The 72,089-nt window shown below is 37.5% G+C and overlaps 1 long non-coding RNA gene across 1 annotated transcript; it reads right to left on the bottom strand.

Moving 5' to 3' along the window:
- Positions 1-38,382: 38,382 nt before the first annotated feature.
- On the bottom strand, positions 38,383-48,467 carry LOC138858153 (uncharacterized). The gene is made up of 2 exons (XR_011397376.1): positions 48,131-48,467; positions 38,383-39,954 (listed from the first exon to the last, which is right to left on the bottom strand). It is a non-coding gene; the product is annotated as an uncharacterized lncRNA (long non-coding RNA).
- Between the last annotated feature and the right edge of the window lie 23,622 nt (positions 48,468-72,089).

The raw sequence follows: 72,089 nt of genomic DNA, 5'->3' as shown, positions 1-72,089 counted from the left end.
GATATAGCTTCATTTAAGAGCCTAGAAATTCCCCTGTTAGACTTGTTAATATAATTAATTATATATGAACAGCAAGCATATGCATCCAGTATATATTGGATATCCATATTTGCTCTATGGAGTTCCAAAATCAGAGGATTATAAGCGTTTATAAAACGATCCTGTAATTTTCTTTTTAGAAAAATTTTGGGTTTTGTTAAACTTGACCTAAGGGCTAACAAATAGTCATCAAAAGACATATTTATTCTACTATCAGACAGGAAGTGTTTAAACTCGTTTAAATTAGAAATGTCTTCTGTAGTCATATTTGAATTTAAAACGTTTTGAATTTTGAAAAAGTTTTCCTTGTGTCTTTCTGAATTTTGACTTGTTTCTGTAAGAGGTAACAGTATTTGCGTTGAAGGCATTGGTGGATATGGAATACCAAAACGACAAAACTGTTGTCCTCTTATTTCCCTAGTACAAGACCGACTGTGGTTATGCTTTTGATAACCCAAATAATTTTCTAAGTGGCTGATCGAACCATCAGTAGAAATATAATTGTCAATAAAACTAATGACATCAGGGAATGTCTGAGGATCTTGAAGGTTGATCCTGGGAGCATTATTAAGCCAATACATGCCATGTACATGCGGGGAACCTCTCTGTTGAAACTCCACTCTCCAGTAGAAATTTGTAACAAAATGCTCTCCAAAAATGCCGGCGTTATCTTTAAAAAGCTTAAGAATTTGTCGATAGCGGTAGTCAAAATATCTAGCACAAGTAACCGCGTCTGACCGAATTAAGCGATATCTATCTTGGGTTGTTAAACTGTTGGCTTCCTCTTCCGAAATATCTTTAGAATCAACAGTTTTAAAGAGGATGACCAAAAGCTCAACCCACTGAGATTCTGCAGCCGATAAAGTGATAAAGAAGGTTGGAAGCCCAAATTGGCGAATCAAAGCGATTGCCTTTTTCTTCTCAGCTTCCCAGTGCGCAGGTGAGGATCTAACGCCTTTCAAAACCTTGTAACCATCATCGTGTTGAATCAAGTTTTGAACAAAGTTTTCGTTTAATAGATTTTGGGCCGTAACTCGGTTGCGACCTAAAAACTTTCTAAGGCAAATGGATATACTATTCTTAATTTGTAGCAGTTCTAATTTTTTGTAATCATAGAACAACTTTGGAATGGTACACGCTCTTCTGTCAAAACGACGAATTTCAGAACGTATTATCTTGCTATACGTTTCAGAGCATGTACGCTTCTGCCCAACGTATATTGTTCCAAATGACAACTCTTCTGAATTATTATCTTGAATTATGTCAATTGGTCTTTGTCCTTCACCTGGCTCTATAACTAAACGGTTATAGTCTAAGTTTTCTACAGGAATATTGTCCTAAAGAGTTTCTTGACCGCCTGGATTTAGCTCTGAAGGTAAAAGACCCGTGGGAATATTATTGCCTTAGGGATTATTATTGAACCAATCGGGAATCCTCTGCAGATGCAACAAACGGAACTTCTTCTTGGTTATTAAATTTTGAAATCCAGTTTTCATTAATATGTATATTGTGCTCACGATACAGAGGGGTATTCACTAAGAACTGCAAAGCTTCCATAATCTTTGCGGGGCGTATGGTATCGATCATGTAATCATGATTGTATTCCAAACGCCTTCTTAGGTGAATTTGTATAACATGAGCCACGTCAAAGGACCTTGGTAGAGATGTCACAATATTGTTAACAGAAATTGGTATATTAACAACAGCACCTTTGAGCAAACTCTGACCTTGATATCCTAACGGACGGATTGTCATAAGAGGCAATCTAGGCATTATGAGACGTTCTTCAATTGGAGTTAAACCTTTCAAACAATCCGGTATTTCAGGAAAGTCTAGACCGTTAGCTAAACATATTTTTGGAGCGTTCTTTTTAACAATCGCATTTTTGCAAGTAGCACAAAAATTGTACTTTCCATCTTCTGAAGGAAATTTTTGCATTAAAAAGAAGGCGGATGCAGCATTCGGGTGACCTTGCGCAATAGTTTCGAAATTTAATTTGCGAACTTGGTGTGAAAACCATAAGCCGCCGCAGCAAATACATATTTCAGTAGGGCCCTTATTTATATTTTGGAAATAAATGTTTTTGAAATCTGTTAAATTGCCACTATTATCAGTTTCTATAACATTATTTTCTCTCGTTAATCGGATTCGTTGGGACTGCCTTTGGTTTTCAATTTGTCTATTGAGTGGGTTATCTCTACGAAGGCGAACTTGACCTTGTCTAAGACGTCTCTGATTCAAAATTTCTTCCCTCATACCCCTCCTACTAAGCTGTCGACGTTGTGTTTCTCTATCACGCTCCTCTCTCCTTATTTCAGGATTTCTTCTTGCATGTTCCCTTTGCATTTGATCACGAATGCGCTCTAAATTCCTATACTCAGGATTTCTTGCGCGAAGTTCTCTATGATCCCTAGTGTTCCTACTTTGTTCATCATAACGTACCTCAGGATTTTCCCGCCGAGATCTATGACCTCGAGTATTTCTTATTTGCTCTTCAGAGCGAATTTGGGGATCTTGGCGCCTTGTTCTATGTTGAACAGTATTTGCAACTTGCTCAACAGATCGAACCTCGGGGTCTTCACGCAGAGACCTATGACCTCGAGTATCTCTTATTTGCTCTTCAGAGCGAATTTGGGGATCTTGCCGCCTTGTTCTATGTTGAACAGTATTTGTAACTTGCTCAACAGATCGAACCACGGGGTCTTCACGCCGAGATCTATGACCTCGAGTATTTCTTATTTGCTCTTCAGAGCGAGTTTGGGGATCTTGCCGCCTTGTTCTATGTTGAACAGTATATGCAACTTGCTCAACAGATCGAACCTCGGGGTCTTCACGCCGATATCTATGACCTCGAGTATTTCTTATTTGCTCTTCAGAGCGAATTTGGGGATCTTGCCGCCTTGTTCTATGTTGAACAGTATTTGCAACTTGCTCAACAGATCGAACCTCGGGGTCTTCACGCCGAGACCTATGACCTCGAGTATCTCTTATTTGCTCAACAGATCGAAACTCGGGGTCTTCACGCCGAGACCTATGACCTCGAGTATTTCTTATTTGCTCTTCAGAGCGAATTTGCGGATTTTCCCGCCTGGTTCTATGTTGATTTGTATTGATTATTTGTTCGGACAGACGTACATCGGAATCTAATCTACGATTAGCGTGACTTACAGTATTTTGTGACTGCTCACTATCTCTATATAAAGAGTTCGCACGAAGAACTCTCATACGTCTTCTATTCTGAAGACGACTTAGTAATATAGATTTTCTACTTAATCTAGGCATAATTAATTAATAATAAATGGGTTAATATATAAAATACTTATGGATAATACTTATATAATTCAGTCCGTCCGGGTGTTAAAAGTTGGATCCTAGGTGCTGCTCTCTTTCACTGTTTCCTTGTAAGTCCTTGCTATGCTATTGCTCGTCACTGTACACTGTACTGTGTAATACACTAAAATTAGTTTGAATTAAGCACTTTGCTTGTAAAGACATCTAGTGAAACTGAAACTACAAACACAGTGTACTGATATTTATTATACTCTTGCAACATGTTGGTACAGCTTACGTACTTTTGTATACCTATATATTATTTAGCTATTCACTAACATAAGAATACATAATATTTAGTTATATTTATATTTTAGAAATTAGTAGTTTATTTCATTGTATTGAAATTAAGTTCTCGGAAAATCCCTCCGTAAATTACTTTTGTTAAACGCTTTCTAAAACAGGTACCATAGTTTGAAGGGTCTACCCATGAAGGCTAAATTAACAATAACTTACATAAATTTAATTATGGTATACACATATGTAGAACAGGTATGTAGATTTTCTTCTTTCTGTCTTAATATCTAAACCTTTCATAAGCTGCCAACGGCGCTAGGTAAAAATGTAATTTTCTTGTGTTTACAGCTCACTTCATGACCTTCATATTAAAATGTGTCGTTTTTGATACTACATTACTAATATTTATTTCATCCAATTTTTTGTAGAAAGATTTTTTTGCTCTATACAAAGTCCAGCACTCTAAGAAACTTTTTTAGCATTGTTGTCTGGTATATTTTATAATAAGTTCAACATAATGGCTGAGAAAATATACCTAACCACTGATTATCACCAAATATTAGAAGAAATATATGTATATAGAAATCTATATCTATCACTTTAGGTGATGCAAACAACTCTTTGGTGAACAAAACTATACTCTGTTGCAACATGTTGCGAAAGTATAAAAATGTTGCGAATTCAACATTCATTACTCGATTATTATTTGGTATCTTATTAACTTATGTTATTGATCATAGATTTATTTTGTGTCAATACTATTTTTTTCTCCGAAATGTTAACTTTTATAAAAAGAAGCTATTTAACTCAAACATGGTATATGTGATATAAACTGAACCAAATGGGTTAGATTTAATATGTGGGGTATATGAGGTTGCTGTTGTAACAAAGGAGCGGAAATCAGTATATTAGGGTTATAAGGTTTAAACAAAGTCTAGACCAATTTCATTCATATGCAGCGATATACATTATTTTTAAGAAAAACTGTCCATTTAATTTCATTAAATTATCAAATTGACGAAAAAAATTATACCATAAGTAGTACATGTGAGTTGGGAAAATCAAAGACCAGAAAATTCCTCCAAACCGTATATTAAAAAATGTTGATTAAACATCCATTATTAAATGATATCGTGATTAAATTACAATCAAATTTGGTATCTTCTTGACTTATATTAAATGCCATAAACTTAGTCTCAGTTTTATTGCTTGAAGTGAGATATACATAAGTATGAATGTGATATTAACTCCACCAAAGTGGCTAAATTTTATATTATCAGCTTAGGTTAGCAAAATTTTCACCCGATTTGATCTTGTTATGAGTAAAACACGCTCTCTCATTTTCATTGAGATAACTCACATATGCGGTATAAAGTCACGCGGAAGTTCAAAAATATTTATAGTAGATATATGAGGGCTACAAGAACTATTGATCCGATTCAACCCATTTTTGAAACAAAGACAAACTATTATCGATAACTTCATTTATTTATTCTATTATATGAATTTCAATTATATATCTTACACAATAGCCGATATTTACGGTAAAAAGTCAACTATAGGTACTGGGGTCCACATATTCAGTACCTAGGGGCTTGAACAGTTTTGGTTCGATTTAGAAAATTTTTGGTCACAAGGTGGCATACTTTAAACGTATTATTCACGCAAAGTTTTACGCCGATATAATCATTGTTGCTTGATTTGCATAGTGGAAAGTGAAAGAATCAAGTGGTATTTAAAATGGTGTCATATGGAAAATAGGCGTGGTTGTAATCCGATTTCGCCCATTTTCGCACTATGACATAGAAACATGAAAAGAACGTTACGCACCGAATTTGGTTGAAATCGGTCAGGCAGATCTCAAGATATGGGTTTTCACCTAAAAGTTGGCTGTGCCACGCCCACTGTCTAATTTTGAACGCGGTTCCTATAAAGTCATCTTATACCATCTCAGAGATAAAATTTAATGTCTCTGGCGTGTTTAGTGCTTGATTTATCGCGCTTTTAGTAGTTTTTAACAGTACCGTTATATGGGGAGTGGGCGGAGTTGCCACCCGATTTCAACTATTTTCACACCGTCAATAGAAGTGCTAAAAACATTTGCTTCCAGTGAATTTTGTTATTATAGCGTTAGCGGTTTAGGAGATATGCACATTAAACCTATTAGAGGCGGGACCACGCCCACTTTTTAAAAAAAATTTATAGCTGCAGATGCCCCTTCCTAATGTGATCCTGTGTACCAAATAACAGTCTTGTATCTTATTGCGGAGCTTAGTTATGGCAAGTTATTTGTTTTTAATTAATGGCGTTTTGTGGGCGTGGCAGTGGTCCGATTACGCCCATCTGCAATACCAACCGTCTCACGGTACCATGAAACATGTATACCAAGTTTCACAAAGATATCTCAATTTTTACTCAAGTTAGAGCTTGCACGGACGGACGGACAGACGGACGGACGGACGGACAGACAGTCACCCGGATTTCAACTCGTCTCTTCATCCTGATCATTTATATATATATAACCCTATATCTAACTCGATTAGTTTTAGGTGATACAAACAACCGTTAGGTGAACAAAACTATTATACTCTGTAGCAACAGGTTGCGAGAGTATAAAATGACATGAAAAGAGAGCAGTGTGGACAACTCTTACACCAGAATTAAAAAAAATTTATTTTGATAATGAAAATATGCAGTTTGAAGGGTTTTTACTTGAAAAGTAGAAACTGAAACATTAAATCATACAGTGCAGACTCATCATGTCGAAAAAAAGCAAAATAAATTAAAACTGGTTGATAAATTCTCAATTGAAAAATTTTCAAAAACAACAACAAATGTTTCACAATGGTTGAATTTTTTTAATAAAGAGTGTCTTCGCTTGGATTTATATACAGACACTGAAAAGATTGAAATGCTAAAATTAATGTTAGATGATGTCTGTAAAGATTGGTACAGCTCAATGCTATTAAAGCACACAGTGGAGTCAGACTGGTCATTATGGGAACTGAGCTTAAAAGAAACATATGCCGATAAAGGATGGTCACCAGTTAAGTATGCAATGAATTTTAAATATCTAAAAGGCTCTATATTGGATTACGCATTGAAAAAAGAGAGATTATTACTGGAAATAAATGATTTTATTGATAAGTTTCTATTGATAGATATAATTGCCTCCGGCTTACCAAATTTTATAACTGATAAAATAGATAGACAAAAACTTAAGAAAGTTGATGATCTATTTAATAATTTAAAAGGCTTGGAACATTTAATAAAAGATAATAATAATAAAAAAATTCAACATTAACTCAACAAAATTTAAAAAAACAAATCGGAAAGAAAGGAAAAAGTCCATGCAAAATATGTGAATCAAAAGGTAAAAAAAAATAGATTTCATCCAGAAAATTTATGCTGGTATAACAAAGTAGAAAAAGATGAAGATTCATTAGCAAATACACTTTTAAATGTACAATTATCTGATGAAGATCTAAAAAACTAGATTTTCCCCCGCTAATTGAAATAAAGACACTGTTAGAAGAATCTTTAGAGGTTAAAGGCCTTTATGATCCTGGCTCAAGAATAACAGTAATAAATTCAAAATTAATAAATAATACATTAAAAAAAGAAAAAAGAAAATTTAATATAAAAGCAATTAGTGGGCAGGGCAAAAGCTATGGTCTGGTAAAATTAAACGCAGAAATAAATGGAATAAAAAAATATATACATGCCTTTGTATATGAAAATGAGAACTTCAAAGATGACCTAATTTTAGGCCTAGATAGTGTAAAAAATTTGGGTTGACTCATGACGAGAATTTAAATATCCAATTCATAAACACAAAAGAGAAAAAAGAAGAAAATAATATAAAAATTAATGATAAATATGAAATAAACTTTAATGAATTTATGGACACAAATAAATTTCAAATAGACACCGATCACTAAGATGATTATGAGAAAAGAAAGATATACGATATAATGAATAATTATAAAAGCATTTTTGCCAAAGGCAAATATGATGTAGGAGAAGTGAAAAATTATGAAGCATTCATAGACCTACAAATTGATAAATATTGTTACAAAAGACCTTATAGATGTACAATTGCAGATAGAAAAGAAATAGAAGAGCAAAGTTCACAACTTTTAAAACATGGTCTGATTGAAGATTCATACAGCCCATTTGCAGCACCAGTAACACTAGCATTTAAAAAAGAAGAAAATAAAAAAAATAGACTATGTGTAGACTTCAGAGAACTGAATAAAATAATTGTTCCACAAGCTCAACCTTTCCCGCTGATAGAGGACTTGATGATAAAAACGGTAGGTTGTAAATATTAAATATTAGGTTGCTACGTATAAATCCCTTCCGCTTTTTTGTCTTTTGAATTTCGCGGCTATGTACAGAGCTACAGAGCTCGTATCTGGCAACACTATACATAATTTGAAAGGTCTTGACATAACCTACAAAACAACGCTATGCATGATTAGTTTGGGTATTGCGTACAACAGTTATAGACGTGTAAACATGGAGTTCACTAACGCCGAAATTCGCGCTATTTTAAAGTTTTCCTTCGTTAAAGGCAAATCCGCTAGAGAAACATTCCGTGAGATTAATGGTGTTTTGGGGGATGGCACTCTATCACTTCGAACCGCGGAGGAATGGTTTCGACGATTCAGAGCCGGTGAAAACGACACCATGGATAAGCCAGCCGGCGGAAGACCTGTGACGACAAATACCGATCAAATAATGGAATACATCGAGTTAGACCGGCATATGGCATCTCGTGACATCGCCCAGGAGATGGGAGTTAGTCACCAATTCATTTTGAACCATCTGCAGAAGGCTGGATACAAAAAAAAGTTTGATGTTTGGGTGCCGCATAATTTGACGCAAAAAAACCTTCTGGACCGAATCAACGCCTGCGATATGCTGCTGAAACGGAACGAACTCGTCCCATTCTTGAAGCGGATGGTGACTGGCGACGAAAAATGGATCACATACGACAATATCAAGCGAAAACGGTCGTGGTCGAAGGCCGGTGAATCGTCCCAAACAGTGGCCAAGCCGGGATTGACGGCTAGGAAGGTTTTGGTGTGTGTTTGGTGGGATTGGAAGGGAATCATCCACTATGAGCTGCTCCCATATGGCCAGAAGCTTAATTCTACCATCTACTGCGAACAACTGGACCGCTTGAAGCAGGCGATCGACCAGAAACGTCCAGAATTGGCCAACAGGAAGGGTGTAGTGTTCCACCAGGACAACGCCAGACCACACACTTCGTTGATGACTCGTCAGAAGCTACAGGAGCTCGGATGGGAGGTTTTATCGCATACACCATATAGCCCGGACGTAGCGCCAAGTGATTACTACCTGTTCCTGTCCATGGCGAATGCCCTTGGTGGTGTGAAGTTGAACTCAAAAGAGGCTTGTGAAAAGTGGCTGTCCGAATTCTTCGCAAATAAGGAGGGGGGCTTCTACGAGGAAGGTATTATGAAGTTGCCGTCTAGATGGAAACAGATCATCGAACAAAACGGCACATATTTTAACTAAATCCGATCACTGTAACACTTTTTATAAAGCATGAATGAAGAGCAAAAAAGCGGAAGGGAGATATTTTTATATAGGCGTTTTTGATTTAGGAAATAATTTTGAAGCTATTTGAGCAAAAGCATTTAAGGGGTTACATAGGTTTCGTCGGGTGAAAAAAGGCCTATTTTCAATAATTTTTTTTCCATATAAAAAATTGTTTTTTTAATTCAAACTTATTGCTGTCTTAAATACATATTTAAATAATAATTTCTGAGATTTTCAAAACAAAATTAAAACTCCGCAATTGTAACGTCATTTCCGGTGACCCCTCAAAAAAAAGGTGCGCCCGCGTTGTCAGCATCCTCCTGACAGAATCATTTAAAATGAAAAAAAAGTGCTTTAGTTAACACCATAAACTCGTAGTAGTAAGTTGAGTAAAATTGAGACATCGTGATGAAACGTAGCATTATATTCCTTCGCACCCACAGATGGCTGATGTTGCATGTGGGTGGCATCGGGCTGTTGCCACTCCCACAAAATTCCTTTAAATTTTTTTTTGTTTTTTTTTTTTTGCGGGGGAAGCGGTGGAAAATGCCTTCCGCATCATCACTGCTGTCGTCACAGCAGCGGTATGTGCCGCTTGCAGGTCAATAAAAATCCCCCCTCTAAGGAACCGTCGCCCCCCCTGGAACCGTGTTTGCATTACTTCAGGGTGGCGTTCCACTTTTCTCATTGAGAGATTTACATCTGCGCACCTGCGTCCAGGTCCCGCTTTTTGCTGCGTAGTAAAATTGCTGCGAATTTCTGGATGATCTCCCAGTTGATTTCGCTCTCCAGCATGACACTAATTAAATTGTCCCTGTTTATTGGACCAACCCGGTCTTCTACGGCGCTGCGTTCCCGTTGCCATCGCGCACATTCAAAGAATGTGTGTTCAGCATCGTCTTCTCCCGCATCGTTGTATGGGCATGATAGCTCTTCGACTTTTCCAATTCTGTGAAGGTACTTTTTGAAGTATCCGTGACCTGATAGCAGTTGTGTCATGTAGAAGTCGACTTCTCCAAATTTTCGGCTTTTCCACTGGTTTACATCTTTTATAAGTCTGGCCGTCCATATGCCGCGGATCTCATTCTCCCATCTTCGTTACCATGCTGACATCGTGTTTTTCTTTATTTGTTCGATTGCCCTTTTATTATTCTCAGATGTTTCCTTTAGCTCTCACAGCTTTTTTCTGTCGTATGCCAGAAGGTCAATTGGGATATTACCGCTGATAACTAGTATTGCATCGCCCGACACTGTTCAGTACGCTGATGCAACTCTGAGGGCTGCGGTGCGGTATACTTTGGGCAATACCTTACGCTGGTTTTCATTTTTTAGCACATCTGCCCAAATCTCTGCTCCGTATAATAGAACGCTAATGGTCGTGGACATTAGGAGCTTTCTCTTTTCTTGGCTGGGCCCCCCTATGTTGGTCATTAGTGTGCTGAGTTGGGAGGTGATTTTCACTGCCTTTCCTGCGGCGTGCTGGATTTGTACCCAGAAAGTTAATCTGAGGTCCAGTCTGACGCCTAGATTGTTTACTACTTTTTGTGTCTTTAGAATATCCGTGGTCGTTTGCATACTTATTTCGAGAGGTATGTGCTTGTTTGTCAACAGTAGTATCTATGTTTTTTCGTTAGCGAACTGTGTGTCGAGGCATGCTTGGATCCGTATTATGACTTGGTTTAGCTTCCTTCTCGCATCTTCTGTGTCTCGGGCCGTAATTACTGCTGCAATGTTGTCCGCGTACCCAATTAGGTAGGATTCGCCTGGCATGTCGAGTTTTAGTATGGCGTCGTAGCTGATGTTCAATAAGTCTGGGCCTAAAATGGATCCTTTTGCTGCTCCTGACGTAACCGCTATCTGTCGTGGTCACTCTCTAGTTTGGTACGACAATTTTCTCTTGCTGAGGTAGTAGTAGTAGTAGTTTTTCGAGAGCGTCGATCATGTCCACTCATCTAGCGCTGTTGAAGGCATTTCGGACATCTAAGGTCGCCAGCAAAACTATTCTTTTGTACTCATGACATCTGCGCTGTGCGGCTTCTACACTTTCAGTGATGCATCTGATAGCTCCTAAAGTTGACCTGCCGGGTCTAAATCCATGTTGTCTAGAGGAGAGTCCTCCGCTTCAAGTCTGGGCTTAAGTAGCCTTTCATAAAGCCTTCCCGCTGTGTCGAGCATGCTTAGTGGACGGTATGCTGATGGCAAGTTTGGATCTCCTTTTCCCTTACTGATTAGGACCAGCCGTTGTTTTTTCCAAAGTTCAGGGAATATTTCAGCTTCGAGGCAGGCGTTGTACATATTCAGAAGTACTGCCGGTCGTTCTGCAGCGATTATTTTAAGAATTTCTGCTGGGATTCCATCCGGGCCGGGTGATTTATTAGTCTTGAGCTTGCCTGCTGCCAGTTGCAGCTCTTCGAGTGTGAACTGGGGGATTTGGGAAGGTCTTATGGTCTGTTCTGAATCGCTAGGCCTTTTTTCATGTGTGGGAAATAGTGCGCTTACGATGTGGTCCATTTTGACAGCATTTAAGTTAGATGGTTTAGCTCGTACTCCTCGTTTTATCATTACTATTTTATACCCGAGTCCCCAGGGGTTTTTGTTAACATCCTCGCGTAGTTCCTCTCATTTCTTCTTTTTACTCTCATCGATAGCATGCTTAAGTTCATTTTTCGCCGCTTGATATTGCTCGGCTTCCTGGAATGCGGCTTCTCTGCGCCTGGATCTCGTGTACGACCTGCGAGCGCGAAGACATGTGCGTCTAAGTTGGGCGATATTTTCTGTACACCACTACCCCACTCTATGGCTTTCCAGTTAAGGTTTTCGGTGACAATTAAATGGCCCTCTATGGACCTAGCCGTATCTTCAATGTCGTTGAGCTTTTCCTGGAATTCGTGTATGCTATCGCTTGGCGTCAGGTAGCAGCTTATTACTGTGAAAAGGTCGCAACTGACCCAGACGAATCCGTTGCTGTTCCCTTAACCTGTGATGGGGATTTTACTTCTTGGGGGTAGCCATATAGCGGCGGTTGAGCTGCTGTCTTCTAGCCAGGTTCCACTCTCTATCTTTCTATATTGTTCGCTTCTGATGATTAAATCATAGCCGTTCACCACCACCATCTGGGAGAGTGGTGCGTCAGCAGTCTTGCATCTGGGCATATTGGCCTGTAAGATATTCACTTATTCAGGTATACTACGCATTTTGCAAAGCCCGGTATATGGTCAACTGGTTGGTGTTTAGCTTCTGTACAGAGGCAGCATAATGAAGGCTTTGTGCACTCTTTCAGTTTGTGACCTGCTTGGCCGCATTTTATGCAGATGCCTTGCCCTCTTCTATCGGGTCCTTTGCAGTCCCATAATAGGGGTCCTGGTCCAAAGCAGCGGAAGCAGCTCTTTGAGTCGCGGTGTACAGTAAACCCAGCCAATTTTGATGCGTGCCTGTCGCATCAGCGCTTCAAATCAAAACCTATAAAATGCTATAAATAAGCCACGAATTAAGATAAAAAAAGTACGTGAGGCACTCGGGACCTGCCGCGGTAAAGCTATTGCATAGCATTTTTTTTATCAACTTATACAATAATTATAATTATTTATTTATTGTTTATGCAGTATTATTTTTTCTTTGATATTAATTACATTTTTTCTGTGATATTAATTTAAGTTACACTTTTTGAGCGTGGTGACCGATAAAAAAAAAATAATTTTTTTTCTTTTATTGAATAAATGAGAAATTGATATTGTTTAAAATATTTTTTTATCATCTTACAATACATGTCTATACTCTAGTAAAGTGCGATGAATTAAATCTCTACCTCGTCCAATTTTGGATTCGGAGAAATGTGAATTGCTACCATGACTATGTAGGCCATTTCTAAGTTTGCATAAGCACGCACAAATATCTCCAACAAATGAGCGCCTAACATTTACATAGCTATCGTGTGCAATATTTATTTCAATATTCGGAGTCATAATATTGGTAACATTATTATTATTTTGGTAAATAGCAACCCTACCTTTTGGAACAGTATCTCGTTTGAATTGAACAATACAATTGAAATGAGGTATTTTAATCGGTTTATCACGCGTCATGCAAGTTTCAGTAACAAGTAACACATTTGATTGTCTCCTAACTGAGTCTTGTAAATCGTATTTGTGACTATTTACATCTTGGCAATTAAAAGTCAATATTGCTTCTTCCTGCCTGCCGCCGCGCTGCCCCCACCCCGCGCACCGAACACTCCGCAGCGTAGGAGCATCGCGTTCGATCGTCTTAAAATACCTAATTCTGCGACGTGCCCAAAATATTGTGTCGCGTGCCATTGGTTCGCCTACCCTGCTTTAAGCTATCGTCTGAACACTATTTAAAGACAGTCTTTTGAATTTTTGCAACAAAGATGCAGTCGACGCAGCTTGCTTTCGATTGCTATCGTTTTTGTCGTGATATACAAATTTTCAATATAAGTCACCCGAGAGAGCGCAACATAAACGAGCTCCTGAGAATATGCTTTACTATACTCATATACTATTTCGTCAAAAATTACACCTTGCGACTTATGAATAGTCAGAGATTCATTTACGTTCTCTGGTATAGTTAGAGCAGAGAACTTAGAAGAACGAGAAGTTGCAAATTGAATTTTGTATGATGCTCGATTGGACGGCTAACAGAAAAATTCCAGTCAGGGAGCTCACCATTTTCTGTAGTATTTGCTGTTATTTAACAGAAACGAGAATTTATAACTACGTTCTCTGGCAAAATACGTATCTACCAACACAAAGAGAAAAATGAAATACTTTGAACAAAAAATACAAATGCCGCTTCACAAATGCATAATTATTTTTTGTCATATTAACGATTTTCATGATTAAAAATTGATAAAATACGATTTTGTTTTGCACAAATGCGGCATGATAAAATGCGAAAGATTATGCAAAAAAAAATATATTTTACTTTTTTAATAATCTTCTAATTTCAATTGTTACAAAATTATTCATACACTTGTATGTATGTACATCAATATGGAGTTCATTTCCATTCTATGGTATGTACACATTGAGAAATAGAATCTTTGATATTATCACTTATCAGTAAAAACATGTGTGCGCACTGCTCTATATGTAAGTATGAATATACAAATATGCGTATGACCTTGCAAAATAAGTAACGAAAACATAAATCTATATACATATAAGCGTATAAATGTAAGTATGTCAGCCAATAGGAAAAATACAAACATTGTTATACAAAAACAACAATTGTCTTAAATAGCATGAGCAGCAGCAATAATATTTTCGTTCATGAGCGCTGGCGCACATGCAATAAGCTAAGGCGTTTCATTCATAAAAGCAAACGCCTTACACATCTCCCTAAGTATGCGGCAAAAGCTAGAAATCATAAATGGAACAACTTTCTGACGTTCCGTCTAGAAGGGAAAAGTGGCGACCCTGCAAACCCACAAAAGACAGAAAAAAGTGCTTTTGTCGATTTAAAATATTTCACAATTCTAAAATATTTTTCCGTGGATGGCAAAAATCTGCATCAATATGTATACATGTTCATATACAAACCTATGTACATATTTACAATGATTTGTTGGCAAAGCTGTTAGAGCAGCAAGGGAAGCGATGACAATCGGCGAACGTTCGTTTATTTTTTCGGAGCATCTCGGAGTTTCTACCAACAACACATTGACTCTTTGTCATGAAAGCAACAAATGTGAGCTTCGGTCATTGGTTGACCGTGTCAACGGAGATTTCATATGAAGTAATGAGTGTACATATCTACTTACATATGTTGTTTGTAGACAAATTTTATATATTTAAATATTTTTGTTTCATATTTCTTTACATGTACACATAATATGAAAATGCCGACGGTAAAACGCAATTTTTTACATTCGTTCATTGCATATCCTAGAAGTTCCCTGGTTAAGAAAAGCAACATTTCGCTTGAGTGTGAAATGCCGACGACAAACCACAATTTCTGTACTTCTCTCTCCATAATCTTGTCAAGTTTATGACTTATTTTAAGAAATATATTAAAATACTGTTAAGTTATTACAAATAGCTTATATTGTAATAACTTAATGTAATTAACATAAAAAAATAAAATAAAAATAAATAATAGTTCAATAAAAGGGAATATATTTCAAAGGGCATATCACTATTCCCTGTTTGGCATACATATTATATTATCTTCAATATTCGCCGGTTGGGCATGTCAACAGAGTTGTATGTGTACAGATTCCCCGCTGTTATAAAATCGAGAAATGTTATTTTTTTCTCCTGCGTGTGGGGTGAATTCCCTGACTAAAACTTTACAAATGTTCGCTGTCGAACCTGCACCTTCTCGTTCTTCTAAGTTCTCTGATATAACAATAAAATTAAGTCTATGTTTTTGGCCTTCAATTTAAGTGGCATATTTAAATTATTATATATAAATAAATTTTATTGTAATTTATTCACGATTTCATCGAATAATGGATGTCTAATTCTTTCGCAACATTTTGTAGCATAAAGTTTTGCCAGCACCCGAATAAAATTTCCGGGCTTTGGTTCTTGCAAGTTGTTTTTTTTTTTTTAAACTTGAAATTCCCCGACCGAAATTTTACACGTATTTGCTGTCGAACCTGCACCTTCTCGTTCTTCTAAGTTCTCTGGTTAAAGGTAGCAAATCCCGAAAGGGATGATAGCAGCCAGAACTCCTCGAAATAAACAAATCGGGCGAAGATATTATAGATAGCGAGTACCTCCACCTCAAAAGTGCAACCAGGCCGATAATAACTTACACATGCTGGAGAAGCGAGAGGTCGAGAAAAATCTGCTACGATGCGGCTTTAGTTCAAAAACCATGGATAGCCTCGGAAACATGATATCGGGACTAAAGTCGACGTCATACTACACATACATACCGAGGGCAACAAACAAGGTAGGAACTATTTCACAGGTAAGGAGAAGTATGCATTTATATTTTGACCTAAATTTCTCCACAGATGAGCTGGTGGTGGTGGCTGTAAAGGATGACAAGAATGAAACACAATTTATGCATTCCTCTACATGCCTAACCATGACGAATCGCCGCCAGCGGAACTCGGAAAGTAGATGCGGCTGAGAAAGGGAAAATATCCCTGGTGATAGGCGGTGACGCCAATGCGCACCACGCACTATGGGGTAGCAGCAATACCAACGACAGGGGTAGTCATTACTAAATTGTATACTGCAATCTAGCTATAGCTAACCTACCTCGAAGAATGTTCTAGACGTAAAACTACATACTAGCACAACAAGTAAGGTTGAAGATTGGGAGATGCTTCGGACACACTTGTTTTCTGACCATAGAAATGTACGATTTCAAACCCTCCTAAAACTGAGTCTTGCAGAAATCCTAAGAACACCAACTGAGATTTGTACAGGAAGACAGTAACAGGGAATTTAACGAGACTAAAAGCACGGGACTAGAGAAAAGGACCGTCACACCTACGAATATTCTCAAGAAACCTTATTACATTGCATCCCCTCCATCACCTGCAAAGCGTGGTTCGAAGCCGCCTTGGTGGAACAGGAAGCTTGCATCACGTGGACGCAGTGTTCAGGAACTCTTCAAACTCGCCAGGATAGCCGATGTGGATCCCTGCTGGAATTAATATAAAGATGTACTAAAAGAATATACAAGTGAATATACTTGTATGTTAAAAAAGAGATTCACACAGCCAAAATGGAGGCGTGGAAGAGCTTTTGCAGTAAACTAGAAAAGACAATCGAAGTAGCTAGACTTAGGAAGCTACTATCCAAGCAAAGGGAAAATATGCACAAAATGTGGAGATTGGACTGGTTTCAGTGAGAAATCACTGAAAGACCAAAATGCCTTTTTCAGGGTGTACGGACGCTAGTAACATTCAACTTGTAGGAAATAGCGTAGAGTGCTACCCCTCGCATATGATAACTAAGGACAAAATGCTTTGGGCACTCAACGGTTTCTAGCCGTTGATATATATCAGCATCGCTGATACTATACTTGATAACAATATATGAAGAATTTTTAAGGCTTAGCTATGTACCTATCCTTTTTAGACAGTTGTATTCATATCAAAGGCCTTTATTTCTTCCTTCTTCCTTCTTAACACTAGAAAATATTATAGATGCCTAAATTAGGGACAGGATTTCATCAGCTAACTATCGAAAGCTCAACACGCCTCTGCATATTAAATCCACGAAGACTGCATTTCACTCGTTAGCCTTAAACATAGAGACAGCTGCAAAGCATAAGGAATATGCTCTGGGCGTCTTTCTTGACATTAGCGGAGCATTTAATAATATCTCCAATGGTGACATCGTTTATATTCTCGAAGCCTTCCATCATAGCATGGATAAAAGCTCTAGTAAGCTGCAGGAAGATTAACGCAGAATGGAACGAAGCCAGAATGCTCAGACTAGCGCGAATTGGAACTCCTCAGGGGAGTGTACTGTCGCCTCTCTTGTGGTCACTTGAAGCAATTGAGCTTTTAGGAGAGCTTCTGCATTGATGTTACACAGCGGTAGTCAAGCCAATCTTATTTCATGATACTTTGGTAGACCGCTACCAGTAAAATATATTACAGGAAACCGTTGGAGGGAACACCAGAGAATATCAATATATACGTCGATAGCCAAGCAGCAATTAAAGCAATAATCTCCCATCGCAGTTCGTTAGTGAATGTCCTTAAACGGAGGGAGGCAGTACATATGCGGAATGCGGATGCATATATACTGGGTTATAGGCCACAATAGCGTTCCGGAAACGAAATAGCAGATGAGATTGCCAAACTTTCAAACAAACCTTACTTCATGTAAATTGGACGATAGATGTTAAATTTTCAGTAGGAGAAAAAGTGTGCAATTGTTTCATTTTTATAAAGAGAGATTAGGTAAGTCGTACTCAATGTTATACGTGGCTTACACGATTTAAAAATGGTCGTGAAGATTAACATGACAACCAAAGGCCAAGTTATCCAGAAGCTAGTAATCGCCCCGTGAATCGGTGAGAAAAGTCCGTGAAATTTTTGGTGGTATCCATGCAAATTTTACTAAAAGAATGTTGACTATGGTATTAAATTTGAATAAAAGTACTATTTGGAGAGTTTTAAGATGACCAGTACAGCGAGTATCCACTTAAATAATAATTTTATAAAATGTAACTTAACAATAAGCCATAGTTATCGCTGATACGAGTGTGGTATCATATTACCCTTATGAGACTAGTAATGCGCTGACTAAGGTCACACGCAGCTGTTGGTGCAACCGAATAGTTGTTTACCTGCTGCGGCAATCTCGCTGGCTCAGGCCATGCGTAAGCTCTACGAGTGAGAAAGAGCCACTTGTGTTAACTCCTCCCCTTCTAAATGGAGACCATTCTCGGACTTCCTGATAGTGCACTTTTCTCTCTCTCAAACATATTCTTTTAAAATGAGACAGGCTCAATACTCCATGATGATTTGTGATATTAAGGAGTACAATCTTTAACATGGCATTATGGTGTTTGGTTAAATAAGTTCACCTTCCCACCCTGATGCAGTCAACAACACCGCACAGCACACCACTCACACGACAACACAACACACCACTTACAAGACAGACACTGGCACACCACACTTGGAAACATCTGTATACCCACACACCACGCACCAAGGCAACCTTGCTGGAAGCAGCAGCATACACCCACACACAACAGAATAACTCTACACACCAACATGAACAAAAGGAGAAGTCGTTTTTTTTTTAAGTTCCGCTTTTTTTCCTGTCGCAAACGTTTGAACGCAACTTATAATATAATATCTTTATATTAATATTTTTAACAATAAATCAAGAATTACAACTTCACTTGGATAAGATAATTTATTAAAGTACAATCGAAATATACGACCGTGGAGTGTGTAAAATTTTTCTAATTGCCCGTTTAATTTTTTACAATACTTGAGCGTTTAGTGGAAAGAAAAGGAGAGGTGAAAAAAAAGTTAAAAAGTGAACATAGTCCTTCGAGCCTAAAAGAAAGGCACCATCGATTTAAACAAAAAAAACCAAAAAACTACATACATCACCAAAGTGCAGTGAAACAAACAGTAAATTACATATAGATATATATGTATATAAAGTGACTAAAGTGCAGTGAAACAGTATAAAACAAAAAAACCCCAAAAAAAGTACCCGAAAATAAAAACCGGCGTGAAGTGCAAAAACGAAAGAATTGTATGTATGTATGTCCCGGTACAAAGTTTCGTGCGTTTGGTCGGAAACAAATGTCTTTAAACTTTGTGAAATGAAAAACAAAAAAAAAACAAAAATTTATAACATATTACTTGCTTTGGGCAACACATATATGTAGGAACAATACGGTAGCTCGACAAGGACTATTGGCACTACTGACAATTGGCACTACTGACTGAACGAAGCGTCCATCATAGGATAGTAACGGTCGATACTTATAGTTTTAAGAAAGGGGAAGCATTGTAACCGCGAAAGCGAGCGGACGTGTGTGTTCTCTATTATATTGAATAAAATCCTACAAATTTGGGGGCTCAACCGGGATAAAAATAAAAGTGTCTACACAAAACATTTGAGCAAGCAGTGGAAAATTTAATAAACAACAAAAAACAATATAAAATAATAAAAGTGTTCATACTCGCGCGCGCCGCTGTTCTTTCTATCGATCGTAAACGTCGACAGAGTTGTGAGTGTTTGTCAATGTACTAAATGCACACTGGTTATAGGGTTAAAAATGAAAAGCGGAATACAAATTAAAAAACGAAAGTGTAACAAATAAAAATTGAGTGCATGAAAAACTAAAGAAAGTGTTTAAAGATGAGAAACGACCAAAATTGTTAAAAAGTCGAAATAATAACTATAAGCGACGCGCAGACCAGCAGTAAAGCAACGGTTACGACGCTGCGCACTATAAGCGACGCGCAGACCAGTGGTAAAGCAACAGTTACGACGCTGCGCACTATAAGCGACGCGCAGACCAGTGGTGAAGTAACGGTTACGACGCTGCGCACTATAAGCGACGCGCAGACCAACAGTAAAGCAACAGTTACGACGCTGCGCACTATAAGCGACGCGCAGACCAACAGTAAAGCAACGGTTATATCACTGAAAAGCAGAGGTGACGAGCAAGTGGCATCAGCAACGAGTACAGTCAACAACCGATAGTGGTGGCAGCGGTGGAATAGCCGATAGCAGTAACTGCAGATTAGTATCACTTATTTTAAATTATTTAAGTTTTGATTAATTGTTTAGATGGAATGAGAAATGCTAATTTGAATTTGTAAAAGTATATACCTAAAAGATACGGTTGTTCGGATATAAAATTGAAGTGTAAATCGCCGATTTATAACAATTGTAAGATGGACGCTGAGACGATTAGGACAATGACGGTAGAGACGCTAAAAGAAAAGTTAAGAGAGCTAGGGTTGAACGTTACAGGCAGAAAAAAAGAGTTGCGATTGCGCCTGCTACAACATTTAGTTTTTGGGGACGAGCAACCTGAGGACGAAAGCGAAAATGAATCAACAAATTCATCTTACGCGGACGCCGCAGCTGCTTCATCAAATGCGCAAAAGATGTTGTTTACTCTTCGTGACGTTCAAGACAGCGTTTCAGATTTTTATGGAAATGATACTTGTGACGTTCACCATTGGGTTGTAGAATTTGACGAGATAGCTGACACGGTAGGGTGGAATAATCTACAACGGTTTGTATATGCGAAGCAGTTGCTCAAGGGGGCAGCGAAATGGTTTGTGCGTGGGTTGGTGGGTGTAAGAGACTGGAGTAGTTTGAAGCGCTCTCTTATTGATGAGTTTGGGGAAAAATTATGTGCGTCCGAAGTGCATCGGGTATTAAGAAATAAACGTAAACAAACAAAAGAAAGTTTACAAGAATATTTATACTCAATCATCGAAATCGGTAAGCCAATATCGCTCGATGAAAAGAGTATAATAGAATATTTTGTAGATGGTATACCTGACGCTAAAACAAACAATTTTATATCAAGCAAAGACAGTGGGCGAATTGAAGGAACAAATTCGCATATACGAGAAAGTTAGGGGTGTACAAATTGCTGCAACCAAAGGATACGGGGGACAGATTGCGACCGAAAGTAAAGGGTTGATGAAAAAGAAGTGTTTTAAATGTGACAAAGAAGGTCATATAGCGAGGGACTGTCCGGAAGCCGGATCGAGTAAGATTATTTGTTTTAAGTGTAATAAGAAGGGGTATTATGCGCAGCAGTGTAAAGAGCAGAGAGACCGAATGATTAAAAGTGAGCGGGTAAATACGGTTGATAGCAAAGTGGAAACGTCTGCCAGTAAAGGTGAAATGATTTTCGTTGATGCCACTATCAATGGCTTTACCTTTAATGCATTAGTAGATACAGGATGCATTGCGTGTATCATGAGGTATGATACCCTATTGATGTTAGGAGAGATAGATCTAACTGGGGAAAAACAGAGATTGTTTGGTATTGGCAAAGGCGTGCTTACGACATTAGGCAGCTTTACGGCCGAAATGACAGTAGAGGGACTGTCATGGAACGTAACATTTCACGTGGTTAGGGAACGTGATATTCCGTATGCAGCAATGATCGGAAATGACGTACTTCAGGAGGTTGAGTTAGTTTTTAGGAAAGGTAGTGTTGAGTTCAGAAAACCTATGAAGGCTGCTGGGATAGCAGCGAGGCACACCGGAGCTGGGATGGCTTCTGAGGGTGTGTATGGTGGTGTTGGAGGGGTTGAAGAGGTTGTGTCAACTCACCGTGAGTTAAGAGACTACGGGGATAGTCAGGGTAAGGTTTTCAGGGAACAAAAGGACATTACTAAATCCGTAGTAGAAACAGGACCTGAAGTCATGGGTGACAAAAGGTTAATTGAAGAGTTTGAAGTACTGTGTTCAATTGAAACTGGAATATGCGAGGAGACAGATCGAGTGGATCTATCGCATCTGTCAGCGCACGATGCTAAAGTAGTAAGCGGTTGGATTCATAGTTACTGCCCTAAGAAGCCTAGTCATACGAAAAACCGGTATTTCAGCGACCACGTAGGGTGTCGCAGGCGGATCAGCAACGTATTGACGAAGAGGTCGCACGGATGCTTAAGGAGGGTATTATACAGAATAGTGTGTCGGAATACGCATCGCCAGTTGTGTTAGTTACAAAGAAAAACGGAACAAAACGGTTTTGTTGTGATTTTCGTAAAATTAACGAACAAATAATAAGAGACAATTTTCAATGACAGTCGTGGAGGAAGCGTTAGACAGATTGCAGGGTGCAAATGTCTTCACTACATTGGATTTGAAGAACGGATTTTATCATGTGCCAATAGAACCGGGTTCCCGAAAGTACACGTCTTTCGTAACCCAAAACGGCCAATATGAGTTTTGCTTTGTGCCTTTTGGCAACAATAATTCACCGGCGGTATTTTGTCGCTACATACGAGCGATATTCCAGGACATGCTTGCGGATGGAACCGTTATAATATACATGGACGATATCGTCATTCCCGCCAAGGATGAGATAGAAGGTCGAGAGAAATTAGGAAGAGTGCTAAAGCATGCAAGTAAAAACGGTTTACACATCAGATGGGATAAATGTCAAATTTTAAGGAAAAGAATTAATTTCTGGGGGTTCATCGTAGAAAACGGTAGAATTCTTCCTTCAAAAGAAAAGACTAGGGCAGTCAGGGAGTTTCCAGTACCAAACAGCAAGAAGGAATTACATCGATTCTTAGGCTTGACTTCATATTTCAGACGGTTCATACAAAACTATGCAGTTATTGCTAAGTCGCTAACAGATATGCTTCGCCAGGAAGAAAAATTTAGGCTGGGAGAGGAACAACTCTTAGCCATTCAAGAACTAAAGCGGGCGTTGGTGAACGCGCCCACTTTGAAACTCTTCGATCCAAATGCAGAAACAGAAGTACATTCGGATGCGTCAAAATTCGGGTATGGCGCAGTGTTATTGCAAAGGGACCCAGAAGACAATCTATTGCACCCCATTGAATATATGAGTCGTAAAACATTGAGGACAGAAGAAAAGTACAGTGCGTTTGAACTTGAGGTTCTGGCAGCTATAAAAGCCCTTAAAAAATGGCGGATATACTTAAAAGATATTAGGTTCAAAATAGTAAGCGATTGTAACGCTTTCACTATGACGGTCAAGAAACAAGACGTACCTGACAGAATTATGAGGTGGGCAATGTACCTGCAAGAATACAATTATGTAGTTGAACATAGGTCAGGAACTCGCATGAGACACGTAGATGCTCTTAGTCGCGCATACTGTTTGTTAGTAGAAAACTCGTTAAAGTATAGGATAAGGGACGAAAGTTATGGAAGTAGGACCATACGAGAAGTTTTTTTTGAGGAATGAGTTACTGTACAGTGACCCTGTTAAGGAATTGTTAGTAGTACCGGCCAGTATGGAAGACGAAATTATTAAGCTAGCACATAGCCAGGGTCGTTTTGCAGCAAAAAAGACACAGGAACTGGTGGAAAGAAATTATTACATACCAAACTTGAACAAAAAGGTGCAAAATGTAGTAAGTTCATGTGTGGAGTGCATAATTGTAGATTCGAAGAGGGGTAAGAAAGAGGGCTTGTTGACGCCAATCGACAAAACCTGTGAACCATTAGGGACTTACCATATCGACCATGTGGGTCCTTTAACTGAAACATGTAAAAGGTATAACCATATTTTAGTTATTATAGACGCGTTTTCGAAGTTCGTTTGGCTGTACCCAACGAAATCAACCGGGGTGGGAGAGGTAATTGATAAATTAGAGAAACAATCGACAGTTTTCGGCAACCCGAAAAGAATCGTAACGGATAGAGGGGCGGCTTTCACATCAAACGTTTTCAACGAGTACTGCACCAAAGAGGGAATACAACACCTGTTGATTGCAACCGTCATACTATACTTCGCGCTAAAAGTTTGTCTTTGACAGTTTTTCGATTGATTGACTCAGTACGTTGTGAGCGCTCGTCAAAGATGGACACCAGAAAAGAGAAAATTCGCTATATTTTACATTTTTTCTTCGATCAAGGCGAAAAAACAGCCACAGCGGCTGAAAAATTTATTTAGTTTATAGGGCCGATACTGTCAAAGATGCACCACGCGTCGGGAGCACTTATTTAATTGCTGAGGAACTAAAGATAAGCCAGAAAACCATTTGGAACCATTTGCATAACCTTGGACTCAAAAAGAAGCTCGATGTTTAGGTGCCACACGAACTAGCGCAAAAAACATGAAAATCAAAACAACAAAATCGACCCGTTTCTGAAGCGGATTGTGACTGGCGATGAGAAATGGGTCACTTACGACAACATCGAGCGCAAACGGTCGTGGTCAAAGCTCGGGAAGCGGCCCAGATGATGGCCAAGATCGGATTGATGGCCAGGAAGGTTTTGCTGTGTGTTTGGTGGGATTTAACAAGGAATCATCTACTACGAGCTGCTCCCCTATGGCCAAACGCTCAACTCGGCCCTCTACTGCCAACAACTGGACCGCTTAAAGGCAGCACTCATCCAGAAGAGGCTATCTTTGATCAACAGAGGCCGAATTGTGTTCCATCAGGACAACGCCAGGCCACATACGTCTTTGGTGGCTCGCCAGAAGCTCCTGGAGCTCGGATGGGAGGTTCTAATGCACCCACCTTATAGTCCGGACCTGGCACCAAGTGATTATCATCTTTTTCTGTCCATGGCGAACGCGCTTAATGGTGAGAAGTTGGCCTCAAGAGAGGCCTGTGAAAATTGGCTCTCCGAGTTTTTTGCCAATAGGGACGCAGCCTTTTACGAGAGGGGTATAATGAAGTTGGCACCTCGTTGGCCACAAGTTTCGAAAGAAAACGGCACATATTTGACTTAAATCGGACAGATGTACACAAAGTCATCATCTTTTTTGACCATATACAGTATATATAAACTGAACCATAGGTATACCCTATAGGATTTGCGTACACAAAAAAAAAAAAAACATTATTAAAACTAAATAATTGCGGTTATTAATAAACAATTTTATATGAACTTTGTAATTGTTACAAATAAATCAATATAATACAAATATTTATTTGATATCTCAAATAAAAATCCCAATCGGTCTTAATAATAATTAAAATGTGGCAGAAGCCACACGCTCAAAGCAAGGCGCTACAAAACAAAAAAGGGTGAAAGACATTACATACAGTAAATTCATTGCTGAGAGTGACAGTTTAATAAGATTCTGCACTCGATTTTCATCTTCTCTGATTCAAAATAATTCTGAATCGGCATTAGAAATCAAAAAGGAAAATCTTGACAAGTTTTAAATACGTCTCTAAATAATTTGTATATAATATATTGGGGAATACCACCGAGATATTAGGACCTCTAAAAACTTCACTTCAAATCGCATAAAATTTTGAATAAAAAATGCTCAGGCCTGTTGACGAGACGAATGTGTTTTGCGAAAGCGGGTAGCGCGCTGGATCGCGTTCGTAATGAATGTTGATCCTCTGATGTGGGGACCATCCTTTTTGTTGTTTGGCGGTGTGGGGTGTCGTCGTGTGGTGACATCTTGCTGAGTGTGGTGGTATTTTCAGGGGTGGTGTAAATTAGTAGGGTGTGCCAGTTTTACCAGAGTAGAGTGGTGTGTATATGTAGGGGTGCCTTATCTCATTTAAATAGTCTTCAAGCTTCATATGACGCCATAGTAGAATCTGACGACTCAGATCTACCAGCAAATTTTAAGTCCTCGGCTCACGCCAAATATGAAAACTGCTTAGACCAGTTCGAAGAAACTAAAGCTATGATTTCCGATCAACTGAAGCTAATAAAAGCAATTGCACCTACTCCACATCAGCGAGTAGAGCTGCCACAAGTCCAAAGTCAAGATGCAAGTTCAGGCATCCATTTCAAGGTGCCCGCATGTGACACAGAAATATTCAATGGATGTTATGAAGAATGGCCGTCCTTCCGGGACATGCTTACAGCCGTTTACATAAACCACCCAAATTTCAAATGCACAAAAATTGTATCACCTCCGTGACAAAACAAAAGGTCAAGCAGACGAAATAGTAAAACAGTTCGCACTAAATGACGATAATTTCAATTTGGCTTGGGAAGCTCTTAAATCTAGATATGAAAATGAAAGAATATTGGTCGATAAGCAAGTAAAAATACTTATGAACTTGCCTAAGATTCAAAAGGAAAAAAGTGAAGAGTTTATAAATGCAATTTCTAATTGCTTGTCGGTTCTATCGACACAAAATATTTCGTCAATTCGTTACTTTTGTGGGAGCAATCGCCCTCATCTCTAAAAAAAATGCCCAACGTGGCAACAGATGAAAAACTTTTTAATAACCCAACACGAAATCGCAGATAGTGTGTAACGGAGCTTTTTGCTGCCCCCTGCTTCTTATGATTTGCTGAGGTATACTCGCCGTGTCCAGGATCCGTTACAATAAATTTGTAAACTGTGGGGCTCTTTTTACAAATCGTACTTTATTCAATTTACAATCACAAACTGGTGTCTTCCGCGCTGTAGTAGCGTCACCCGATGATAGCGCTATGACAGAGTAGCGGTTTACGTGGCCCGTTAGCGCGTCACTATCACGCGGAATTACGGAGGGCCTTCGCACGCTAAGGAGTGAAATGCCGGTCAGAGGATCGACTCACTGCGAGACATTCACTCCTGTCCGCTGTACGTTGTGTGGGCTAAATTCCGTATGGATATCACACTCCCCCCCCCCCCCCCCCCCGGTGAATTTTGCATCAGATGACATGCAAAAATTTAATGTAATTTACAATAGTTTTTTTTTTGCTACAAATTTTCCTTAAAATTCAAGCTGCATTAACTGAATTCTTTGTTTTTTTCACGCTTAATTATAAAGTTTTCTTGGCAATTTAGAATTTTTTTTGTTTTCAAATCTTTAAATTTAAATATGGATTCTAAAGAATTTTTCTTTTTTCTTTAATTTCTTTCCACATATATCCAAAATTTTCCTTTTTTTTCTTTGGTTTTCGTTAAAAAAAAAAATTTTCAATTAGTTTAAGTTATAAATTTGTAATTCTCCTGTTTGTTTTTTTTTTCTTTTCTTTAAATTATTGCGGCTGTGTGGTACGGTTTTAATTCGCTGATGTTGACCGTCAATTTTTCGAAGTTCTACGATCACTGGTGAGACATACCTGAGAATTTGATAAGGGCCATCGTACTTCGGGGCTAACTTTGCGGCGAAGCCCACAGTGACTTTAAAGAGGTGATGCTCTTTCGCGCGAACTAGTTCTCTGATGGCCGGGTCCATTTTCTGCGTCTCAGGTTATAATGACGGGCTTGAACCGTTGTCGCCCTCTCCATATTTTGCCGAACAATTTTGAAGGCCTCCTGCATCCTATTGGACTTTTCCTCAGCCGTCGTGGATGTCATGACTGTGCCGATATTAACTTCGTGGAAGAGTGCCTTTCGCAGTCGCGGCTCTCATCCTTGTACGAGGAATGCCGGGCTATACCCTGTGGATGCCGAAACGCTGGTATTCACTGCGAGCTTGATCTCTAGGAGAAAATCGTCCCATCGCTGGTGTCGGGCTTTACTGAGTTGTACTATAATTCGTTAAATTGTCCAATTGGCTCGTTCCGTGGGATTCTCTTGAGGGGTGTAAGGTGCGGTGAATTGCTAGCGTCCTCCTAGTTCCTTAAGATAGTGTTGCCATAGCGTACTAGTAAATTGAACGCCGTTGTCCGAAATAAGAATCTTCGGGACGCCAAATCTTGCGAGGATTCGTTCTCTGAATGCGCGACAAAGTCCTTCTGCTGTAGCGCGCCTCATGGGGACTAATTCTACCCACTGGCTGAAGCGGTCGAAGAATACTAGTAATATAGTATTACCATGCGTAGATCGCGGTAAGGGTCCGATGAAGTCAGTGAAAGAAACTGTGGCAAACGGTCCTTGTGCCACCTGCGAAATCATCTTTTCTGCTGGTTTCTGCTGACCTTCCTTGGCAGGACTCACATTGGCGTACGTAACGGCTAATGTCGCGGAACGTCCCTGGCCAGTAATATCGGTTAGCCACCCGGGCTACTGTCCGGCGTATACCCATATGTCCGGCGCTGGGTATATCGTGGTTCTCTTGCAGGACTCTTAGGCGGAGAGGTTTAGGCACACATAGCTTTCAGAGTACAGCCTCTTCATCCTGGGATCGACACGGAATGTGGCAATAGAGTTGGCTATGCTTTTCCATGTAGTCCGCGTACCTTTCGGGGTTGGCGCGTACTTCTCCTACACTCTTTCGCCATCAGTTTCATTGTGGCGCCACCGTCGTCGCTTGTCGTATGGCCTCTAGTGGCTGCCGGGACAGTGCGTCCGCTACTAGGTTAAGTTTCCCTTTGCGATACTCGATGTCGAAGGTATGTTGCTGTAATTCTAAAGCCCATCGTGCTATACGACCGGAAGGGCTTTCTATAGAATTCAGCCACTTCAGTGACATATGATCCGTTATCACCTAGAAGGTATATCCCTCTAGGTAGGGTCTCATTTTACGGAACCCCAGACTATGGCGAGACACTTCTTTTCGGTTGCCGAATAGTTGGTCTCCGCCTTATTCAATTTGCGGCTAGCGTAAGCTATTACGCGTTCACCTCTTTCCAATTTCTGTGTCAGCACTGCACCAAGGCCGATGTTACTAGCGTCTGTCTGCAAGGTAAATATCTGGCTGAAGTCCGGACATGCGAGGATAGGAGCCTCTGTTAGCTTCACTTGATGCTTTCAAACGCTTCTTGTTGTTCAGCTCCCATTTCCAGTGTCTCCCTTTCTTTAAGAGGGCAGTGAGCGGCTGGCTCATCGTCGCGAAGTCGGGTACAAAGCGGCGATACCAGGAGGCTGTCCTAAGATATTGGCGTACTTGTTTTGCGCTAGTTGGGGGCTTCAGCTCCTTGATTGCTGCTACTTTCTCGGGGTCGGTGTGGATGCCTTTGTCACTGATCACGTGACCTAAATACCGAAGTTCCTTCTTAAAAAACTCACATTTCTCAGAATTGATTCGAAGGTTGGCCTGCTGTAGTCGCTGCAGTACCGTTCGTAGATTCTGTATATGTTCCTCCAATGTAGAGCCTATCACGATTATGTCGTCGAGGTAGACGAAAGCGTGTGGTTCCACCTCAGGGCCTATGACCTGGTCGAGTACCCTCTGGAACGTCGCAGGTGCCGAATGTAAGCCAAGTGGCATGAATAGGCCACGCCCAGGTACGGCTGCCTTGCTCTAAAGGTATCTGCCAGTAGCCGTTCTTGAGGTCCAGACTACTAATATACCTTGCTCGTTGTAACTTGGCTAATATGTGTTGTATCCTAGGTAAGGGGTATGCGTCGGGTACTGATCGGGCGTTGAGTTGCCGATAATCCACGCATAGACGCCACTTACCGTTTTTCTTTCGGGCCAATACAATCGGCGCGCTGTGAGACGGTCGTGTCCATACGTTCTGCAAGTCGTGACGATACGAAACTTTTTGAGGCACCAGTGTCGATGACGGCTTCCGCCGGTTCTCTGCCAAGCTTGATTAAGGCGTATACCAGGCTGCGCTCCTGATGCATAATTACTGCCGGTTCGGCGCTGAGTTCTGTGGGTGGTTGTTGCTGATGCGCGTTTACCGTCGTATTGTGTTGGGAAACCGTGGGACGCTGTTGTGAACATGTGATGCGGGTTGGACGGGTGGATGGTCTGGCCGCGTTGTATTTCTTACCTCGTGGTCACCTATGATGTGTCTCGGCATCTCGCGGCGAGACGTCTCCACTGTTCTCCGATGTCCTTCATGGATGCCTTCGTACTCTTCTGCCAGCGTGATAAGTTCGGCTAGTGTCTCGAAGTCTCGACGCCGAATGTAGAGCAGATAATCGGTGTGGCTATTTCGGAAGATCCTTTCCAATCGCTGCTCCTGATTGTATCCAGCGTGTCTCATTAAATTCTGCATAGCGAGAACGTAGTTTTTGTATTTTTTCCGCACGTGTTGTCTTCGTTGCCGTATGTCATCTTCGAAGCGTTCGCAGTAACGTGCTGGTAAGAAGAAAAGCAAAAAATCTCTTTTGAAGGTAGTCCAACTCCTCCAATGTTCGTTGTTGTTGCGATACCATTGAAGAGCGGTACCACACAGTAACTCGGGCATGGTTCTTGGAAGCAGGTCTGTGTCTATCATGTATACTTCGGAGAGCTCTTCCAATCGTTTGATGAACGCTAATGGGTCTCTCCCTCCGTCGTACTTTACGGACCACTTCCTCACCTTTTCGATGACAGGTGCAAATGTAACCATCTGGTTCTGTTGAGTTGACATGCCTTTATTCGGCATGATTATTGGTGGCGGCAGTCGTCGTGATAATTCCGCGAAAATGTCCGCGGTTCCTCTGCCTTGATCTGGTTGAAGTGGTGTCTTCTGATCGCCTTCATCTCGTGAAGCGAACTCCTTTGTTTTGTATGCCACTTCCATTTTTAAGAACTTTTCGTGTATTTCGGGATCTTCGTCCGCCTTGTCTGAAAGTGCAGTTATGCGCTTTTACCGAGTCCCTGCTCGGGCGCCAATTGTAACGAAGCTTTTTGCTGCCACCTGCTTCTTATGATTTGCTGAGGTATACTCGCCGTGTCCAGGGTTCGTTACAATAAATTTGTAAACTGTGGGGCTCTTTTTACAAAACGTACTTTATTCAATATACAATCACAAACTGGTGTCTTCCGCGTTGTAGTAGCGTCACCCGATGATAGCGCTATGACATAGTAGGGGTTTACGTGGCCCGTTAGCGCGTCACTATCACGCGGAATTACGGAGGGCAGTGGCAGCGGCCGCGATGCCAAGCGTGGAGCAGGTCAGAGGATCGACTCACTACCCACTTCACGCGTGACTTCCAGCCTTCGCACGCTAAGGAGTGAAATGCCTGCCAGAGGATCGACTCACTGCGAGACATTCACTCCTTACCGCAGTAACGTCGTTCGCCTTTCCGCGTTTTCATTGAATAGCTCTTATACGATAGCGTATACTACTCTGCCGCGCTCTGGGTGTGCTAGGCGGCTTAGGATGACTTACGTTTGTTCCTGTTGTGATGATGGCTTCGACGGCGATTCTACCGCTGCGTGAGTTGACGCTCGTGGGTGTTACGACGACGACGTCTAGATGTTTCTGGTCGCCTCATGCAACAAATAGTCCGTCAAGAGTTTTATATTCCAAGACTCAGGCCCAAAATAAAGAAATGCATTTTCATGTGCAAGATCTGCACTATGCATAAGCAGAAGATGCGAACGCAGATTATGGCAGCACTTCCTCCGGAACGCTGTAACTTCGCTTTGCGTTTCACTATTACAGGTGTCGACTTTGCTGAGCTTTTTCAGATAAAGGAATCCATGTTAAGGTCTCCCACCCTCATGAAAAGCAATGTGGATTTCTTTGTCTGTTTTACAACAAAAGCCGTAAAAACTCATGAGCGACAATGGCAAAAAATTTATAGGAGCTCAAAGAGCAACAAAAAAACAATTCATGAATTTTGTCAAATCAAACAAGTCTCAACTGAAATTGTACAGAAGTACGCTCCCCAAGGTATTTACTGGCAGTTTATCCCTTCAAGCGCTCCTCATATGGGTGGTTTATGGGAATCAGCTGTAAAAAGCTTTAAATCCCACTTTATAAAAGAAACTACAAATTTAATTATGAAGAATTTACGACATTATTAATTTTGAACATTGAAGCCGTTCTCAATTCACGGCTGTCTCCCCCTTACAGAATGGCGGCTTGATTGCATAGAGAAACTGCATCATGGATCCGACGGTCATATACGCGTAGTTGACCTCCGTACTCGAAACGGAACGCTAACCAGACCGCTCGTTAAACTATGCTTCCTACCAATCGCAGATAATAGCGAAAACGCAAATAATAAAACATCCGTACAATAATATATACACGCAGAAATCTAAGCATCCGTCTAGTAACCTAAAACCGAAATAAACCGCAAATATGATAAATCACCACAATATATACTAATACAATAATGGGTGGACTAATACGACCCCCACAAACCAAATAAAGTTGGTTACATTTAAAAGGATATCCATTATCTATATCACTGAGGCGCCCTGGGGCTACCCCCGTAGGAGCGCCTCTGACAACACCAGCAACAACTGCACCGACTGCTGCACGAAGTGCCATGCGGCCAACGCCTACTTTAGTTTCGGAGCCGCCTCGCCTCCGATGCCCGCTCTGTTGCCGTTCAGGGTATGACACCCAATCAACGCCAGTAGGTGGCTTAGACGCATGACACGTAGGAATGCGTGTCCGATATCGTGTGCCAACACTGCGACAGGCCGCATCATACTTTGCTGCACAGAAACCCAAGTCGCCCTGTCGCACGGCCCTCAGTACCCTGCAGCCATGATGCAGCCCGTCGTCCACAGCCAAGCCGTGCAGCACTACCCCGTCGACGACAAGCACTTGCCGCACCCCGTACTTGGCGTCAACTCAATGCACCTCGTCGCGACACCAACCTTTAAGGCCGCAGGACAGGCCTCAGCAACGTTGCAACAGCTGCCGCGACTGCTAGGCTGAACATTCGCCTAAGGGGCCGGGATAGTTAAATAAGTTCAGCTTTCCGCCCTGATGCAGTCAACAACACAGCACATCACCCCACTCACACGACAACACAACATACCACTTACAAGACAACACTGACACACCACACCTGGAAACATCCGTATACCCACATACCACGCAAAAAGGCAACCTTGCTGGAAGCAGCAGCATACACCCAGACACAGCAGAATACCTCTACACACCAACATGAACAAAAGGAGGGAGAGTGATCGCACCGTCCCTCATTATTCTCGAAAGCGATCTCGGAGAAGTCGTTTTTTTTTTGAAGTTCCGCCTTTTTTCCTGTCGCAAACGTTTTAACGCAACTTATACTATAATATCTTTATATTAGTATTTTTAACAAGAAATCAAGAATTATAACCTCACTTGGATAAGATAATTTATTAAATTACAATCGAAATATACGACCGTGGAGTGTGTAATATTTTTCTAATTATCCGTTTAATTTTTTACAATACGTGAGCGTTTAGTGGAAAGAAAAGTTGAGGTGAAAAAAAAGTTAAAACGTGAACAGTGTATAAACCTGAATCCAATAAATTGAACTTCTTCTTCTTTTCGGAACCGTCGTTAGTTTCGATCCAACGGTATTGTCGTTAATGATCACGATCCCTTCATCAAAATGACTGAGGCGATGGCTACAGTGATCAATATAATATATATAATAATAAGATAATAATTCAGAATAGTTGTCATTTGGAACAATATACGTTATTCAGAAACGTACATGCTCTGAAACATATAGCAAGATAATACGTTCTGAAATTCGCCGTTTTGACAGAAGAACGTGTACCATTCCAAAGTTGTTCTTTGATTACAAAAAATTAGAACTGCTACAAATTAAGATAAGTACATCCATTTGCCTTAGAAAGTTTTCAGGTCGCAACCGAGTTACGGCCCAAAATTTATTAAACGAAAATTTCGTTAAAAACTTGATTCGACACGATGATGGTGAAAAGGTTTTGAAAGGCGTTAGATCCTCACCTGCGATTTGGGAAGCAGAGAAGAAAAAGGCAGTAGCTTTGATTCGCCAATTTGGGCTTTTCTTCCTTCTTTATCACTTTATCGGCTGTAAAATCTCAGTGGGTTTTTGGTCATCCTCTCTAAAACTGTTGATTCTAAAGATATTTCAAAAGAGGAAGCCAATAGTTTAACAACCCGAGATACTTGTAGATATCGCTTAATTCGGTCAGACGCGGTTACTTGTGCTAGATATTTTGACTACCGCTATCGACAAATTCTTAAGCTTTTTAAAGATAACGACGGCATTTTTGGAGAGCATTTTGTCACAAATTTCTACTTGAGAGTGGAGCTTCAACAGAGAGGACAACAGTTTTGTCGTTTTGGTATACCATATCCACCAATGCTTTCAACGCAAATACTGTTACCTCTTTCAGAAACAAGTCAAAATTCAGAAAGACACTAGGAAAACTTTTTCAAAATTCAAAACCTTTTAAATTCAAATATGATTACAGAAGACATTTCTAATTTAAGAAATTTTGAACATTTCCTGTCTGATAGTAGAATAAATATGTGTTTTGATGACTATGTGTTAGCCCTTAGATCAAGTTTAACCAAACCCAAATTTTTTCTAAAAAGAAAATTACAGGATCGTTTTATAAACGCTTATAATCCTCTGATTTTGGAACTCCATAGAGCAATTATGGATATCCAATATATACTGGATGCATATGCTCGCTGTTCAAATATACAATAATTAATTATATTAACAAGTCTAACTAGGCTCTTAAATGAAGCTATATGAGAGGTAAATGCTGGAAAATATACTGTTACGAAAAACTTAAACATATAGGTCACAAACTTTCAAATGTTCTAGAAAGTCTTAATAATGAAATAAACTTAGAGGAAGGAACACGAACTTACCAATCGTGAAAAATAAGTATTGGCACTTCCAGAAATAAACCCAAACATAAATTTGCTGAACTTGCATGATGAAGATTCAACAGATAATGGCAATGAATTTGATTGCAATATTAGACTTATTTAATTACACCCTTTAATTCCAGTTAAGGAAAAGTTTTCTTTAGTTCAAAGTCTAAATACTAAGGAAAGAACCTATTTGACACATTTAATGCACTAAAACAAATCATCCATTTTATGAGCTCATTGGCGGCGGTGCAGGTATAAGAAAGAGTCGTTTAAAATCTGCAATATATCAAGCTCTTAACCATCGTTACAATTCTACACCTGGATCCAATCCAAGTTCCTTAAAAGTTCTTCTATGCGCACCTACGGGTAAAGCAGCATTCGGAATAGGTGGAATGACCCTTCATTCAATATTCTCTTTACCTGTTAAGGCCTCTTAGCAATGACACAGTTAATTCATTATATTCCAGACTTATCGATTTAAAATTAACCATAATTGATGTAATATCGATGGTAGGTGCTCGTATGTTTAGCTCTGTTAATGCGAGATCAAAACAAATTTTCAAAACAGACAGCCCCTTCGGTGGTATACCGATCATAGTGTTTGGTGATTTGAAGCAACTCTCACCTGTTGGAGATAGGACCTTAACCAAGGCTACGAAAGCACCGACTAGCTGGGACCATCAGGTGGATGTACAGCATCGCAGACTTCGGTAGGACTTGAACTGTCAAATCTGCAAAGACTTGCCTGCATCTGCGCGTCGGGCGCAATGCGTACGTGTCCGACTGCAGCACTGGAAGTAATGCTGGAACTTACACCGCTGCATATGGTAATCAAGCAGACAGCCAAACAGACTCTCCTTCAAATGACAGCAGAGGGAGTTGGCAGAGGGAAAGCAATCTCGCCCCAGCAGATGAAGGCGCTAAGTGAGGAAATGCCACTGGCCCTTCTCCCAACGGACAGCATTACCAAAGTAGTAAGCTTCACTAAGAAGTTCAATGTTACCCTTGGCAACAAGGCGGGATGATTCATCGCTGGACCTGCTTCTAAGAGAAAGCATTCCATTCCCGTGGGAAGTTTTCCAAGCATTTTTCAAGCCGATATCTATGCTATAAGTCGGTGTGTAGTTATAAACCTCCAACTCAACTGTCGCAATAAAAGTATTGCTATACTCAGCGATAGTCAGGCGACACTAAAAGCGATCTCTGCCTATGAGGTCAGATCGCTTCTAGTGCAGAAGTGTATAGAACGGCCCAACAGCTTATGAGACCACAACCGAGTGCATCTTATTTGGGTGCCTGGCCACAGGGGTATAGCCGATAACGAACTGGCTGACAAGTTGGCCCGCTCTGCAGCCTCCACAAAAATGGTAGGACCGGAACCATGCGTAGCGGTTAATCACATACCATTAAAGAACTGCTCCGTATGGAAGAAAGAGTAGGCAGGGAGAGACATTGGCAACAACTTCAAGGCATGCGCCATGCCAGGTTGCTGATTGGGGGTTACGACCGTAAACGGTTTAAAGTCGTAATCAATCTCCCGAGGAACCAATTCCGGCTGCTTTTCGCGTTTTACACCGGCCATTGCAGGCTCAAGAAGCATCTCTTCAACATAAGCTTAGTCTCTGCAAACTGTCGGTTCTGTGACATGGAGCCGGCAACCCCAGAACGTCTGCTAATGAACTGCACAGCAGTCTGCAGATTCAGAATCAAGGCCCTGGGATCCATGTTTCCAAACAGGGATTGTATTGCTTCACTAGCACCCAGCAGAATATTGGAGTTTATGAACATGCTGGGGCTAGATGAGTCCATATGACTTAAGGGAGGGCACAATAGACCATAGGACGTGGTGCATACCTCAAAACTAATCTATCTACCTATCTAGGTGGACACAGCAATACTTTGAATTTACAATAATAATAAGAAAACGGGAGGATCAGGCCTTTGCAATTGCATTAAACCATATAACATCTGGTACTATGACAAATGAGGACATATCACTCATTGAAACTCGAGTGGTTAATTTCGAGGAAGTTCTCGATCTCTAATTTCAATACCCTTAAGCACAGTCGAATCCCAACTGAAACTATCCTTTCAACTGCAAAAGACTCAGTGAAACGAATTGGTATAAGTGAAAACAAATATTTTGGAAAGAAATAACTTTTAAAAACTTCTGAAACGCAAGGACTGCCCTATGAGTTGACACTCCGGCAAATATATGAGTAAAGTGAATAAAAACACATGTGATGGCTTTCTTAGTGGGGCAGCTAGACAACTTGAGTAAATTGATTTCCATTGTTCTTTTCCAACAATTCTGTGGATTAAATTTTTGGAACCATCTGTTGGTTTGATAGCACGACAAAAAAGTCTCATCCTCTAGAAAGTACCTGGACACCAATTGAAAAAGTTCTAAAATCTTTTCAATATAAAAGAAATGAACAAATTTCAATTGAAAGAAATCAGTTTCCAGTTGTTCCGGCTGAGGGAATAACTATTCATAAAAGTCAGGGTGCCACATATAATAAAGTTGTAGTTCATACTCGACCCAGAATGCCTAGAGCTTCATACATATGCAGTCGAGCTACTACTCCAGAAGGTCTATTCATCAAGGGAAATTTAATTCCTTCTAACAAATTTTCTGAATCGGTTCCTGTATTTTGAGAACTGAGGGATTTGAACACAAATAAAGCTCTGACAACAAGTTTCAATTTTATAATTTCCCGAACATCAGGACATCAAATTTTATTCCATAATGTTCAGAGTCTTCATGTTCACATTAATGATACAAAAAGCGACTGTTTCATGCTATCTATTAGTAATGTTTTGTTTTGTTAATTTATGTTTTGTAGAAACTTGGTGTTATCCTTGTAAAAATTTTGATAAACCAGGGTTTGCTCCAATTAACGAGCTGAGTATAGATAGCACGGAAACTAGCAACAGAAATAAACGGGGCATTATAATATATTCAAAGCATGGTATTGCAAGTTCTTTAGAACATATTTTCAAACGTGGATCCTTCCCATGGTAACGCAATTACTTTTAAGACAGTACACAGGTATCATGACAGTATTTGTGTCTCTATTTCGAACTCAAGTTTTCAGACTTATTGCAATATTTCTTCAATTTTTTTCTTCAAATATAATCGAATTAGAATGGTATAGCAAGTTTGACAGTAGTTTTTCGGATAATTTTAAGAAAAATATGTAAATAATCTAATTAAGAAAATTTAAATTATATGTATAATTGGTTATTATAAAAGACATTATATATAAGGAGAAAAGAATTATAATTTAGATATATGTATCAGAATCTCTATAAAAATGTATGTTTATTTTTGTAAATATTATATACAAATTAATATAATAATATAATTTTTAAAGTTGTTAACATTTATTAATTTTTAAGCTAAACATGTATAATAAAATCGATAAAATAAATTAAAAATGTTATTCATTGTCACCGATTCCTTTTCATACTGCTCAATACAGTTGTAATGCATTCTATATAAAATCAATTATAAGCGTATAAGTTATCTAGTGTGGTAGCAAAATGTCCTATGTTAGAAACAAACTGTTCGCAGGCTACGCCTTCAGATCCAGTCACAGTAAGTTACCGTGTGTAGTAGCAAAATGTCCCACGTTAGATGCAAACTGTTCGCAGTCTACGCTTTCACATTCAGTCACAGTTACATATAGTTATTACAAGAACAGATTGTAGCTTGTATAGTTGGTGCAGTACACTTCTGCATTTATTGAGTCTGATTAGAACTAATTTACATTACAAAATTAACTTAAAGCTAAACCTAAAAGTTGAACACATAAGCTACAAAGCTACAGCCGGCAAGCCGACTCAGCATAAGCGATAACGTAGACATTTGCAGCATAATCAAGTATCAGATTACCGCAGCTGACCACTAACTCATGCGTCAGCGGAGCAAATGATGAACTTCTGTACCTCCCGCGAAGCTTGTCTTCTCTTTGAGATTTGCCATATGATGATAAAGCCACTTAAGATGACGCTAAGAGCAATACCGGCGATAATCCATGTATTGATTGAGTCGGTGGACGCCAGCTCTTCTTTGTCATCTTAGATGACACGAATATTGACATTGTTCATTCTATGAAGTTGCGGCATACTCAAGACTGGGTCGTGACTAACGATGTTAAGCAGCGGTGACACCGCTATGCCTGGTTTCCTATTCAGTGGTTCACATATTTCGTGCCATTGATGATTGCGCAGAAACGGAAGGTGACGAGGTATGTCCCGTTCGTAATAATCTCTGGGCCATCGTCTGTACTGACTCTTGCTATGCTCTCGTTGATAATTATGATTTCATTATCTACTTGCGAGTTAGGCTTCAGGTGGCTTGGCTGAGTGCGGCGGGAGGCCACGCCGCTAGCATGCAGTGCTCGTGCACAGGTGTCTTGTGCCGTTGTTGTTACGCATTCGTTAACCGCTAGTTTGTCGTAGGTGCAATCGGCTGCGGTATCATCTTGTATCTGTAGTGTTACATGTTGATGTGATACCGGGAAAACTGGTGACTCTGGTACAGATAGACTTAAATCTATGGTAGGCTATGAGTAAATTAATTATATTCTCGGACTGTAAGACTTTAATCTTCGATGCTTCAGTTAGGCTAACTATGGGGATCTCTACGGGGTGTTCCTTTAAGATTCTCTCCAAATCTTTATTCTTCATTAGCCTTAGCCAATGTAATTGTGAGAATCAAGTTTGAAATCTGGTTTATTATTATTCTATTCTATTTCTCTTTAATAATGTTTTATACAAATGCGGTGCGTCAACCAACTCATTCTTTTTTGCTTTAAGTATTTCATTTATCGTATCTGTGAGTTTATTAATTTGTTTCTGTGTTTCTGAATTAATTATTATTTGCCTATTATTTGCATCGATTAACTTTAACTCAGCCCATTTAACTTTTCCAAAATTGGCCGCATCTGGCGTGCCGGCTATTACCTTGAGTGCTGACCCTAGGAAATCCAGACTTCTTGCCATTCTATGGGGCACTTTTATTATGGACAACAAATTTCTAATATGTTTTATATCCACGTCTAATAACTTTCGCATATGCGATTGAGGGAATAACTCTGCTAATTCTGCGGTTTCATCTAACATGCTAGCAAATTCTGTCAGGTTACTCGAATGCCTTAAATAGTCCATTTGTTTCCACACCAACACTTTCCCGTCTATCACCGGCATATAATTGGAATGAGAGTAGTCGATAATCCGACAATATACGACTCCTGACAATAAAAGGACTGAAAATTTAATCCTGCAAAGATAGAAAAGGCGGGAATAAAGATCGTTGTGTTAACTATAAACATTAGCCTTGGGATTTTCACGCGTGTAAGTAAGTGCTACTTAAGGTTGTTGACCACGCCTTAATAAGAACAGACGTTCCCAGGTCTGCTTGAGTCGTTTTCTCTGTGCAATGCGGTGTTAACTTACTTCCTAACCTTATATTGTTTTTTCTAAAACTTTTTCGCCAACTTCAAAAACTATTTTGCCTGTTCGAGTTAGATCTTTCAATGTTATCATGTTATGCTTTTGCGATTTAATTTTTTATGGTCCACACACAATTTTTATGAATCACATCGATCGGGTTGGGCTTGTGACCGAGTGTATGGATCGATTGTAGGCTATTGTTGCCCGTTCATAAAACAGGTATGAAAATACTCGTAACCTTGTTAAATTCGACTTTAAATTTTACCCAACCTTCTTGAAGTATAATACAAATTAATTAGTTTAAATCGCGCTCAAATTCAGTTCCGAAAAAAGTCCCGAGTATGCAATATATTAATTTAGGTTCAACGAAGGGACGAATAATTTCAATGCCCTTAAGCTCAGCCGAATCCCAACTGAGGCTATCCTATCAACTGATAAAGTATTAGCTAAAGAAATGGGTATAAGGTAAAATGACAATATTTTGAAAACTTCTGAAACGCAGAGACTGCCTTATGAATTGACACTAAAACTAAACACTAACCAAAAAAGATATTTTTGCATTTTTCTTTTCCAGCATTTCTGGGGATACAATTCTCGGAACCTTCTGTTACTTTGATAGCACGATCAAAGAAGCCTTATCCTCTAGAAAGTTACTGGACACCAGTTCAAAAAGTTTTGAAATCTTTTCACAATAAAAGGAAAGGAACAAATTTCAATTAAAAGAAATCAATTTTCAATTGTTTCGGCTGAGGGAATAACTATTTATAAAAGTCAGGGTGCCACGTATAAGTAGTAGTTCATACTCAACCCAGAATGCCTAGAGCTTCGATATATGAGGTTTGCAATCGAGTTACTATTGCAGAAGGTCTTTTAGTTATAGGAAATTTTATTCCTCCTAACAAATTTTCTGAATAGTATTTAGGGAATTGGTGGAAATGAACACAACTAAAGCACTGCCAACAAGTTTCAATTTTGTGATTTCTCGAACATCAGAACGTTTAACTTTGTTCCATAAAATTCATAGTGTCCCAGCTCATGCTTATGATGCTGAGCAGCTGAGGATAGATAGAGAAAGCAATCAAAACGTACTAATTTTTGGAGATTCCAACATTTGTCAAAAACTCTCAGAGACTACCATAGGAAATATTTTCCAAGAAAAAATCTTTAATTCTCTGTTTGCATTTTCAAACATGTATCCTTCCCATGTCAATTCAATTACTTATGAGACCGCGCATAGCTATCATGATAGAGTGTGTCTCTATTTCGAACTAAAGTTTTCAGACTTAGTACAATATTACTTTTTTTTCAAACAAAATGGCATAGCAATTTTGACAGCAGTTTTTAAGAAAAATGTAAGAAAATAAAATACATTAAAATATATAATAAATTAAAATAAATTATTTCTGTTATATACTATAAGATAGAAATTAAATAATATAAGAACAAATGAAATGTAATTTGGATAAATGATGATACAAAGATATGTATGTACTATATACCATTGTAGAAGAATCTCTAAAATCGTGTATTTAAAATTGAAAAGATTACATCAGGGTTGCAAAAAATGCATTAAAAATATGATTAACATTTTAATTAATTTTTTTTATTGTGTAATTTTGTAAAAATAACCAAAAGATGTAAATCCCACATACCGGATTAAAAATTAACAAATAAGGAAGTTCTAAGTTCGGGTGTAACCCTTCTACTCTTGCAATTTGCAAGGATCAAAGCCAGGGAAATTACTTCAGGTGTTGGCAAAATTTTATATTAAAGGAAGCATTGATCCGATTCAACCAATTTTTGACACAAAGACATACTATTTTCGAGAGTTTCATTTATTTATTTTATTATATAAATTATTATTAAATTGTTAATCCCAAACATCTTGGATTAAAAAATGAAATTTTGATTTTTAATTCCAAAATCGGGATTAAAACTCTGGATTACCTACAACTAAATTATAATATTGTGGCGAACACGAGTACCAGAACAAATCAGAATTGACGATAAACTGCCAGAAGCAACTAAACAGCGAATTCGTAGTTGCCAGAATGTTGTAGTAGCGAACTTTTGTTAAAAATTTACTATATAAGGGCTGCCGGATTGTGCAGCAGACACAGTTCTAATTAGAGTGTTGCCGTGTAAAGAGCAATTAAGCTATAAGCAATAAGTTGCAAGTTCGAATAGCGAGCAATAAGTGTTAAGTAGTTGGAATTGGAAATAGAGATAAGTGTATAGCATTAAATTGGGACTTTAATTTAACAATCCAGTGATCGAGCTCAAGAGTGAGTTATATTTAGACGATTTATCGTTACAATTGGTGTCAAATAAATTCCCAAGGAGATAATTATTTGAAAATGGCCAAGTTTAACGATCTGAAGATTCCAAAAATGAAAAAGGAGCTAGAGCAACGTGGTTTGGCGACAAATGGATTAAAAACTGAATTACAAGCACGGTTGAGAGAGGCCATGGAGGCGGAAAACATTAATGTTGAGGAATATGTCTTTCACATGGAATTAGAGGAAAAGACAACAAAGATAGAAGAAAAGAAAGAGGCTCAATGCTCGTCAAAGATTGTGGACATAAACATGATTTTTGCTGCAATATCGTAGATGGGGAAAGAGATGTCAACGCAAATTTCGACACAATTTAAAGAGCAGGATGGATACACGTATGTCTCAATAGTCAACGCTAATTTCGACACAATTTAAAGAGCAGGGTACACGTATGTCTCAAATGTCAACGCTAATGTCGACACAATTTAAAGAGCAGGCTACACGTGTGTCTCAAATGGAAACGCGATTGTGAACGCATTTGGAAGAGCAGTTCGCAGCGCAAGATGCACGTATATCATTTAAGAAAGGAAAATTCAATTTTTTGAACGCTATTGTACTTATTTGCGGTAATTTTTTGGCGTTAATAACTGCAATTCGCATGTGCCGTAATATGATATGGCTCCCACACTATTAGACCCGAACCGGCTGTGTAAGCGATTCTCCTCATTCCGCAAGTCGTAGAAATAACAAGTAAGGATGGTTAAGTTCGGGTGTAACCGAACATTTTATACTCTCGCAATTTCAAAAGATCAGTGGCGTCTTGCAAAAGTGTATATTAAAAGTGTTGCGAAACAATTGAGCATCTATTAATCGATGAAATCGTGGACGGATTAGAATCAAATTATTTTTAATATTAACTTATGTTTATATTATAAGCCGTAGATTCACTTTGTTTCATTACTACATTTAGCTTTTCCGAAATATTAATGTTAAGATCAATCCAATTAACTCTAATGAGATACATGTGCTATAAACTCAATCAAAGCTAAATTTTATATATTGTATATACCACATATACCATACACAACACATATATTAAATTTAGCTTGGTGAGAAAAACATCAACCAAATGATGGGAAATCCCAATTACATTCTGTACTAATGAAAATCAAATATAAGAGCTGAGGTAAACTATGGTATATCAAATATTAAAATTCACTTAATTTTGCAAAGATATTTTTAATATATAATATGTATGTACCGATATGTACGGTGTAAAGTCAACCGGAAGTTTGAAACTCTTATAGAATATATGTAATTCTATTCAGTCAGTTTTCTTACACAAGGTATATGGGGTCTAGGAATATTTTGACCCGATTTTATCCCGTTTTGGTATTACAACATATCATTACCAGAAATAGATGCTCTCTGAAAGAAACCCTACATATTTACCAGTATGCATATAAGATATAAAGTTAACCGGAAGTTCGAATAGATTTATATTAAGTACATATTGGGTATTAGGGAAGTACTAGAATGATTTTACCCATATTTGGCACAAGGACATTCATCACATGTTCTTCTCGAATTTTAATACTAGATCTCACAGATTGACCGATATGTTCTGTAAAAATTTGGCCATATGGACTTGGGTCAACATATTTGGGTCTAGGTAGGAAATATTCACTAATGTTTAATTTGTATACTGTAAAGTGAAGAATCAGATACAACTTCAAAATTTGTTATACGATAAGTAGGCGTGGCTATCATAAAATTTTCATACTGCATGATAGGAAAGTTTGTTTAAAAGAACACTTCCAAATGTGGTTGAAATATGTCAAGTAGTGCCTGAGATATAGAATTTGTCCTAAAGGTGAGTGGTGCCACGCCCATTGTCTAATTTTTACACCTGCTCCCTCAAGACCCTTCTCTACCATTTTGGTTGTGAAAATAAATGCTTGTGGTGCATTTTCTCATTGAGTTATCGCACTTTTATTAGTTTTATATGCGAAGTGGTCGTGGTCATTATCTGATTTGACCTAGTTTCAGAATGTATGAAGAAATTCTTAAAAGACTTCTTTTCATCCAAATTTGTTGAGGTGGATTTAACAGTTTGGTAGATATGTACATTTAACCGTTTAGTGGACCAGGCAACGCTCACTTTTAACATATTTTTTAGCTCTACTGTGTCCTTCGCTACTGCGATCTCCAGTAACACATTACAGTTTGTATGTTTTAGCGCTTGATTATGGCACTTTTGGGTTTTCGTTTAATGGCGTTTTGGGGCATGGCAGTGGTCCGAACAAGCCCATCTGCCATACCGATCTCTATGTGCCAAAAAAATATGCATCAAGTTTCATCAATATATCTCATTTTTTACTCAAGTTATCACTCGCACGGTCAGAAGGACGGACGAGCAGACGGATGGACGAACAGAGTCACCTGGGTTTCGAATCATCTCTTCATCCTGATCATTTATGAATCTCAATAAATGTAAGACGATGTGCTTTTCCCGTAGATCTGTGCACCCCTCTTCTTATGTAATAAAACACCATATTCTAGAACAAGTTTTTAACTATGTTGATTTGGGAGTTAATATGGACCCTAAGTTTAATTTCAGTCTTCATATTGATACCATGGTCTTGAAAGCAAAAGCTGTCCTCAGTTTTGTTAAACGTTGGTCTAAAGAATTTAGAGATCCGTATATTACTAAAACACTTTATACAACTTTGGTTAGACCTATATTGGAATATGGCTCTGTGGTATGGAACCCTAGCTACCAAATCCATTCTGACAAGTTAGAGTCGGTTCAAAAACAATTTTTACTTTTCGCCTTAGCGCATTTCCGATTTGATGCTAGGGTAAGTCTACCTCCATACACTAGTCGTTTAAAACTTATTAATCTACCTACACTTTCTAGTCGTATGGAAATGCTTGGCATAACATTCTTAGTGAAACTTTTGAATGGAACTGTTTGCAGTTCTTTTCTCCTGTCTGAAATTAAATTTAATATCCCGGTTCGCCTTTCGAGGCAGTTTAGACCTTTACTGCTAAAATCCTGTAGATCAAATTTTGAACTAAACGAGCCATTCCGCCGTATATGTCATGATTTTAATTCTCATTCCAGCACATTTGACTTATCTGACTCACTTTCCAAAATTAAAAAGACTTTATTGTTTTCTCTTAATAAATGAAAATGTAACAATTTATTATGTTGTAACTTTAGATCTTAGCTGTTGAAATTTTTGTTTCTGTAGCTGAGCAGTTTTAGATCTCAACACGTAAAAAACTCTCTTGCCTTTTCTGACTCGGCTAATTCCGCACGTATGCGGATTGCGCCCCTCGCGTCGGTTGGGCGGGAGGAGGGTAATCGTTGGGTTATTATTATTATTAAATATATATCACTCCATATCTTTTTCGATTACCGCAGTTTTATAAAAGTCCATATTCTTGAAATGCGTTTTTGATTTTTTCTCTACAGTTAAAATGATTAGTCTTTTCATATTGTACACCGATTTGAAAAAAACTATTCAATTTTGTAACCATGGTTGAAATATTTTGCGATATTATTAATTAGGGGCGCTAATCTGATGATGCAAAACAGGTGTATGCTTTTTCATCGAATATTAAACAAGCCAAAAATAAATATATGTATAACGGTACTTCCCATGCGTTCTATTTTACTGTTAAAGAAAGAAAAAGTCTGTCGATTTAAAAGCAGAAATAATAAGTACCAATTTGCTTAAAATAGAAAAATAGTAAAGAGAAGTTAATAAATAAAAAAAACCGTTAACTTCGGTTGCACCGAAGCTATAATACCCTTCACAAATACAAAGGTTCTTTACAAGAACTTGATTCTAATTTAATTTCGTGAATTTCGTCTTGGTCGTTCAGTTAATAAGGCAGCTATATGCTATAGTCTACCGATCTATACAATTTCTTCGGAAATTGCATTATTGCCTTAGACAATAACCCATGCAAAATTTCTTGAAGATACCTCGTTCCCATACAAGCACTTGATTCCGATCGTTCAATTTGTATGTTCGCTATATGCTATAGGGATCCGATCTCTACGATTTCTTCGGAGATTGGATTGTTGCCTTAAAGAATAGTCCATGCTAAATTTCGTGAAGATACTTAGTGAGGAAAAGACAGGTGCAAAATTTCAGGATCGATAGCTTAAAAACAGAGGGACTAGTTCGTGTATATACAGACGGACAGACGGACAAAGAGACGGACCTGGCTAAATCAACTTAGCTCACCATGCTGAACGATAGGAGGCTGTTAATCTGATGACTTGTAGTATTACAGTGGTCTGGAGTAGTTTTTTCATGAAACTTTCAATGATTTTGTTTTGTGATGTTCGTTAATTTTTAAACCCTTATCCCAAAAATCAGAAAACTTCAAACAAAATAACCGTATTATACTATAACGGCCAACAAATTTTTGTATCGATGAGAGCACAACAGTAAAGATATCTAGTGAGAACTCTGTAACCTTATATTTTGAGAATTTCTTTTTATCTTTTCTTAAAAAAGGCTTTTCGTGTTTTTTCCTTTTTATTTATTTTACTATAAAAAGGAATATATTAGACCATAAAAGCCTTATCTGTATTGAAATTAAATATCTTAAAAAATTAAAACTAATACAAAACAGCGAAAAAAAATTCGTATTCGAATTATTTATTATATTATATTAAAATAAAAATGTATATTCCTATTTTTATTTTGGTGATGACGGCATTTTAGTGTAAGGAGAAGTAAACATAGCCACCATTAAGTCTGCGTTCAGCTTTAAAATTAGTTATAAAATCGATTTGGCATTGATCTTACCAACTTATCTGTTTCCTCAGCTGTAATCTGGGACCATTCTTTTTCATAACACTTCGCAAAGTCTCTTTAATTTTTATTGTATGCTGACGAATTATTTTTCCCATCAGATCCCATAGATGTCCAATAGGATTGAGGTCAGGTGATTGAGGGGGCGTTTTAAGTTGTCTAGGGGCATTGTTGGATACTCCAAGATTCTCTGCACTTTGTTTCAAATTGTTTTTTAAAATGTTCAAATAACCCCATTTATCAATTGTGGGTTCAATAAATTCAACCGGACCCACACCACCAGCCGCCATGCAACCCCACACCATAATTCCGCCACCTCCAACAAGTGAACTATATGGTTTCTGTCGAGCGACTCTGTCATGACATCCAGCTTTTCATAAAATTTTTCTAGCAGTTTCGGCACAAATTGTTTTTTAATGGTTATATTTACGTTTTCAATAATCTTTGTAGACGTAATACGAGGGTTCACTTTCACAATATTTATTATTTTCCGGGCTGATAATATTTTCGGACGGCCCGATCGCGGGCGTTAAAATTCCGGTTTTTTTTAATTGTTTACGACGCGCTGGACAGAAGAATACGTTCTTCCAATAGTTTGCCCAATTTTTCTGAAACTTTCGCCATCTTTCCACAACTTATTGATAATTTTTCTTTCCGACATTAAAACACAATAGAATCTACGCAAAATGAAGGAACAAATTCATGAGAAGTAACAGTATTTCCAATTTAAGCTAACTGAACGCAGACTTTCTGGTGCCTATATTTACTTGTTATTACACTAAAATCCCGTTATCTCAAAAATGAAAATAGGAATATACATTTTTGTTTTTGCATTTAGAACTTAAGAATATAAAAAAGAAATACATGTAAAAAATTTGAACTGAATTACCTATTTACATTATGTTTTTACTTCACTTAAAAAAATGTGTCGGGTGAACGCAGACTTTATTGGCTATGTGTACATACCAAACAAAAATAAAGTTATCAGAATAACACTTTGCATAAATAGTACCCTCAAGGCATCGTCCAAAAATTTAATCGAAATCGCACTATAACTTGTGCCAAAAATGGTTAAAAGCAGGTAAAGACTACCTTTGTCCCCATATAACTAATATAAACATTTTCGAACGTCCTATTCACTTTATACCGCGCCTATCGATCAATATGTAAGAAATCTTAATGAAATTCAGAAGAATCTTTTACTAATAACAGTGTATACTCTTTCCTTAAATGGATGAAGTCATGGCGATACTTTCCTAATACCATGTTCGCACCGACACAAAATTCGTGTTTTCATAGACCAAAGATGTTTTCACGCGAAAACTTGTGTTTTCATCTATACAAAATCTGTCAAACGAAAACACAGTTTTCGCTGAAAACCCTTGAAAACTTACATTCCACTCATTATAATGGGTGCCTGCTCTAGTTTAATCGATATTATTAGAAGACATATTTTGCCAGCCCTAAATGTCAGTTGACAATTTGTTTACATTCCATAATTGGCCCAAACGTTCCCTACAAGAAACTGCTGATGGATTCACCAATATTGACATTGATATGTCAGTACTGTTAATTTACATTTGCATTTTTAAATTCAGAACTATCCAGGAGATGGCATCAAGTGAAAATTTATTTTTATATTTTCATATTTTATTATATTTTTTGTTGCATTCCTTTTTATATTTAAGTATATTATTATAACTAATTTTGATTAAAAGTTTGAAATTTATTAAAGAAAAAAAAATAATATTATTTACTGCGCAAAAGAATTTTTCACTTCTGATAGCGTTTCAGTCATAAATGACAATTTTCAGCTATGACGGATTTATAGTCAGCAATGACTCAGAAAAAACAAAACAAACAAACAAAAAGAAAACAAGGATCTTAAGAAAATGATAGAAACTTTGTTCTGCGCGCTGACAAAATTTTTTCAGCTATGACTGTCATATTACCCATCAGATGACCGTCACTGTTCGTGTAGGGTACATAACACATGTAAACAAATAGATGTGTGAACTGTCAATGAAAACTCATCGAAAATACACAATGTGTTAACACACGAACTTAGCCCTTCCTTACTTGTTTAAAGATTATTGTTGGGTTTTGGAGTCCGATATTATTTGATGTATAAATATGTGTACTCTTTATACAGGGTGGTTCGAATCGTGCTACAAAAAAAAACCGTATAACCTTTTTTTAAAAATGCAATACATTGATTTTTTTTATTGTATATATATTTAAAAATTATGAACCGTAAATGACTTCCATCTAGGTAAAAACTGGCTCACTCTTATAAAACATACCACACTCAACATCGGAGAAGACAGCACACGATAATACAGCACACATGAAATTAACAAACGGGATTGGATGGAAGCATCTACATCGCATTCGATAAATCAGCAATACGACACGCTACACCTGGTCGATTCGACACTGCTCCGAAGACGTCTTTTTCATACGATTCCTTTATACAATTCGATCGACATCGTTCCGCAACCAAATTCGATGCTCAGCGACCCTGGTCGACACGTTAACGCCCGAATCCTCGACGACCAACTCGTTGATGTTTATACTTCTTATACTTCTTAATTTAATGAATAATTTGTATAATATATAATCTAATATAGTAAACGAATGAATATTAAAGATACTTAAATATTTCACGGACACATTAAATGCGAGTGTTTGTGTATTATTAGAACCAGCGGTGTGTGATCCCCAATAGATTGGGTATACATTTTTTCATAGATTTTTCGCCCTCCCATTAACATTAACATACATAGACTGTAGCGGTATTTGGCGACATCAATGTTTCTGAGTAGTGCGTTACTGCGAAATACTTTTGATGCGAAAGCAACATTTTTATTGAGTAAAACTGGACATTTCGAAGACGATTTTCACGTTTGATTATTAGTAATAATGTGAAACCTTCCGCATAATTTTTCGCATATATTCGGTAAGAGCCTGAGAGTGGGGATCACGGGATGTTTGTGCGCGCGAAAAAGGTGCGCAGAACTCTAATCATGACTGAAAAAATGAATTTTAATGCTAACAAAGTAACGCTTCATTAAAATATAAGATATGCTTTTATCACAAAAAACAAGAGCATATTAAAAATTTTCATGAAGAAATTCGTTACCTGGGCAAAGCTAAATCTACTATACCATATAAGAAAATGTGGAGTTTCTGTTTGGCCCACACAATTGCTAGCAACCCCTTTTCTTTTATTGATTGATTCTGTTACGTTTGACTGAGTGTTCGTGAAATAAATGATAATAGTTTTCTCATTTTGTGGTAATACAGACCTTACTTGTATAACGTAATTGCTACCGCCTGGGGTTAATCCGAAAAGTTTCTTGAATAAACACGAAATTTTTTTAAAATTTCCTTGTTATTTCCTTATTAATAAAGTCTTTACCAGATATAGGAATATTTAGATATCGTTTTAGCTTTGAGATTTTTATCTGTTGCTGGCTTGAACTGTGGTAGTGAATGGTAATACCGCGTTAATACTTTATATTTTTTGCATAATTGGTCGATTTCAGAGCTATATTGGTCGTCGTCGAAAATATTGATATATGCTTTAATTGCTCATATTCATGATATTTTCCTTTCTAAGAGGGTTGATGCTGCATTTTGTACTGCAGGACATCGAACCGCAAGGTTTCTGGGCCATTAGAAGGCCCATTGTGATACCACCGGGATTAATATCCCTTGACTCTATTGTCTCCACTCTGAACCATCCAGTGCTACTGATGAAGTTCAGCAGTATAAAAAGTTTTATTTGTGCAACCTCTGAAACATCGTCAAGAAACAATCGACCGATAGTTTTTATTCTTTTCCTGTACAGAGCCTTGCATTGGCATAAAAGATGTTTATAGTCTCCTCTTCTTCTACCTCCTGACAGCTTCTACAATAGCTATAGTAGAGCGCACGCAGTCTACTGGCATGTCTGCCAATTAGACAGTGACCTGTTCGAACTGCTACTAGAGTTTTTATGTCATTCTTTTTAAAATTTAATAGTCGGCATGTGTGGTCTATGTTCCATTCATGCCACGTTTGCCTGCTTCTTGAGTAAATCAGAGATTGACTCCACCGATACTCTGCTAAACTTATAACATACTCGTCGATTAAATATCTACAAATGGCCAGAGACATATAAATTCCCTCTTTTTCGGAGTATAATTGTAAGGGGGTGCCTGCTCTGGCTGGTTCATCTGCTTCACAGTTACCAGGGATATCACTATGTCCTGGAACCTATTGAAGGTCCACTAAGATATCAAGGCATTCTTTCTCTACTTTTGGTGATTTAAAGCCGCTGCTATTTCAATATATAAATACAGTGTCAGAACAACAGGACTTACTTTATTTGTTGTGATCTCCGCTTGGAATATTCCAAATAAAATGACTAGTAACAGACAAAAAATAGTTTTGGCTATCAGAAGTCCACATATCTGTTGTTATAGTAATGTGTGAAATATTTTGCAAAGTGTCATGAAGCTTTTTCCGTGTTTCATTTTATCGCAGGCAACATCGTGTTGGAAAGAAGTTTCCTGTTTTAGATAGAATACAAAGGCTGAAGCTTTTTTGTATATTTGCGAGATCCTTCATTTTTGGCAATAGAGAGTGGTTGTAGATCTCTTGTAACCATTTTAATGAGAGATTCTTCGATAGTTATCTTTTCAGTTTCTAAAAGCTCAGATCCCATGCCTGTAACAAATAACTTTGTTTGCATAGCCCTTCTTTTTAATTGTTCACCACTAAAAGCAAAACTGCTAGGTATTTGCTGAAGAACTGTCGCAGTTTCCACGTCCACAGTTGGTATCAAAGAAGCACTACTTAAGTTCTTTCAAAAATTTCCATTGATATGTCTGAATTCACTTCTCATTCTATTCTAGAACAGCTTGGCATATATAAGTTGCTTATAGCATTTGCTCGCTCGACTATCGCCGAAGGAGTCTCCTTTACACTAAGTGATGATAAATGCCTTCGTCGTAGGTGATCATTCAAATTTGTTGTATTACCAGATTACGGATTCCAGCAAAAATATTGCAATTAAAAATATTATACCAAATTTATATAAGTTTAAGTTTAGGTATTTCACTATTGTTGACGCAAATACCCAACGCAAATGTTAACGACAGTTAAAACGGTTAAGTGCATGTATACATAATTCCAAGTTCGAGTCGGAATACATAACCAAGTTGCCAACTTGCTTAAGTCAAAACCATTAGAATTTTTTCCAACCACTTGGAAACTTGGCCATACCCTACATTATTCAAAAATCTATATTATTAGTAGTAGTATGAATATTTTTCATTTAAATTATTTTAAGCATCTATTAAGTTTTACCATTCATACCTGCATTGAATTATTTTCCATTATTATACGTAATCTAACATAAATCACTCAACATAATTGTGAAATACACACAATTTAAGTATTATGCGTACATTTGCTTAATATAATATTATTAACAGAAGGCGAAACCCTCGAAAGTTCATAAATTAATTCGTACAAACAGCTTTGCTAGAAATCCACAATCCGACAATTTGAAAAAATAGTAATTAACGAAAATTAGTAATGAATGAAAAAACTAGTAACGAAAGAAAAATTGGTAATGAACGAAAATTTAGTAACGAATGATTTCTTGAAAACTATCGACTGAATAAAGATTGCTGAACTATCGAATAACTTGATAGTAGTAGTTTTTATTCGATAGTTCCCATCACTGACCTAAACCAAGCTTCGCTCCTGTCTTAGTGCTAGTTGTTTTCGAGCTCCTTGCAAACGCTGCCCACTTTCCGGAACTACAGGGTGGCTTTTTTTAATTAATGCATTACATTTTTTTTATAATGTATAGCCATATTTTTAAAAATTATGGACCGTAAATGACCTCCATGTTCAGCCACACATATGTGACACCTAATTAAAAAAAATTTCATTCCGGCCTAAGGGTTTAAAGTCGGGGTTACCTCAATTATCGATTTAATAGACCGCTTCATTATTCAGTCCGATTTTTAGTTCTTGTTTTGTACACCTCTTGCTTGACAGAACCCCATAAAAAAGTCTAGTGCAGTCAGGTCAGGTGACCTTGGAGGCCATTGGAAAGTGGAGTTGCTGGGAGCTCCGCAAGCTATTTTCGTTGGAGCTCAGTAATAACCGATCTGGCTATGCGAGCAGTTGCTCGTTCTGAGTGAACTTCCATTTCGTGGATTATTTATGGATTTGATGCACTTCATATATGGCAATTTTGCTTATCTACATTTCCGTTTAGATCAAAAGGGGCCTCAATTTATAAAGTCTTCTTCGGCCATTTCAATAATTTTTTGGCAACATTTCGGGCGAATAGGCAAATCTAGGGCATTTAACTTTTTATGGAAACAGGTTTAAGTTATCATGAATTATCCGTTGTAATGACCGCCTGCTAACTCCACGTAACGCTGATGAGTTGCGAGTCGAAACTCTTGGATTTGCCTAAATTGACGATGTAACAGCCGCGAATATTTCTTGAACAGGAACATACGGATATCGATAGTACGGTCTTCTTGCGATACTTTCAGTTTCGGCAAACATGTTTACCAACCTCATAATTTTCCATTTTCTCGGGGTTTGCCGCCAAAATTCCGTCTATATTCCCTTTCGAAGGAAATGACGGCCTGCAAAGCATGGTACCGCTGTACTATCTCTTTTCAGAAGCATTAATTTTTAAAAAATGTAAATAATTTACCTGCCAAATAAAACAAAAGAATGTCGATTACTTACACAGAAAAAAAGTTATTACGGTTTGTTTTTGTAGCACGATTCCTGAGCCACCCGGTAGTTCCCTTCAGCTTTTTTATAGGAGATCTGGACTTCTTTAATTCTTTTTGGTTGTTTCTATTTTGTTTCATGTTTTGGACCCACGAGTATAAGGGAAAGTATGTATACATATGTGTGTGTTATTTATCAGCTGCTTTTCCTTGGAGTTTTGAATTTAGTCTTGAAATTTGGAATAAAATTGAAAATGTGGTATAGTAAATGTGTGTTGTAAAGTGGCCTTTGATGTTCTCCATATGTGTCAAGGCACGTTTCGTTTATGATATATACTAATTTATGTCGGCTGAGAAGTCTAGCACCGTCTTGAATACATACATTCTGATTCATTGGTGAAGTTCGCTGTATGTTACAATCCTGGCGTTGGTCTGTCACTGTGGCATTCCATGAATAATTGTTATCAAGGGAAGTCACCCTTTATTGTTCTCCGTCATAGCTGTGACTGTAGTCATTTCGTAGTTAATGCTCAATATTGGTCGAAAATGGTTGAATAGTTTCTGTCTTCGTTAAGCGATTGCTTTTTTGTAAGGAATTATCTGAATGGATTTCTTAGGAATTTTAAGTGCTTTCCATTTTCAGAAAGATGAAATAATTTCATCCTTTAAAGTAAGAATGTGGCTGGTTTAAAATAGAGGAAATAAGGGTTCATCCCCCAGTTAGCAAGTTGGTACTTTGTCATGAGTAAACACAATGATTTTGCTGAACACATGTTTCTTTGTTTATTGATTCTAATTTCTTACTGGTTATATTTCATACTTTTATTGTTCTATATGTATACTACCGAGATTATTTGCTTTTGTGTATTTATGTATTTATCGTAATTTGTCTGCTGCATTTATAAGAAGAGTGAATTGCTTGACTAGGAAAATGTTCCCTGACAACATCAACTAGTGCACTGTTGATGACCGAGTGGATTGACTTTTTTTGTTCTGTTGTAGCTAAAATGACCACTACAGTGGTACTTTTGGTCATTTTCGACCGTTATGCTCTGCCAAGGTCCAGCGGTGTACTGTGAACGCGCTATCCTTAGTCAATGAAGACAAGAGGCGTAGTTTTACAAATACTGGCTTCAAAACTGTTAGTTAGCATGGTCAAGATTGTGTGTTAAGCTTTCGGAAAAAAGTCATGAGCTGAAGCAAGTTCAGCTTCAGATCCTCAATAATTCTTAAGGTAACTGGCTGCATGGCAGCTAATTTGGAAAATTAGCCAATATAAGTGAGGAAATATTTCTTGTGAGTGGAAAAGATGTATATGTGCAAAGGGTTTGGTGTCTCGCCAACGTCCTGTTTTCTTGGGTGACTATCATAATTAGCCTTATTTCACGTTTTGAAATATATGACAATTTTGTTGCAAGCCGTGGAATTTTCGGAAAGTACATGCTGCAAAATTTCCCGAGCTCACATTGTGTTCAACTATGAAGATTTCTCTTTTTTCTTAGACGCAGATTATGTTTATTCTTGCAGTACCTAACCTTGGTGGCTGGGAACCTTTGAACTTTGTCTTGTCCGGTCTTGTATCTATGCAAGGTGTTCAGTAAACTGCCTTGTGAGTTTTTGGACCACCACAAGATTTTAGTAGCCTTAACTTACCAAGCAAGTGATGTATGAAATTATTATTTATTTTTTGTCTACCATAAACACGCGAACTTCACGGCCGACATGACACCAAATTAATTAATAGAAATATGGAATCGACTTCACTAATCTATTGAGTGAAAAGGTGTTATACTAAAGCTTTACTATTTTATTGGAATATTCAAAAAATAAATTAAAATTAAGATAAATAATTTTGTGGAATCAATTGATGATTTGTTCTACAACGGGAAATGCAAATGTAAATTAATAGAACGTCAAAGAATTTGTGGGAAGGTTCCGGAAATGTTAAAATTTTCTATGCAGGAGCAATACACTGACAAAATGCTCACAATTCCCGAGTAAGTTGATGTGTTAGATCAAGCAACAACAATAACAACCTTGCAACCAGGGAGTAATGACGGTACATATGAGCTAAGTTAGCTAGACACAGTTGCTGGTAAGCTTTTGGAATTAATACTACCATTTTTTCGTATACTATAATATTTAAGGCTGTGTGCCAAACGGTAACATTTTCCCTGTGTTGAGTTGGGGTAAAAAAAATTTCCTATGGTATAAACAAACTTTACATTTTGCTGTGCTAAACAGTAAGTAAAATTTTGACATTTTCATCTCGGTAATTGAAGTATTAAATATATTTGCAAAATGAAAAAAAATTAAAAGCAAAAACTTTACTTCGACAAATACAATATTAATGAGGCTAAATTAACTATTAATTGAGAATTTTAGGCAACGTTAGCCTAGCCTACGATTTTATTTGCATACGGTACACATATGTACATACATAATTATATAATATCTTCATATATACATAAATACATTTACATTAGGATCTTTTAATCAACAACGAAAATATAATTTTTACTGAATTCTTTTATCTAACTTTTATTTTGCAATATTTCGGCTAAATAATAACTATTCGAAAGGAGTCAAGAATTTTCCTTATTTAGAGTATAATTACTGTATTGAATGGAATAAATATGACAATAACGTAAACAAATGAATAATTACGAATTAATAACATATTTATAACATACTTCTTATGTATGGTTTAAATTCGCATATCTGTATTCAAATTTATACATAAATTGTCAAAATTTTACCTAGCTCGGGACCACCAAAAACGTCAAATTTTTTCTTTTATCTGTCAGAATTTTAATTTTTTTTACTGTTTGGAACACAGCCTAAGTGTTCAAATAAAGCAAAATTCTATGTTAAAAGCCTACTTTTTTAAATTATAATAAAAAAACACTGCGTTCTGATTTAATTTATATTTAAATGAAATTTCTGAGTAATCGGCTGTATGGGATATATATCTTATAGTTGACCAATTTTCTCTAGTTGCACTATGTTCAGCTATGTACAAAAGAAAAGTAACTTACAAAATACAGTTCTAAGACTAAAAGCTAATAGACCTATGTTTCCTAATGTAGGATTTTTGTATTTGAAGACCAGGGTAGATAATATTGTAAAACAAAAAGAAAATCATATTAGGATGAAATTTATCTGAAACGAAAAATAATCGATCGGCGATCTTTGGTCGGGAAGGGGAAGCGAAGGGGAGTGGTTGAATTATTAAGGGTTAAAAATGGTTTATCTCGATTTGCGGCAAAACTACGAGGCTTATAGAAAAAAAAGTAATGTTGTAGGTAATAAAAAAGATCTACTTCTTTTGTTCATAGACTTTTTTCGCATAATCTCAAAATTTAAAATTTAAAAAAAGTTTTGAATCGCTTTTCGGCAGTTAAGTGATTATTTTTTTGCGTTTTCTGAAAAAATTAATTTCTTTCTTTTTTATCAGTTTCAAAGGCTTCTGCACTAAACTATTGTTTTTTTCTTATGTCGTAACGATTATAATTTTGTATGTATTCGTCAGACCTTTGTTCCTTAAAAAATTGTCTCTTTTAATTTTTTTAATGTTTATATTTATTTTCTATTTTAAAATATTTTCATAAATTTTCAATATTTATTGGCATTTTTTTTTGTTACTAAATGAATTATTATAGTATTATATTGCTTTGTTCATATTTTCTTTAATACTAAAAGATTTTTGTTTTATCATCAATACTCTAATTTTTATACTATCGAAATATGTTTAAAACCATATACTGAATATTTCGGTCAGTGTGTGTGTTATTTCTCTATAAAACAGTGTCAAAGGTTAATACAACAAGCCCAGACATTTCTCTACCTTCAATATACCCAGGATAATGATTTCCAACTTTCTAGCTGACTGTAGACCGTTTAGGTAGGTCAAAACGTGTGATATTTTAATGAAATTAAGTGAACAAGTTTTCTTAGAAATTATAATATTATATTAATGATTTAGCGCTGAATTTGTAAGGGTTTGGTGTAAACCTTGGTATAAACCTCATACCCCTAATATAATAAATTCCCATCCTTTGATTGAAATTTCCCATATCATCTCAGTTTATTAAATTTAGCATATCCAGTTGAGTTTATAGTATCACATTCATCTCATTTGAAGAAGGAAAACTTATGAAGTTCCATAACTAAGCAATAAACTAAGATACAAAACTGCAATTTAATATAGATGAGTGCAAAAGCTAGGGACACTTTTGGGTAACAAATGTTTAAAAGTGGGCGTGGCCTTGCCCCTTAAATGTTTAATGTACATATCATCCAAACCCCTAAAGTTAAATTACCTGAACTTGCTAGAAAAAGTTTCTTTGCCGCTGTTCATGTACTGTGATAATGGGTAATAGAGCGGTTACTACTCTCACTTTCCATATAACGGTTATATTGAAAACTACAAAAAGTACGAACGGAATGAATGCGCCACAAGCAATAAATTTCACAAACAAAATGGTAGGGATGAGCTTATTAAAAACAGGTGTAAAAATTGCACAATGGGCGCGGGTCCGCCCACCTTTAGTTGAAACTCTATATCTCTGGAACTACTCGTCCAAGTTCAACCAAATTTCACATGTGATTGGCCATTCCTCTCATACACTGGGCGATATCGAATAAAAACCACGCCTACTTCTTATATAACACAACTCTAAATTCCATCTGATTGTTTCACTTTCAGTATACAAATCAAGCTTCAATGAATATATTTGAAGAAAACTTTGCACAAATAGTGCCCTTAAAGTATTTTATTTCACGGTCCTCAGTTTGTTATCTCATATCGGTCAATCTCTAAGTTCTAGTATTGAAATTTGGGGAGAACATTTTTGCCCTTGTGATAAAAATTGGTAAAATCGGTTCACTTCCCGTATCCCATATACATATATATGTATATATAATATTTATATTTTCGAACTTCCGGTTCCAATTTCTCTTTCTTATAACAGTGTATCTTCTAGCCTGTGATTGTAAATAATGAAAGCATACGAAAAATTTGTAATTAAAATATATACGAAAACCCTATATATCTTGCGAGAGTATCAAATGTTCGGCTACACTTGAACATAGCCCTTTCGTACTCTTTTCAGAAATAGTGTTATATAATCCTTCGATATCGGCATTGCCAGTGTAGTGTGGTTGTTAGCCTTCACTGAAGATGTAATAGTTTTGGAGATACAGCTTTGAAAAGTTGCGCGCTAGTTAATTCATATACTTATGAATGGTTAAAAAATATTTATTTTCTTTTGCAGAATATGATCTTTATTCTTAGAAATTCACATACTTAATGAACATGTTTTCGTATTATCCTATGGGTTATATATTATATTATTCGTTAAGTTGATAATATATTCATGTTTTGTGGCTTCGGTCTAAAGTCTAATTGTATTATTTGTTGTAAACAAGTGCATGTCTTGCATTCGGGTATGGTGTAACATGGTTAGTAACATTTTATTAACTAATGATATTATTTATATCTTAACTTAGTAGATATATAGTATATACTTGTACAAGTATTTCTTGCAAGGAAAAAGTGAAAAAACGATGCATAGATGATTTTATAGTATAAAATGGTTAAAAGAAGAACAAGAAATCAGACCAGATGTGTCATGGAGTGAATTAGTTTTCAATATCACTTAATAGCCACCAGCAGTTCTGTTTCGTCAAAGTGGTTTCAGTTTTGTCTCTAAACGGGATGTATGTGTCGAATCGTTTGTTTTCAGCAGTGAGTATTTTCGAAGTGACTACTTTGTTGTTAGCTCTTCTAAATATGTGATAGATTATTGGGATGTTGTCTTCGTTTTGGATGAAGCCATTTTTGTCCAAGTAGAGAAAAGATTCTGGTGGTGCAAATCCATTTGTAATAGCTAATGCAAAGTAGTCATCACTTTCGTAAAAAGGAGCTCTTATTAAAGTGTTATTGTCATCATATAGGCAGCGACTTATATGCTTTCTAATTAGATTTATGATGTGACAATCAATTCTGGGAACGTGTCGTATAGTTTAGAATTAGATATAAATTTGGTGAAATTACTATTATGTGACCTATGCAGCGATGTGCATGATCGTAGTATTCTTCTCTCGACTTTTCTGAGTCTTTCCATATATGAAGGAGAGATATTAAACCAAATTGAACATCCATATGAAAGTATTGGTCTTACTAGTGATTGATACATGATAATTTTTAACCTGTTATATAGCAGTGTTGAAGAAAACATTTTTTTATAAGTATAAAGCGCTCTATATGTTTTTAGGATTTGTATGTTGATATGATCATTAAAATATAAAAACTTATCAAGGTGAATACCAAGATATATGATTCTCTCCTTGTGCTGTATTTGGATACTTGTTACACTGGATTTTATATTAAACTCCCTCCATTTTTTTTTAACGTTTGAGTTACATTTATTAACGGGAGGGCGAAAAAGGATACTTTCGCATTTGTTAATATTTATTTTGAGATGCCAGTTTATTGTATAATCCTCAACAGTATTGTATTTGAGTTGCAGGTTCCTATTAACGCTGTCGATCGTTCTGTCGGAGTGGTAAATGACAATGTCGTCTGCGAAGGCTATAATGCTGTCCAATTTTTGTACTAAGTCGAGGATGAAAAGATTAAACAGAATTGGAGCATTTACTGTCCCTTGTTGCAGACCATTTACTACGTGAAATTCGCGACTGCTTTTTGTATTATTTATATGAACTGAAAATTTTTTGCCGGATATCATGTTATAAATAAGTGTAATCAGATGGAGAGGAAATTTATAGCTGATGAGCTTACATATTAACCCTTCGATCCATACTTGATCGAACGCTTTCTCAAGGTCAAAGAAGCATGCACCTGTGACATATTTTTTATTCCAGTTTCAGTTTATTTCGGAGACGAGCAGATTAATAGCATGTATAGTCGAATGCCTGTATTTGAACCCAAATTGCTTAGGGCTTATTAAGTTGTTGATTTTAATAATTTTATTTATATTTATATTAACCAAAACTTCAAAAACTTTACTAATATTTGGTAGCAGGCTAATTGGCCGAAGGTTTTTCAAGTTATTTTTGTCCTTACCTTTCTTTGGTATCACAATTAGTTTAGCTGTTTTCCAGTTAGGTGGGAAGTAGGCATTGTTTAACAAATTATTGAATAAAGTGAAAAATTGTCTACATTCTGCAGAAGCATGGATTAAGATAAAAGATAATATATCGTGCAAAACACCATGAAGAAAAGTTAACTTATTTAAAAGTCTGTTTCGATTTTATTAAAAATGGCAGTTCAAATTAATAATTTTTATAGCATCACAGTCTGAAAAAAATGGACATTGCTGTACCAGAGGATCTCCTATGTGATTTGTTGTTGTGCAGTTTGCCAGACGATTTGGAGAGCTTTGTTGCATTGAAAGTATTTGAGTATCGATTGTCGCGATGATTTACCTTAATTAGGTCAACTGAAGGTGAAAATATTGGACATATATTGGTAGACAGTAATGGAGCCGAAAAAGTGGGAAGGGGAACTATAGGGCTTTCCAATTAGAGTGATATGATTTCAAAAAAAAAAAAAAAACGGACTGTAGTTATTAAGGAAAAACATTTAAATTATGGTTTTTATTTAATGTTTAGTACAATCGATACAATTAAGTTCTGGATATAACATGATTCAAACGGCCTCGAGGACTTCTTTTGCATTTTCGATGAACCCAATTTTCGATTACCTTTTTCACTAAATCAAGTCGTATGTCATTATTAGCACGTACAATAATACTTCTAAAGTTTGGGTCTGGTTTATTGCTAAGAACCAATGAGTTCAAATTACCCCACAAAAAGTAGTCTAATGGTGCTATGGTAATGTGGCACGTAGTCCCATCTGGTTGGAACCAGATGTTGTCAAGATCAACTTCTTCCAATTGGTTTTCATCGATCTATACCGCTCTCCATTGAGAGTAACGGTTCCACCAGCTTAATTTCGAAATAAGTACGGACCGATGATTAAACCAGACCAAAAACCACATTAAAGTGTCAATTTAGGTGAATGTAATGGTTGTTCATGAATAATTGATGATTTTTCTTCGCACCAAAATCGACAGTTTTGGTTATTTGCCGTATCACTCACTATAACGATAACCATAACGCCCAAAAATGGCAAAAGCGCACGAAAAATTGCAATTGGGGAACGATTATTTTGATAATAAAGTTTAATAATTTTTTAACGTTGTTAATACAATGCAGAAATATTACAGATCGTGGTACAATATATTAAAAATGGCTGAAACGACACTTAAAAATCATATAATGCTTATTGGAAAACCCGATAGAAGAAGAAGTTCTTATGCGACAGCCGGAGATGTTTGTAGATAAAGCTAATCCACATAAAGTATGTAGGCTCAAAAAAGCGTTGTATGGGCTAAAACAAGCAGGTTGGGAATGAAGACGTAAAATCGACGACATTTTACGGAGCATTGGGTTTGAAAGAAGTTTCACCGACGGTTGCGTATATCATCGTATAAAAGCTGATATCATTGCCATTATTGTATTATACGTTGAAGACATGTTGGTTACATGCTCTTTAGAAAATCTGATAGAAAGCATAGTATCCGATCTCAATGCAAATGTGGAAGCCATAAATCGAGGGCCAATCCAGCATTAAAGAAATTTTGAGTAATTTTAGATTCGGAAATATTAAGCTTCACCAATCGCGTTTTACAAAGCCTGAATAAGTGCGAAAATAAAACCTGCAGTGAAGTTTTTGACATACAGACATTACAGAGTTTCATTAGATCATTGACTTACTCAGCCATGATATCTTGACCTGATATCACTCACACTGAGTCAAAATTGTCTCAATTCAATTCACATCCTTACAATGATCATTTCATAGCAGCAAAGCATTTACTTCGTTATACTTGTATCAAAAGCACAGCGAAAGGTATATTGCCCTACATTTCCAATAATGATTCTTTAGTTTGTTTCACACATGCCGATTGGGGGTCCAATTATACGGATCGAAAATCATATAGCGGCTATGCTTTCTGTTCTGGAAGTCCGGTAGCGTGGGACACAAAGAAACAAGCAGTAGTATCATTGGGTTCAAGGGAAGCAGAATATGTAACCATGTACCAGGGATACAAGGAAGTTGCCTTCTTAAGGAGTCTATTAAAATAAATAGGCTTCCTTTCATAAGTAAATTCTGCTACTATATTTTTCTCGGACAACCAAGGTGCGCATTTGCAGTGAAAAACCCAATAGTCTACAAAAGGAGCAAACATATGGATGAAAATTGACATTCAAAATATCTCGACTGCAGAAAATATAGCTGATATTTTCACGAAATCTCTCCCAAAAGAGAAACATAAACGATTTTGTAAATTGCTCAATATAAGGTTCTGTTAAATACCTATGTAGTTAAAGTTTGTTATTCTCATACATATGTCATTAATTATATGAATTCAAATGTTGAATGAATATTATTCTGTTTTTTAAGGTAATTTGGTTTGAGTCGGAGTATGTCAGTTAACATCACTGAAAGAGCAAACCCAATACCATGTATGTGCATATAAGGGTGCTTCTTTATACTCTCGCAACCTGTTGCTACAGAGTATAATAGTTTTGTTCACTTAACGGTTGTTTGTATCACCTAAAACTAATCGAGTTAGATATAGGGTTATATATATATAAATGATAAGGATGAAGAGACGAGTTGAAATCCGGGTGACTGTCTGTCCGTCCGTCCGTCCGTCCGTCCGTGCAAGCTCTAACTTGAGTAAAAATTGAGATATCTTTATGAAACATGGTAGACATGTTTCTTGGTACCGTGAGACGGTTGGTATAGCAGATGGGCGTAATCGGACCACTGCCACGCCCACAAAACTCCATTGATTAAAAACAAATAAATTGCCATAACTAAGCTCCGCAATAAGATACAAAACTGTTATTTGATACAAAGGATCACATTAGGGAGGAGCATCTGCAGTTTAAATTTGTTTTTAAAGTGGGCGTGGTCCAGCCCCTAATAAGTTTAATGTGCATATCTCCTAAACCAAATTCACTGGGAGCAAATGCTTTTAGCACCTCTATTGACGGTGTGAAAATGGGTGAAATCGGGAGACAAGCCCCCCCACTCCCCATATAACGGTACTGTTAAAATATACTAAAAGCGCGATAAACCAAGTACTAAACATGCCAGAGACATTAAATTTTATCTCTGGGATGATACGAGATGACTTTATTAGAACCGTGTTCAAAATTAGACAGTGGGCGTGGCACAGCCCACTTTTAGGTGAAAACCCATATCTTGAGATCTGCTTAATCAATTTCAACAAAATTCGGTACATAACATTCTTTTTATAATTCTATGTTCTATGTTGAATAATACGTTTAAAGTATGCCACCTTGTGACCGAAAATTGTCTAAGTCGAACCAAAACTGTTCAAGCCCCTAAGTACTAAATATGAGGACCACAGTGCCTATAGTTCACCTTCTACCGAAAATATCAGTCAATCCACAAAGAAATCTCAAACGAGTATACCATTTGACTTTGCGAGAGTATAAAATAATCGGTTAGATCCGAACTTAGCCCCTCCTTACTTGTTTTAATTTTTTTTTTCAATTCCATCGTGACAGTTTGTTGGAAATCCCAAAAGCAAATTCCCTGAAAGTTGGAGCTCTTAATATTAATATTAAGTACTAGACCAAGGCCTGTAAAGATTTTCCATCTAAAGTACACCTAAAATTTATTTTTGTTTCTTTTTAATTTTATAACTCAGCGGCATTTAATGGGATTATCTCACCCGTCATTAGGTATTCCTCAGAATGAAACGTTCTTCAAAAGTCTCCATTGCGGTAAAGTTATAACTTGCACTTGCGGGGTAGTACGGGCCCTAAACCTAATTTTTCCATGAAATTCACGTTTTTCTTTGGATTAATCTCGTAAACAACACTAGCTACAGAAAAATTGTAACTAACAAACTTGTAGGAAATTTAATTTCCTACAAAATGTTTTTGGCATTTAACAATTCAACTTAAAATTTCCATACCATTTCAACTTAAAATGTAGCTCAAAGGGTACTAATATTATTGATTTGGTGTCGAAGACTTTTTTTTCAATATTCCCTTGATATGCCATTTGAAATATGTTCCCTTTTATTCAACTATTATTAGTTATTTTTTTAAAATTATTTAATGTTAATTACTTTTTACTTTGTTGTTACTGTGAGTTATTAATAATAATTTAATTATTGTTATATTTTTTTTAAATAATTCAATAATTGCGTTTTGCCGTCGCCATTTTCATATCATATGTACATGTAAAGAAATATGAAAGAAAAATATTTGTAAATTTGTCTACAAACAACATATGTATGTAGATATGTACACTCATTACTTCATATGAAATCTCCGTTGACACGGTCAACCAATGACCGAAGCTCACGTTTTTTGATCTCATGTCAAAGAGTCAATCTGTCGAAGGACTGACGCGACGACAAAACGTCAACACATTGTGTTGTTGGTAGGAATTCCGAGATGTTCTGAAAAAATAAACGAATGCTCGCCGATTGTTATTGCTTCCCTTGCCGCTCTAACAGCTTTGCCTACAAATCATTGTAAATATGTACATATGTTTAAATATAAACATGCATACATATTGACGCAGATTTTGCGAGTCACGGAAAAATATTTTAGAATTTAAAATACATACTTTAAATCGACAAAAGCTTTGTTGCCACTTTTTTCACGTTTTTCTGTGTTTTGTGGGTTTGCAGGGTTGTCACTTTTCCCTTCTAGAGGGAACATCAAAAATTTGTTCAATTTATGATTTCTAGCTTTTGCCATCGTCGCGAAAAGACGCTTGGTGGCAAACGCACGCTCGGGGAGATGTGTGATGCGTTTGCTTTTATTAATGAAACGACTTAGCTTATAGCATGTGCGCCAGCGTTCATGAATGAAAATGTTGTTGCTGCTCATGCTATTTGAGACAATTGTTGTTTTTGTATAACAATGTTTGTATTTTTCCTATTGGCTGACATACTTACATTTGTACGCTTATATGTATATAGATTTGTGTATGCATTACTTATTTTGCAAGGTCATACGTATATTTGTATATACATACTTACATATAGAGCAGTGCGCGCACATGTTTTGTTGATAAGTGATAATCTCAAAGATTCTATTTCTCAATGTGTACATACCATAGAATGGAAATGAATATTGATGTACATACACACAAGTATATGATTAATTTTGTAACAATCGAAATTAGAAGATTATTAAAAAAGTAAGATATATTTTTTTTTTGCATTATCTTTCGCATTTTATCATACCGCATTTGTGCAAAAAAAATCGTATTTTATCCATTTTTCATCATAAAACTCGTTAATATGACAAAAAACAATCATGCGTTTGTGAAGCGGCATTTGTATTTTTTGTTCAAAGTACTTCATTTTTCTCTTTGTGTTGAAAGATACGTATTTTGCCAGAGAACGTAGTTATAAATTCTTATTTCTGTTAAATAACAGCAAATACTACAGAAAATGGTGAACTCCCTGACCGGAATTTTTCTGTTAGCCGTCCAATCGAGCATCATACAAAATTCAATTTGCAACTTCTCGTTCTTCTAAGTTCTTTGCTCTAACTATTCATAAGTCGCAAGGTGTAATTTTTGACGAAATAGAATATGAGTATAGTAAAGCATATTCTCAGGATCTCGTTTATGTTGCGCTCTCTCGGGTGACTTATATTGAAAAATTGTATATCACGACAAAAAACGATAGCAATCGAAGGCAAGCTGCGTCGACTGCATCTTTGTTGCAAAAATTCAAAAGACTGTCTTTAAATAGTGTTCAGACGATAGCTTAAAGTGTCTTAGATTTCATTAGTAATAGTAATGGCATTTCAATATTGACTTTTAATTGCCAAGGTGTAAATAGTCACAAATACGATTTACAAGATTCAGTTACGAGACAATCAAATGTGTTACTTGTACAGAAACTTGCATGACGCATGATAATCAGATTAAAATACCTCATTTCAATTGCATTGTTCAATTCAAACGAGATACTGTTCCAAAAGGTAGGGTTGCTATTTACCAAAATAATAATAATGTTACCAATATTATGACTCCGAATATTGAAATAAATATTGCACACGATAGCGATGTTAATGTTAGGCGCTCATTTGTTGGAGGTATTTGTGCGTGTTGTCCGAATACAAAATTGGACGAGGTAGAGATTTAATTGGCTGGGTTTACTGTAGACTGCGACTCAAAGAGGTGCCTCCGCTGCTTTGGACCAAGACACCTATTTTGGGACTGCAAAGGTCCCGATAGAAGAGGGCAAGGCATCTGCATAAAATGCGGCCAAGCAGGTCACAAACTGAAAGAGTGCACAAAGCCTTCATTATGCTGCCTCTGTACAGAAGCAAAACACCAACCAGTTGACCATATACAGGGCTTTGCAAAATGCGTAGTATACCTGAATAAGTGAATATCTTACAGGCCAATATGCCCAGATGCAAGACTGCTGACGCACCACTCTCCCAGATGGTGGTGGTGAACGGCTATGATTTAATCATCAGAAGAGAACAATATAGAAAGATAGAGAGTGGAACCTGGCTAGAAGACAGCAGCTCAACCGCCGCTATATGGCTACCCCCAAGAAGTAAAATCCCCATCACAGGTTAAGGGAACAGCAACGGATTCGTCTGGGTCAGTTGCGACCTTTTCACAGTAATAAGCTGCTACCTGACGCCAAGCGATAGCATACACGAATTCCAGGAAAAGCTCAACGACATTGAAGATACGGCTAGGTCCATAGAGGGCCATTTAATTGTCGCCGAAAACCTTAACTGGAAAGCCATAGAGTGGGGTAGTGGTGGACAGAAAATATCGCCCAACTTAGACGCACATGTCTTCGCGCTCGCAGGTCGTACACGAGATCCAGGCGCAGAGAAGCCGCATTCCAGGAAGCCGAGCAATATCAAGCGGCGAAAAATGAACTTAAGCATGCTATCGATGAGAGTAAAAAGAAGAAATGAGAGGAACTACGCGAGGATGTTAACAAAAACCCCTGGGGACTCGGGTATAAAATAGTAATGATAAAACGAGGAGTACGAGCTAAACCATCTAACTTAAATGCTGTCAAAATGGACCACATCGTAAGCGCACTATTTCCCACACATGAAAAAAGGCCTAGCGATTCAGAACAGACCATAAGACCTTCCCAAATCCCCCAGTTCACACTCGAAGAGCTGCAACTGGCAGCAGGCAAGCTCAAGACTAATAAATCACCCGGCCCGGATGGAATCCCAGCATAAATTCTTAAAATAATCGCTGCAGAGCGACCGGCAGTACTTCTGAATATGTACAACGCCTGCCTCGAAGCTGGAATATTCCCTGAACTTTGGAAAAAACAACGGCTGGTCCTACTCAGTAAGGGAAAAGGAGATCCAAACTTGCCATCAGCATACCGTCCACTATGCATGCTCGACACAGCAGGAAAGCTTTATGAATGGCTACTTGAGCCCAGACTTGAAGCGGCCATCAGCGAAGCCGGAGGACTCTCCTCTAGACAACATAGATTTAGACCCGGCAGGTCAACTTTAGTAGCTATCAGATGCATCACTGAAAGTGTAGAAGCCGCACAGCGCAGATGTCATGAGTACAAAAGAATAGTTTTGCTGGCGACCTTAGATGTCCGAAACGCCTTCAACAGCGCTAGATGAGTGGACATGATCAACGCTCTCGAAAAACTACTACTACTACTACCTCAGCAAGAGAAAATTGTGGTACCAAATTAGAGGGGGGCCACGACAGATAGCGGTTACGTCAGGAGCAGCACAAGGATCCATTTTAGGCCCAGACTTATGGAACAGCAGCTACGACGCCATACTAAAACTCGACATGCCAGACGAATCATACCTAATTGGGTACGCGGACGACATTGCAGCAGTAATTACCTCTTGAAATAAGTATGCAAACGACCACGGATATTCTAAAGAGACAAAAAGTAGTAAACTATCTAGGCGTCAGACTGGACCCCAGATTAACTTTCTGGGTACAAATCCAGCACGCCGTAGGAAAGGTAGCGAAAGTCAGCTCCCAACTCAGCACACTAATGACCAACATAGGGAGGCCCAGCCAAGAAAAGAGAAAGCTCCTAATGTCCACGACCATTAGCGTTCTATTATACGGAGCAGAGATTTGGGCAAATGTGCTAAAAAAGGAAAACCAGCGTAAGGTATTGGTCAAAGTACACCGCACCGCAGCTATCAGAGTTGCATCAGCGTACTGAACAGTGTCGGGCGATGCAATATTAGTTATCAGCTGTAATATCCCAATTGACCTCCTGGCATACGAAAGAAAAAAGCTGTGGGAGCTAAAGGAAACATCTGAGAATAATAAAAGGGCAATCGAACAAATAAAGAAAAATGTAAACCAATGGAAAAGCCGAAAATTTGGAGAAGTCGACTTCTACATGACACAACTGCTATCAGGTCACGGATACTTAAAAAAGTACCTTCACAGAATAGGAAAAGTCGAAGAGCCGTCATGCCCATACAACGACGCGCACCCCCCTCCCCCGCAAAAAAAATAAAACAAAAGAAAAAATAATTATCAGAATTTCGTGGGCGTGACAACAGCCCGATGCCACCCACATGCAGCATCAGTCTCCTGTGGGTGCGAAGGAATATAATGCTACGTTTCATCACGATGTGTCAATTTTTACTCAACTTACTACTTGCATGGACAGACAGACTCGTCTTGTTTTCCTTCGTTCAAGCACGAGTTTGTGGTCTTAACTAAAGCACTTTTTTTTCATTTTAAATGATCCTGTCAGGAGTTATGCTGACAACGCGGACGCACCTTATTTTCGAGGGGTCACCGGAAATGACGTTACAATCGCGCAGTTTTAATTTTGTTTTTTTTGAAATCTCAGAAATTATTATTTAAATATGTATCTTTAAGACAGTAATAAGTTTGAATTAAAAAAACAATTTTTTATATGGAAAAAAAATTATTGAAAATAGGCCTTTTTTCACCCGACGAAACCCATGTAACCCCTTAAATGCTTTAACTCAAATAGCTTCAAAATTATTTCCTAAATCAAAAACGCCTATATAAAACTTTTATATTTGTGTTTATCTTCCGTTTTTGGTATGTTTAAATAATTTGGATTTTGACACTATTCACAACAGTTTCCGAAATTGGGATGTGATCTTGAAAGTCTTTAGATTGTGAGTGAATTGTATCTAAATCATTCGAAGTTGAGAACCATAAAAGCATCTTTGATATAAATTTCGTTTGTTTCTGCGTAAATTCTGCAAATTAAGTCCGCTATTAGATTTTCTTTTCCTCTAATGTTGGACACATTTATATTAAATTTACTTAGTTTGATTAAACATCGTTGTAACCTTGGACTAATTTTTTCTTGTGAATAAAAGCCATCACTAGGGTTGATGATCTGAAAGGATTTGAAACTAGGTACCAACGATCCGGTATGGTCTAAAATAATTCGTAGCCCAAACGGCAACAAGTAGTTCTCGTTCAATAGCCGAATAATGTTTTTCATGATTAAAGTTCTACTCGCATAACATATTGGAGACCATTCTGTTGTTAAACTGCACCAAGAGCATCGGAACTTGCTTCTGCGACAAGCTGGAAATCTTCCTTAAAATCCAGGTGCTCAAGTACCGGCGACTCCGTGATTATTTTCTTTTTCGAATGAGTTTATATAAGTTGGATCGTTTATGTTTAATTTAACCCCGCTTTACAAGTATTTTATCATGGTGTAAGCTACCTTTGAAATATCTTTATATATAGGTATATATATCTTATGTGCGTGTGTACGTCACTGAACTTCTCCTAAACGGCTGGACCGATTTTAATGAAACTTTATTACAGTGGACCCCCGGTAATCCGGCCCCTGTCTAATCCGGCACCCCTTGTAATCCGACATACATGTTTCGCTAATGCATGATTGAACAAGTTACAACTTGTACGGACCATCATTATTGTGCTCGACGCGTAGGGTATTGTTTTGATTCCGATTGCTTAGTTTGAATTTGACTACAGTCGATGAAGAGTGGTGCGTGCGCCTAGCGTGTGTTCATTGTTTACTGTTTATTCATTGTGTATTACGTAGATATACGTACCTAGTAATGTCGTCACAAGCTCAAAAGCGAAAGCACAAAACACTGACAATTAAAGAAAAATGTGATATTTTTGACCACCTAAATCGTAATGAATCTTTCAATAGTTTAGCAAGTGAATACGGGGTAGGCCGATCTATAATTTATGACATTAAAAAAACCACGAGAAGATTAAACAGTTTGTGTCAAATACTGACTGTGGGCCAGGCAAGAGACAGACACTCAAGAAAGCTGAACATCCAGAAGTGGAAGAAGCTTTATACATGTGGTTTCTTCAGGAAAGAAATAGGCATGCGCCCATTTCGGGATCCATGTTGGCAATGAAAGCTAAATATTTTTATAAAGAAATAACAAAAAAAGATGATTTTGTGGCTAGTAAGGGATGGCTAGAACGTTTCAAAAGTCGTCATGGCATACGTTTAATGACCATAACAGGAGAGAAACTTTCTAATGATGCCACCTGCATAGAGCCATTTAAATTAAGATTTTTGCAAAAGGTGAAAGATTTAAATCTTAACCCGTCACAGGTGTACAATGCAGACGAATCAGGGCTTTTTTGGCGTTTGTTACCTAATAAAACTTTTGTTTCCTACACTGAAAAATCCGTACCTAGATAAAGTAAGTACTAAGTAAGTAAAGAACGTGTAACCATACTATCATGTGCTAACGCTGCGGGTACACACACACTAAAGATGGTGGTCGTTAGAAAATCTAATAAACCACGTGCATTCAAAAACATTGATTTACCTGTACACTATTATGGACAAAAAAGTGCGTGGATGACAAAAGATCTTTTCAAAAAGTGGTTTGATGAATGTTTCGTACCAGAAGTTAGAAAATGGTTGAAAGATCATAATTTTTCTCAAAAAGCGTTATTGCTTCTTGATAACGCTCCCGGTCATCCGTCTGAAGAAGAACTGACAACTCATGATA

Source organism: Bactrocera oleae, chromosome X, assembly GCF_042242935.1.
Source record: "Bactrocera oleae isolate idBacOlea1 chromosome X, idBacOlea1, whole genome shotgun sequence".
NCBI classification, from domain to species: domain Eukaryota; kingdom Metazoa; phylum Arthropoda; class Insecta; order Diptera; family Tephritidae; genus Bactrocera; species Bactrocera oleae.
Note: the sequence above shows the minus strand (reverse complement) of the source record. Positions and strands in the feature narration are given on the sequence as shown.